At 41.7% G+C, this 66681-nt stretch overlaps 1 long non-coding RNA gene across 5 annotated transcripts; it reads right to left on the bottom strand.

Annotated features, from left to right (window-relative positions):
* Positions 1-6891: 6891 nt before the first annotated feature.
* LOC115619412 lies at positions 6892-41908 on the bottom strand. 5 transcript variants are annotated; one of them, XR_003995007.1, is made up of 7 exons: positions 41773-41908; positions 33682-33881; positions 27935-27982; positions 15472-15652; positions 13937-14015; positions 12248-12371; positions 6892-9808 (listed from the first exon to the last, which is right to left on the bottom strand). It is a non-coding gene; the product is annotated as an uncharacterized LOC115619412 (long non-coding RNA). The 5 variants fall into 5 exon arrangements; XR_003995006.1 differs by having other exon boundaries at positions 6892-9804; XR_003995004.1 differs by having other exon boundaries at positions 6892-9694.
* Between the last annotated feature and the right edge of the window lie 24773 nt (positions 41909-66681).

The raw sequence follows: 66681 nt of genomic DNA, 5'->3' as shown, positions 1-66681 counted from the left end.
CTTTGCCCTCTGGCCAGTCCATGATGACTTCTAGAATTCCTGGACGACTGGGATTTCCTATTCGAGCTCGTTGTGTAATTAGTGCGGCCCACTTACTCCATGTAGCATCAGTTGCATGATGTGAGAGGAGACCCTGCCTTTGAACATCCAGCCCAGCACAGGCAACCGGGGTGCCAGGAGGAGCTGCGCTTCAGTTCCGATCACTTCTTGAGGCCAGCTCGAACCCCTTCATAGGCTGCCAGTATCTCTTTTTCAGTGGGAGTGTAGCTGCCTCAGATCCTTTATATTCCCCGACTCCAAAAGCCAAGGGGTCGACCTCGAGTCTCCCCTGGGAGCTTTCTGCCAGAGGCTCCAGGTAGGACCCATTCTCCCCAGGCTGCGGGTTAGAGGCACTTTTTTCAGCATCTGGCCCGGGCCCGGACTGGGTCCAAGGGGCTACCTGCACTGAACTATTTCTCGTTTAATTTGTTCAAATGGCTTGTTGTTGCTCAGGGCCCCATTTGAAAATCATTCTTCTTCCGGGTCACGTGGTAGAGAGGGCTTACAATCAGACTGTAATTTTGGGATGTGCATTTCTCCAGAACCCCACAACACCTAAGAAAGCTTGTGTTTCTTTCTTGTTAGTTGGTGGAGACATTGCTGTTATCTTGTTGATCCACGTCTGTGGGGATCTGGCGGCGTCCATCTTGCCATTTTATTCCAAAAATTGGAATCTCCTGTGCAGGTCCCTTGACCTTATTTCCGTTTTATGGCAAAACCGGCCTTCAGCAGATTTGGATTATTTTCCTCCCTTTCTCAAAAACTTCTTCCGCTGTATCACCCCACACGATGATGTCATCAATGTATTGCAGGTGTTCTGGAGCTTGCCCCTGTTCCAGTGCAGTCTGGATCAATCCATGGCAGATGGTAGGGCTGTGTTTCCACCCCTGGGGCAGTCGTTCCAAGTGTACTGGGCGCCCCTCCAAGTGAAAGCAAAACTGTGGCCTGCATTCTGCTGCCAAAGGGATTGAGAAAAATGCATTGGCAATGTCAATTGTGGCATACCACTTGGCTGCCTTTGACTCCAGTTCATACTGAAGTTCTAACATGTCCGGTACGGCAGCACTCAATGGTGGTGTGACTTCGTTCAGGCCACGATAGTCTACTGTTAATCTCCACTCTCCATTAGACTTTTGCACTGGCCATATGGGGCTATTAAAGGGTGAGCGGGTCCTGCTGATCACTCCTTGGCTCTCCAGTCTGCGGATCAGCTTATGGATGGGAATCAAGGAGTCTCGGTTGGTGCGATATTGCCGCCGGTGCACTGTTGTGGTCGCAATTGGCACTTGTTGTTCTTCGACCTTCAGCAACCCCACAACAGAAGGATCCTCTGAGAGACCGGGTAAGGTGGACAGCTGCTTAATTTCCTCTGTCTCCAAGGCAGCGATACCAAAAGCCCATCTATACCCTTTTGGGTCTTTGAAATACCCCTCTCCTGAGATAGTCTATGCCAAGGATGCATGGAGCCCCTGGACCAGTTACAATGGGGTGCTTTTGCCACTTCCTCCCAGTCAGGCTGATTTCAGCTTCCAGCATAGTTAACGCTTGGGATCCTCCTGTCACTCCAGAAATAGAAATGGGTTTCACCCCTTGATACCTTGATGGCATCAGAGTACACTGTGCACCGGTATCTACTAGAGCCTTATACTTCTGTGGGACTGATGTGCCAGGCCATCTGATCCACACAGTCCAGTAAACCCGATTATCCCTCTCCTCCACCTGGCTGGAGGCAGGGCCCCTCTAATAGTGATCACAAAATTCTCCACTTCTGTCTTGTAGAAAGGGATTAGTATTCCTTATCACAGGAGCTGGAGTAAAATCAGCTCTTTCGCTCCATCTGGGAAACTGCTCGCCAGAGACTGGAGCAGCAGCTTTCCTGGGAGGATCATCCTTGACCATTGTTCTCCTCTTCAGTTCACGCACCCGTTGCTCCAGAGCTGAAGTAGGTTTTCCATCCCACTTTCTCATGTCTTCTCCATGATCCCGCAGGTAAAACCATAGGGTGGCCCGTGGCGTGTACCTCCTATATTTTCTTTCTCGAGCAGTAGGGCGCCTTCTGTTGATTAGCTGAGACATGGGTTGGTACGCGTGGAGAGCTGGATAGATCGGATAAATCGTCTCTCAATTGTTTGAACTCCTGGGACAGTTTTTCCACAGCTGAAATGATGGAAGGGGTGAGATTGTCTTCGAACTCTCGGAGTTGACGAATCAGGAAATCCACTGTTGGTGATACTCCGTCATTCCAGGTCATTGATGCCAATGTGTGGGCATATGATGATGGCGCACTCCGTGTAAGTTTCCGCCACATGGGTCGTGTACATTCGACTTCATCTGGGTCTACGGATGTGTTCCTGGAATCCGGCCTACGATAGATCATCTCTATAATGGCTGATTCCCTCAGGGACTGGATGCCTTTCTCTATCATGGTCCAGTTGGCTGAGCGATTCGTAATATCGTCTTTGTAGGGAAACCTTTCCTTCACAGCTGCCAGGAGCCGCCTCCAAAGACTGAGGGCTCGCTTCTCTCTTGCAATCGCTTTGTCAATTCCTCCTTCCTTAGCAAGTGATCCCAGCTGCTTGGCTTCCCTACCTTCTAGTTCATGACCGTCGGCCCCATTGTCCCAGCACCGGAGCAACCAGGTGACAATGTGCTCCCCTGGAAGACGGGTGAAAATCTTTTCGCATATTCCGTAGTTCGGTTGAGGTCCGGGGTCGAGAAGTGACCTCTTCTTCTTCTTCCTCTTCCTCTGACCCACGTAGTAGTAACTCTTGTTCAGGTGCTGTTGCATATAGTAATGGCACTGGGTCTTCATCTTTCTTCGCTTCACGGGTTGCTCTTTGTGCCTTTCGTTTGCTTTTGCTTACAGGGGCAACAGACATTGTCACAAACTGGACATTTGGTTTAGCTGCAGTGTTTGTCACTGTGGTTGGAGTGGCTGCAGTGTCTGCCACTAGGATTGGAGTGGTTGCAATGTCTATTGCTGGGGTTGGTGCAGCTGTTGTGCTTGGGAGTTGAGTAACACCAACAGCTGCATTATCTGTTGCTGTCGGGGTTTGAGTAGCTACTGTGCTTGTCACTGGGGTTGGTGTAGCTGCAGTGCTTGGAGTAGCCATATTGTCTGTTGCTGTCGGGGTTTGAATAGCTACTGTGCATGTCACTGGGGTTGGTGTAGCTGTGGTGCTTGGAGTAGCCACATTGTCTGTTGCTGTCGGGGTTTGAGTAGCTACTGTGCTTGTCACTGGGGTTGGTGTGGCTGTGGTGCTTGGAGTAGCCACATTGTCTGTTGCTGTCGGGGTTTGAGTAGCTGTTGTGCTTGTCACTGGGGTTGGTGTAACTGCTGTATTTGAAGTTGGAGTAGTTGCGTTGTCTGTTGTGGTCAGGGTTTGAGTAGCTGTTGTGCTTGTCACTGGGGTTGATGTAGCTGCTGTACTTGGAGTAGCTGTGTTGACTGTTGTGGTCAGGGTCTGAGTAGCTGCTGTGCTTGTAGTTGGCATAGCTGCGTTGTCTGTTGCTTTGCCATCAGATCCAGAGACATTTTTTTCCCTTTGAAGGTGCTGGATAGTGTTGAGCAGGGCTCTGTAGGCATAGGCCAAGCCCCAGCACGTTGCCAAAATTTGTCCCTCTCTGGTATAACCAGGACGACAGCACACCTCGTTTAAGTGTTTTACTAGTTTTTTCCGGATGTTGCACTTGTTCAGTGGTGAAGTTCCAAAGCACTGGAGGGGCCCACTGGCCTAGGTACTTGCCCATACTATCCCACACACCCTGCCACTCATAACTGTCCAGCCTCAGGGAAAATCTCCTGGTGGTCCTCCTATATCGTCGTCTAACCCTAGACCAGATTCGAACCTGATACTGCTGAATTTTTGACATTAAACGAAATAGGATGTTCCTACGACGGGATGGCCGTGGGTAAAACACACTCCGTATGTTTGCCAACATGCTGATCCCCAGCACAATCAGCAGGCAGGTTTCAAGGGTACTCAAAGGCCATCTAAAACCTTCAGAACTCTCAATTGCTGTTGCAAATAGGCTGGTGGGGGAACGGGGGGTGAAAGAGAATGCTTCCTTCGTAAGTTTACCCCCCGAGGAGAAAAAAAAAGATATGCAATTGCTAAAATATTTCATTATATACCTCCCAATGTATAGTGGTGATGGCCACGCTGGAAGCACAAACCAGACCAGTTTCATGATCAATGAGTCTATTGTATTACAAGTCATTACCATGAAGTACAGTGAAACAAGAACCTTAGCCCAGGCCCCCCAGCCCATAAACGCTAAAACAGCAAATAGTGGCTGTAAGTAAGGTACAACATGCTGAAACTCTGAGATCAAGCGCAACACGTCTGAGAGCCAAATAATCACCATTGTGACGAGTAGTAACAATGAATGCTTATCACAAATATGATTAAACACACTCTGGTCAGATCTGTCGTTATCTCAACCTTTCGTGCCCCACGTTGGGTGCCAAAAAGAACTGTCGTGGTTTGAGCCCAGCCGGTAACTCAGAACCACACAGCCGCTCGCTCACTCCCCCCCCCCCCCTTCTTCCTCCCCCCGCTCCCGGAGGGATGGGGAGGAGAATGGGAAGAATGCAACTCCCACGGGTTGAGATAAGAGCAGTCCCGCAACTAAGGTATAACACAAAACCACTACTGCTATCACCAATGATAATAACGATTAGTGAAATAACAAGGGGAGAGGATACAATTGCTCACCACCCGCCGACCGATACCCAGCCCGACCCAAGCAGTGATCTGGGCCTTCCGGGTAACTCCCCCCGGTTTATATACTGGGCATGACGTGCTGTGGTATGGAATACCCCTTTGGCCAGTTTGGGTCAGGTGTCCTGTCTCTGCTTCCTCCCGGCTTCCCCTCCTCCCTGGCAAAGCATGAGACTGAGAAAGTCCTTGGTTGGAATAAACATTACTTAGCAACAACTAAAAACATCGGTGTTATCAGCGTTGTTCCCAGGCTGAAAGTTAAAAAACACAGCACTGCACCAGCTACTAAGCAGGAGAAAAATGACTACTATAGCTGAACCCAGGACAACAACCAGCAAATTTTTACGTTAAAATTATGCATGAAGCAATGATAGCAATTACTAACCCACTTGTCTGTCAGAAAAGATCTCCAGTATTATGCATACTTTTTTCTGTACTAAAAACATGCTCAGTATCTCCTCTGCTCCTGGATACCCTTTCCAGTTTACAAGGGCAGAGCTAGGGTCTCCTTCAGATACTGAAGTTGTCCCTAATTTTGCCAGGAGAGCAGGCTACAGACCTCCTTGCAAAGCTGTCTGCTCTGCCACCCCCTGCACAGCTCCCAGCCTTGCTGCCCTGTCAATCTGTTCCTCGTCAGGGGCGGGAGGCTCAGCATCTCACTGACAGCAGAAGCCACAAAGACAGGTCCTGGTGACAGCGACAGCTAGGCAGAAATGAGCGCTTCTCAGAGGATAGAAAAAAAAAGCGATTTTATTTAAGAAAATAACCGTTCATAATTGAGCCTCTGTCACTTTACATTTTAATGGTAATAGTAGTACTGGAACTTTAAATTACAGCTTTCAGTGGATTCACGCTGAATCTCTCAATTACTCTTCATAACACCCTTCCCCAAGCGTGTGCGCCATGACATTGATATCGCTGTTCAAATCAGAATTTACACCAGGCTAGAAGGTACACCAAGCATGGATCCTGCCTGGCTCCCTCACAGGCAACTGCACAGACATACAGGGAGATGTCACCATCAAATCCTGGTAGCCTCATGAACAAAAAAATTGTATATTTCTGGCAATGAAACAGTGTCCAGCCCACCCCATGGGAAGCATCCATGGGGATGTTTTTGCAGGCAAAGCTTTTAGTGCAAGGGGAGGCAGCCCTGGGAAAGGCAAGGCAACTCTGCTAGTGATTATTGCAATTATCATTGCAGTGGCTGTTGCAGTTGCCATTACACAGAGCTGCCGTGCAGCTGTGGACAACAAGGCAGTAGTAGGTGTCTTACAGCTGGGATGTAGAAGGAAAGAGGAAAAGTATTTTCCTTCAAAGACAGCAAAAATATACAGAAAGTGGCCCATGAGGATGGGAAAAAAAGGAAGAAAGGAGAAAGTTTCTGGCATGTCGCATTCTGGTGTAAACTAAGTCTGTATTACAGATTTTTGCTGTTTTTACTTCAAGCCGTGTTTCATTATTTGACTTGCCATTGCAATATTAGTGCATAGCTGGTACCCAGCCCCATCACCATCAGCTCCAGCCCTTAACCTTAAGACAAGCAAGAAGCTGTCAAGGGAAATGCTCAGTTCCATATAACCTGAAAACACATTTTTAAACTCTGGAATAGAAGAGGGTCTCAAAACATTGCTGTAACACAGGTTGTACAAATTAGCAGCTTTGAAAATGCATGGGATTGCTGGTGAGGAAGAAGACAAATTTCGTCCTGGTTGTACACTACATTGGTGGGAGTTAGAAGTGGCTGAGCCTGTAATTTACGGTAAGTGGGTGGGAACAAGAGACCACTTTGTCCTTCCAATAACCCTGTCCAGATAACCGAAAATCTGCACATGGTAGCTTAAAACCACCTTAGACAGGGCCCGTACCTGTTCCCACTTCTAGACTGGGTGAAAAGCATGAGGATGGAGGTCACATAAACTCACTGTTTGTTGCAGTTCAGAGCCATTTGCATAATCCAAGCTTTCATTTTAAACAAATTAAGTGCCTGGCGCTTTACGGTTGTGAAGAAACCTCCCCGAGGTGTGAGTGAAGTATGGAGCCACTGAAAGCAAAGTCCACTGCAGGTTGAGTGGGAAATGGCAGTGCAGAGGAATGAAGGCTTCATAATGTAAACAGAAGTGCAAGAGACAGGAAATTTTTCACATTTTATTAAATCAGACTTTTATAGTAGTTGTTGAAAGCAAAAAACACTGAATTATATTTAGATAATAGTTCCATAAATAATGTGTGTTTTCACAGCAGTCACAAAGTCTGGAATTTGTGTGCTAATTACAGACCCCAAATCATCTCTGCACAGATTTGCAATTAAAACTGAAATATTTTCATATACAATGTGAGCCCTGTATTCATAGCAGCAGCTAAGAGACATGCTGGTTACAGTTTGCTCAGTAAATCTGAATGTTTTATGTTTGAACTCAATTGTTTCACAATTGTTGTCTTTACATTAGATCTTTTAAAAGCTGAAAGAGTTTAAAGCCAAGTGCCACATTGTGGGTTTCTTTTTCTTTTTGTTTTTTTAAGTATTCTCTATATAGTAATGTATATACTGCAACAATCTAAGGGAACAAACGATTATTGAAAGACATAGAGAAAACAAAATTCCTGTGTATGGTTATATTCTTAATAAATATTGTAAAAACACATACTTTTAAAACCCTGCAGTGACAGCAAAGTGCAGGAAGAATGCAAAATTAGGAAGAACGTTGAATAATTCAGTAGCTTGTTATGTGATTAGATCTGATTGGCCCACACTAAGATGCTGCCTATGAAAATGATTTCCCAAGGTAGCATTGGTCTAGAGGTGGGGGGTTTATGATGTCCATAAAATGGGAGAACAAGGCTTACTGGAACTAATAATGCCATGGCTGCACAGAATGATTGATGAGCTTTAAAAAGCCCCGGATTGGTTTCATCTTTCTTCAGATTTTATCACTCACTCTTTCTTAGTCACATGCAATCACTAAGGCCAAGAGAGGTAACAAGTGTTTGATGTATGATACTTGAGCCACTTTTGTCAGAACTGCATTTATTTTAAACTGCTCTTGTATTTGATACTCCCAACATGTAGATGTTCTTTATTTTTTCTGCAGCTGATGAGAACAGACACTCCTGGGGTTGGGTCAAGAGGTAAGCCAAGCTCGTGTTAGAGCAACAGTGCCAAAATCACAATAAAAATTAAACAGATCTTCCTTCTCGCACTGGGATCATTTCCATTACTGATTAAATGGATAAAGAGTCTTGCAGGCCTGACATCTTCTTGGAAGAATCTCATATCCTTTATTATTTGCACACCTTTCAGAATACTACTTACGCTTCTTGGAATACATTATCCATTTCAATTCCCTCTATCCTTCACTCTCTGCAGAGAGCCACAAAAGCTCCTTTTATGCCAGAAGAAATTTCAGATGAATCAGGAAAAAAGTACTTAATTGAACCATTTGGGGAAAAAAAGGGTCATTTCTACTTGTTTTTGAAAGCTTATGCATCTCAAATATGACAAATCAAGCCAGATATCTTAATCATTTGTTGGAAACATCCTTGTCAGAAACTTATTCATAAAGATTGCAGATGTGTGAGCTGAAAAGTGTTTGGCAGGGTCCCAGAAGAAAAAAAAAGAGTATTAACTGGTTGATTAAATAGAAATGTATTGGAGTCCCACTCATTTGGAGAACTTTCCATTATCCCATTTGTTCTAGTTGGAAGAATAATAGATAAATCAGCAGGATGTCAGGTTTCTGATGTCCGTCACTGCTACACATAGATATGTTTATTTGTATAGGTATGATTACAAGACCGTATGCATACCTGCACCACACCTGTATGCTTGTGCATGGCTATGCATATGGACACGCAGGTCCTCTCACCTGTGATGACTTTGTCTCCTGTAGAGTTAAATGGTTTTCTGTTTCAGCAATTTAAACACCATTTAAACACTGTTTAACAAAATCAAGAGCAGTTCTTGGCAATTAATTTCTGCAGTCAATAGTATTCTCAAACCGGGCAACTCCCCTTGGAGTGGGGAACCATAACAGCAAAGTCTGTGCAAGTGAAAGAGCAAGACAATTCATTAGGCAACTCTGCAGCAGCTAAAAGTGGCGGGGGATGTCAGCCCATGCTCCTGTGCTTCAATACTAATGAGAGTCATTGCATATTCATAATCCTAAATACAGTCAGCTTCTGATAAAACTTTTGTCATCGAAGCTTCACAGCAAGAGCAAAGCATTGCACTCCTCATGTCCTGACACTTCCACCAAGCCAACACAAGAGCAGGTTTGATTATTTTGCAACTCAGCCTGACAGGGAACTAAGAGATACTGCCCCAAGGGTCCCGAAACTAAACTTAGTTTGCTTACAAATCTCCAAGTAATCAAAGAAACGAAAGAGAGGGAGGAAAATGGGAGGAAAAAGGTTTTGTCTTGTTAGTGAGTTTTGGGCTTGGGCTTTTTTGTTATTTTTTAAAGATAAAGGAGGCTCTAAAGATGTAGCTTTTGTTATTGAGTGTTGAGAGTAATTATCTGTTAGGCATTTAGTACAGTTCATATCAATTTTTATCACGGAGGAAGAAGAACGGCAGGTGCTAGCAAACTTGTTCCCATGTTGTAGGAACACTGCTGCATGTCTTAATAGATACAAATCTCTAAAACAGTATGAAGTTTCACGTCAATATGAATAGCAAAGATTAGTGAACTCAACCTGTCAGACATTAAAATCAGCTCTGCAAGTGTTGTGCTACCCAGAATTCACTTCTTGCAGGTTCCTTTTCATTTCTGTTGTCAGCTCCTTCTTCTTCTCACTGTTGTTGCTATTTTTATTATTAGTTTTGAGAAAGTACCCATCTCCTTCACTGGCAGTAAAAATCCTGAATATGCACAGCTCTGCTGGCCTTTGACCCTGAAATACCTGTCTGCTGGAGCAGCTGTTAGCATCCCCTGGAGTCAAAGAAGAGAAACGTGTGTTTCAGCACCCACTTTGAAAAAGCCTTGAGCATTTTCTCACTCATAAGGATGTCTTCAGCTGGAATGCCAGCACATTTCCACATCTTTCTGACAGGCAAGCAGATTATAAAATATACATAAAATTAAATAAAACAGGACATTAACACAAAGGTTTCAAAATATGATTACAGTGCAGGGTTGGATTTTTTTTTTTCTCCCCAGCAATTATAAAATCATGCATTTGGGGAAAAAAAGAACTTCACAGCTCAAGAGAAATCATGAAGGATTAAGGATGGGGAGGTTTCTCTAAATTATTAAATATCTCAGTCATATGCATACAGGCTTTGAAAATAGAGAAATCTTGTAGTTATGATTGATTGAGGTAACTGACTATCCACAGATATTTTAAGTGTTGAGACATTAAATTGTCAGCCATATCAGTTTGATTGCAGTAAAACATGAAAACATTGACTTTTGTCTAGTTAGAGAAATTTATTTTTCCCAGAATGACAATCCTTTATGTAGAAACCAGGCAGCTTGCCAGCTCTCCATGTCATACATTGAAGTTTGCAAATGCAACCCACATTTTCAGATGTTTTTCAAGGTTCAATGAATGGTGTATAGGTCTTTGGCAAATAGTCTTGTAATAAACAGATTTCCATATACTGCTTCAATCTTCCTTAACCCTGGTGTAGGCTAGCATTTATTCATTACGAATAAATGAATGGCATAGACAGTGGTTTGCATTCAAGGTGTATACATATTCAGAGCTCTTCACTTATGTAAAACATTTCTCTAAAAGAAACAGTAACCCTCCTTGGACTGAAGCTATAGGAACAAGTTTGATTAATATGTTTTACAAGCCTGAAGTAAATGCTCATCATAACTGTCAGCAAGCTGACAGCTTTCAAAAAAGAGCTTTTGTTCCTGGGATGAGTAATTTGTGTGATCTTCTTTAAGATACCACACTCAAAACCTTAGAGGGAGAAGGTGTTACATTCAAGTGAATTCTACTCTAAATGTGATTGCTGTTAAGTCTGCTTTGTATTCTGGATCCTTGATATACACATAGTTTTTGACAGGATAGAGACTTTTTCTTTATTTGTTGTTCTTTCTTGTCAGAACACCTGTGCTTTCTCATTAGGCAGAGGTATACTCAATGAGTTTTGTACCTACAGGCGCAGGAGATCCACCGTTACCTAGTGCCCTGCGTCACTTTCATGCCTGATTGTGATTTAACGGGTAAAGCCTGGGCATAGAGAATTACAGGATACCTTAATAATTGCATTGAGTTGACTGGAAGTGTAAGGAACTGAAAAGCTGACTGAAAGTTGGAGGACGACAGAGGAGTGATTGAGTTGTACCTTGAGATACAAAGCGACCAACTATTCCCTCCTTACTGGGGTGTTAATCGTTTTCTCCTAACTGGAATACCAACACCTCTGCCACAAAGAATTAGGCAGTGGCACGTTGTGTCTCCAGTATTAATAAGCAAGTAGCTCAAGAACATGTCAGCTGCTGAAAAATAAAACTGAGGTCACCCATTAGTGTGGGAAAATATTTCCTTCCTGACCTCTTCAGGCAAGAAGGTTACTGTATAGCATGAAGCATTAGGTTCTATTACTTTTAGATAGCCAAACTTTGCCCTCAGTTTTACAATTTCGAAGCCGGGAAGGAGCATTCCGCTTAAATAGTCATATATTTATTTGTTTCTATGTGTAGCTACAGTGAATAATAACAATCAACTAATCCATCCCTTCTAAAAAATCCAGTCAAAATATTTGACTGAATGGCACTGGATTCCAGTTTGAACTCAAGCTAGGTAGAGGAATTAATCTTGATTTCTGTCCATCCATGCGCCCTTTCATTTTTGGTCTGTAGGTCTGCATACAGCAGAGGAGATGTCCTTTGTCATTCTTCACTCAACTGGCATTCTCTTTTACAGACTTTGAGTGAATTCAAGGCAAGTCAGTTTCAGACTGAGGTCTAACTGCTTGCTCTGCAATCTGACACATTAAGCAAAACCTATGTCCAAGGTGTGTCACCCAAAGACAAAAGTGTCCTTCCCAAAGTGGGGTGAATGAACTTGAATGTGGTACTATACCCAACAAGATGTGGTTAGTATGACAATATGTCACTGATGTCTGAATTATTTACTGGGTTAGACCACCAAAAAACCTTATTTAATTGCAATTGAGTTATTGCTGTTCTTTTAAATATGGGATTGCCTGAACACACGCTAGGTCACTCCTCCTCACAAGAAGGTCTTGCATGGGTGTCCACTGGTACTATTAATATCCTTGTAGGCTCAGTAGTCTTCTCCACACAACACATCAGGAGAGTCAAGATCAGTTTCAGGAGCAGACACAGCTCCAGCTTGGGCATGGACAGACAGACAACAGAAAGGTTGCTGTGGAGTGTGGGACCCTGCAAGGAGCTGGCAGAGACAGTCAGAGCTCAACAGCCATCTTGGTTGCCCCAATAGTTTTCCACTGGCCAAATTAGTTTTACAGCCCCTCAAAGCAACTTACAATAGTTAGCTCTTACCTTCTATTTCCCAGTCAGCTGTGTGGACATGTCCAGAGTAACACAGTAGAGGTGATTATCAATCCGAACTATCTGCTAGGAATATTTTAATTCAGCTTCGTGCTGGGGGAAGGCAATTCATGCACTACAAATAATAAAATAACACCTGCGTTAATCCAAGGTAGGAGTCCACTCCTTCCTACGTAGCAATTTATTTTCTTAAACATTCTCCTAGATTATCCATATCTAAGACTTTGGAAAGTCAGGGTTTGGGGGCTTTTTTATTCCTTGCTCACTTTTACCTGTTTTGCTCTAATTCAGCTCCTTTTTGCAGAAAAGGGGTTGGTTGAGCCAATTCAGGCTATTTTCCTCTGAGTCCTGCATTGTCATATTCTTTGGAAAAAATCAACATTTTTTCCAGCACCAAAATGAATCTGGATTTTCACACCATTTTTTAAAAGAAACCCAAACCCATGAAGTTAACAGTATTAGCGCCTTTCAGTCAGTAAGAAAAGGGATGGGTTGTTATATGTTATTATTACTATCTTAAAAGGACAATGTGTATTCCCATCTATACATACTGTACTTAATAATTTTCTAGCTTGAGAATTCTGGAGGGAGATCATTCAGTCCTACTAATTTGCTATTACTGAATCCCTCAAATTGCTCCATCATTTTCATGCCATACGTCAGTCTGTTAAGGCCACATTTTTATTTCTTGTGAAGAATGACCTTGAAATAGAATTCAGAAACAAAAATATGTTAAAAGAATAGAGAAACTGATTCACTAGAAAAAGGTTAAGTTCTGAGCATTGGATGTGTTCACAATGAGCAGATCTAATATAAATCTAGAAATATTTGATGGCTTTTAACAGTATCATGAAGAAAAAGTAAAAAAAATTACTGTTTTGTCATTAAAATATTTATCCTGATGTATGAGCTCAGTATTTCAGACACGGCAACTTGTGTTAATTTTAAATCTTTAATCACAACCACTGTAAGATAGCCAACTCAGATAATGGGGTGAAAATATGAAAAAGAAAATAGAGTGATATATCTGTAAATTTTATTTGAAATCATAATCCACTTTATTATGCTGCAGCATCCTAGATTAATTTGAGAATCCGTAAATCCAGCTGGATAAAACTCCAGTGAAATGTATGGACAGAAACAGCCCTCCATTGACATGGAAATTAAGGAAGTGGAGAAAGGAAGAAACGAAGGAACAAGGAAATTCAACATCCAGCCTGGCTGTCCCCTCTCTTTAGCACGCGATACTGACTACACATGTACCACTCACACTAGTAATTAATTTAATAATAAGATATCTCTTCTAGAGATCTCTGTCTATATTTATTTCTCATAGCTTCTTTGATCTTTTATTCTGAACTGCTCCTGGCCTGTCAGTGTGTTCTCTAATCTATTTATGTTACCTGGTAGAGTTTCAACTCCAAAATGTCTTTGAGTTCTTGAGGTCCTGCCTTAACTTTACACTCTCCTAAACTCAAATTAAAACAAGTGAATCTGAAGTAGGATTGTTTCCAAATGTTTTGGGGCAAAAATGAAGGCATAGGGGTTATAACCAGCTTTTGTGCTGCGTCACCAGAAAGTTTGGTCTCTTTTAGTTAAAGTGAATGGATGGCTTTGGTCATTGCTTCAGAAGGATATATTTGAGTTTGCAACATCCTTTTATCCATCTGGTTTTCCTACCTCGTGCCTCAGAAGGAGGAAGCTGCCTGTTGTCTGCCCACTTTGTTCTTGCACTTTCGAAGGCCACCATCCTGGTCACCTAAAGAAGAAGCAGAAAGTTTATTTGGCCCTCACATTGTATTTCGTGTGTCATTCTATCCAGCCATTGTCTGGCCCTGTGTTATCTCATGACAATAGGACAAACTGATGGTTTCTTGTAGAAGAAGCTGTATGTTCAACAAAGATGAAAAAAAGCACTATGGACATTTCCAGCAGTGGGAGTGGTTCTCTGATTCCCATTGTTTAACAATTCTTTTTCTTTTCTTTGTAAATGCAAACCAGCATCATTATATTTGAAAGGTGCAAATATTTTTTTTTTAATTTTGAACATAAATCAGAATTAAATAGTCTATGAATTTAATCATTTTTCTTTCCCCAAATCTTCAGCAAGAAATTGTGCTAACATTGAAACAAGTATTAAATTCCAGTACTTTCTTACATACAATAATTTCAATTATTTTTCTACCCTAAATATCATCAACATTTTCATGATATTGTTTAAAAAAATAAAGCATCCAATTCATCAGATAGGATATATCTTCCAGGTTTTATAGCACAAAGAGGAATTTGGAGAAAGCCAAGCTGGTATTGGAGTTTTAATTCCTGCAGGTATAAAGCAGAGGAAGAACAATTGCTCTCTGCCATAAACTTTTCTGAATTAGCACTTTGACATTCTGGTGCATTCTTTTATGGTTTTTGCTATTATTATCATACTAATCTGGCATATTAAATAAATGCACATTAAAAAAAAAAAAACTAAAAATGGTTCATTTTCTCTTTTTTTTTTTTTGCCTCTTCTTTTTTCTTTTTTTTTTTTTTTTGCCTCCTTTTCCAGGCTTCATAACCTGCTCCAGAAAATCACACAAGGAAAATCTTTCCCCAGCACCAGACCTTAGCCTCTCCTTTCCTTTGTCTCTAATGTAACCTTTTCTGAAACAGCCCCACTACCAATTGATTCGTATTTTCTTTGCTACCACTTTGTACCTGTAACCAGTACAGTGGCATAACAAAGGGAGTACACAGACATGCAATCCAGTTATTGATTGGCACAGGAAATTAGCCATTTGCTAATAGATGGGTTGTTCATATGGCACTTCAAATTTGGTTTGTATTTTTTAAAGTAAACATTGTTCATGTAATTTATTACATGTGTCCACATGTGTGAAATATATGAAGGTTATTTATGGTCTGTGTCAAAAGGTTATGAACAAATTGAATTTATGGAGAGGGATCACTATTCCCTTGTGGTCATGTCAGTAGTTGTTTTTTCACGTTTATAAAAAAATTAGATACAAGTCAGCCTGTTTGGTGCTCACCAAAACCAATGGCTCTTAAGCTGCTGGCAGTGGCTCTTTAAACTAGGCAGGGTTATCTGTCAGTAAAACAGACTAGGAGATGTTGTAACATCAATTATTAATGGGAAGTAATTTCCCCCTGTGGACCACAAGTTGCCACACCATGCATGAGCAGTATTTCCGCTTAGAGGAGACAATCACCTGGAAATCTGTCTCCTTATCTTCTCATTCTGCAAGGAGTTCTCTGTCACTGGATGCAGTGTCCTATGATAAACACTCTGATGCTCGTATTTTGTAAGAAAGAGAGAAGTATTTGGTTCAATGGGCATTTTTCTCCTTCTGGGACAATCGCTGGGACATATCCTTGAGCCAGGTGGAAGAGCTGCTGGGTAATACACAAAGTCACTTGTTGGCACAATATGACATCGATGCCTGTGATGAATAGAATCATCAGTCTAGGTCAGAGAAGTAATAATATTTTTCCCAAATCATTTTCTCTCCAATCCTTTGGTATGCCAGGAAAATGACAGAACCTCAGCAGACTACCAACCACCATTTTAATAACTGTGATACTCACCAATGAGAGGAAATACAAATGTTACCAATAATTGTACTAAATGTCTGTAAAGATAATCTTTATCAAAACCTTTCCTTTTTAATTTCTGGCCCATTCCAATAACTTTTTCTTTGTATTTACATAAAATCAGATTCTGCTACCCCTTGTAACAGGTGAAATGTCTTAATATGGTTTTCACATTAAAAGTACCTGCATGTTTTCTCTGTATTTTTCTCACTAAACATTAACAAGTCTTCTCTAGGACATGCTAGAAGCTTCTTGGGTTTTTACTGCAGATTTCAGTTATTTAATATATTAAAACATAGAGGAAATATATCTATTTGAAAAAATATTTTTTAATAATGATATATTTAAGATTTTAACATTATTTTAACATTTGTGTCTAAAAATTTGGATGTTTTACAATACATTGATATATTTATTTTTACAAAAATTTTGAAGTTAGAATGATTCTTTTTGTTTTATAACCAAGACACATGCTTTTAAATGGCTTGTAACTTCATCTATTGCATGGCAATTACAGATGATGTAACAGCTTAGAGTATTTGCATAAGCTGGTCAGACACGGTAAACAATCAGCAAAAAACTTTAATAACATCAGATTAAATCTTGAAGTTGTTAATTCATTTTTAGTCAGTACTTATGTGTATAAACATTTGGGGGAGTGGCTGCAAAGAGTAGGCCATGGCTTTAAGATTTCACCCAGTGCTAATAGATTTAGTCTGAGGTTTCTTCTTTGCTGTTAGACATTAAACCATCCCATCATCAATTAATTTGAATATTTGCTTCAATACAATTCTTTTATGACTGAAGTTTGAAGATATTTCCTCGAACTAGGGATATTCTAGTGGTTTAATCTCATAATAAGTATTAAACATAACTTGACAATATAGATTATGGGACTGAATGGTTTTAATAAATTCCATTTGCTGAAAATTTATAATTACTTCTTTTTTAATCAATCAGAACTTGAGTTCATGAAGGGGGAAAATTATCTTTCTACATATAGCCAAACCCTAATTTCTCCAATTCAGAGAAAATTCCTATTCAATGTAGTCTTGCCTGAGTAATGAATGAATAGGGATTTGACTGTGGTAAAGATAGCACCCAGAAAAATTAGGTGTTTTCCTGCTGTTGCTATCAAGACAGTTACTATTCAACATTGTACTTCAGACTAAGTTGGCTTTGCCAGAGAATGTTAATGTTTATCAGTACCCAACTTGTCCTGTTTGTAAAGAATGGGGCAAAAACAATTCTTGGCTACTAGAAGTCACCTTCTTTTTTATTTTTCAATTATTTTCCAAATATTATGACATCATGCTGTTTGTATCTCTGCTAGCAGATGCATTAATGGTTAAATTAGGAAAAATAGGATTTTTTTTACTCTGAAATTTATGAGATAAATTATTATTCAAGAGGTGCTCAAGAGCAGACACCTGCCATTGAAGAGTCTCTGAGATGAGAGGTGTGGGTTGATAACAGACCAAGAGTTGCTAACCAGAAGGCCTCAAGGATAAATGTCCTAACAGAAGTCCTAAATTTATTTGAGGACCAACATCTATCACCATCCAGTACAGTTATCCCAGAGCTTTACATGGAGGAATTTTGTCACAGAAAATCAATAGTGATTTACATTATGAATAAGAGTTTGGTTATGCTTAAAAAGTTGTTTCCTCATCTTTTTTGATAGGGGATTTTTTGGCCTATGAGGAGACAAAGTCCATACTCGGTTATTTAACTCCGATTACTTGAACAAGTAAGTCTTCAGACTGCAGGTGGATTGCAAAGGGGTTTTGACAGTGCATTCAACATACCGAGAAAACTCATTTTTCCTGTTCATATTTTTCATTCTAAGTCAGTCTCAAGCCAAAGTTTGTGGTGACTGTCACAAAAATGCAGGGAATAAGCTGTGAGAGATCCTTCAGTAATCAAACAATATGAAGCATTTTATTAAAATGCATTGTATACTGAGTCCAGTTCCCTATTGCTCCTCCCATTACACAGCCTCTGCAATATGGGTTTGAAATTACCAAAGCTGAGCTTGATAATTTCGATGTCAACACGGTTATAATGAGTAACGGTTATGTCAACATGGGCAGCTTATCCCACGCTCCGAGGCTAAACTGCTTGCAGCCCCACCCAGGTGTCTATTGCACGCTTAAAAATGTGAAACTGATGTTTGAGCTCTGAGCCTGCTGGAAGAGTTTGGCCCATCCTCAAGATCTGAGCCCTTGTACTCTGCATGGTATCCCTTCGCTGCCTAAAATTGCCAGGACTCATGTCCAACTAAAGCAAGTAAATTGCCATTGCTGGGAGATGGTGTATTGCCATTCCTTCTGGACAAAGAGGTGAATTGTTTGCAAACAAACAGCCCTCCCATGGTACCAAAGATCCTGGCACAGGCAGAGCATTAAACTGCTCACATACTACATCTCTCCTGCCTCTTCTTCCCCAGCAAACTAAACTGCTTTTGAATAGCACAGTTTTCACAAAAATTAAGTTCATGTTCTATAGCACTACTTCAGACTATTATTTTTTTCCTAAAAGCTTGTAATTTTAAAATACCTTATATATATATGTAGAAGAGATCATATGCATATATAATCTCTTTGACTTACAAAGTAAGAAATTGTATATATACATACATGTGTGTGTGTCTGTGTATGACTTCTCCTAATTAAAAAGACTATAAGAAAGTCTTATCAGCATTTTATTACAGAGATAGAAGTGGGAGAGAAAGTGACTTATTAACACCTGAGGTATCACATGCCATCTGGAGAGGCTCAATCCACACTAGAGATGTAAGGTTTGGACACAAATTTCTGGTGTGTGATCCTAGGCCTCAAGCTCAATCAGTCAGAGGCATGTTATGTACTTCTAGCCAGCATTTTACACCTATTTGGCATCAGTTTAAAGACCTACACAAGGTGCCGAACAGTAGGGAATTAGTTCCACCAAGCTTCATAAAAACCCAGGGAGGGGAAAAAGTCATAATTCATTTGTGGATCCCTGAGATAAGTAAGATTTTTAGAATTTAGAACAAACGAGCTCTAGTACAGCCAAGGGGCAAGTATACAGCACAAACAAAATGGAGACATATGGAGACATTTAGAAACAAGCTAAAATTTGTCTTACACAAACCCCCACACACACACTCCCCTGTTCTTCCTGCAGCTCGTGAGAAAAGGGTGGTTCTGGGTTTCCTCTCCAGATGGAGAGCTCAGCAGCATATTCCCATTCCAGCACTTCTTCCAAAACTGCCACGTTATCATGCTTTCTCTAACACCTGCCACAAAATATTTCACACTCATTCTGTCTCACTCGAGGTACAGGGGGGAAAGGACATTGGCACCATCAAAGGTTGTGCCCAGCAGTGCACCTGACACTTCCATAGCGAGCCATACCAACCCACCTTGTGTTACTTGCAGAAGGGTGTTTGTTCCATGGACGCCATTCAAGAAACAGCAGCAGCAGTACAGGTGCTGACACCTCAAATTCAGTGTATATAGGCAGACTCATGAGATTCCTCTGGCCAGCCTTTCTTTTAGGATTTTCTCTTTCATGGTACTTGATGATGTTTTGAAGATTGAGTGCTGATGTTGTTGCACACAAGTAGCCTGCGGCAATGGGTCAGGAGGAGGCTTTTCCAAACCTCACACAAGGAAATGCATTAAAAATGTAAACCATGGCTAGCTGTCACATATTCGTGTGTTCAGGCGGCTTATTGGAATGTAGCCTATTGTGACACTGCAAAATCTATTACATACATCTGTGCTTGTTTAATGTCATACAGCTTTCACTAAACATGCGTTGACTGAGGTTCTCCTGTCCTTCCAGATTCAGCTTGGTTCATGTGAACCATATATCTAGTCTAGATCCTTCCTTGTCCTATTCCTTGTAGCTCGGAAGAAACTGGAAGCTGTTTTACTCCACCTCAGCTTACAGGGTCTCCAAAGCTCCTGGCAGCAGTTATTCACACATGTTAGCAATGGGGAGTGTGTCCACCACAACCAAGGATCAATCCAAAGCTGAGGCCATGTTCTCAACTCAGGGGTTAAAAGACAATGAGGTAGACATGGAATATATTTTAGGACGCATGAGACAGGTGCTTTCATAAAATATACTGATTTGGGGAAATTAAACTCTGTTAGTATTCCAGTTTTCCTGGAAAATGGCTGTTTCCACATTAACTATTTCTAGATATTCAACAAACATCTATCCCACTGATAAGAAATGTGAGTATCATTACAATTTCTATCAGCTGTCACATGGAGCAATACAAAAATGTAAGTTGTACATGTTTTTTACATTGGATATTAGATTTTTTAGTACTTCTACCACCATTCAGAAATTATATTCATACTGTACAAAAAAATCAAACAATAATAATAGTGAGGGGGTGGGGAGACAAATCTGTTGGGTTGGTTTTTTTCTAACTTGCTGTTAACTTAATGATATGTGACACTGCTATCAACGCAGTGCAATAAAAATGAAATGGTACCCAATGTGCACAGACACTATGGAAATTTCAAATGACAACAGCAACAACAAAAATTATACTTTCCCTTTCCTTTCCTATGCCCTTTGCATTAATGTAAGAATATGTGACTTTGCTATCCATGCACTGCAATAAAAATGAAATTGGTGACCAATGCACCCAGACAGAGCCTTGAAATAAAACAAAATTAAAATTACACTCCTTTGCATCATGTAAAGGATACATGACACAAGACACAAATTTCAGTTCGTTGCCACATCACAAATAATATGCCAGCTGAGAACCTATATTTCTTTCTCATCATGAGGGAGGAAAAAATTTTCTTTGGAACATTTTTTTTAAATTTCTCTACATTTTATAAACACTAAAAAACATGTTTTAAAACAGTTTCTTATATTAGACTCCTTGTGTTTATGTATTTCCTAAATGAATGCTTTTTCGGTTACATGTTTGTGTCTAACATTACTCATATAAATAAAAATATGCAGTCATTTTATGGGAAAATAGGCAAACAGACATCTGCATGCAACATTTCCCTCATTAGATGTTATCATGTTAGCATATTTTTATAATTTTGCTGCAAAATACAATGTGCTGATTTGAAACCTTCTTAACTATAACTTACTGTGTATGTTAACAACCCAAATGCTTTAGTTATGTTTGGAGAATTGTTTAATAAAAAAGTAGTTAATACTGCTGTAACGCTAGGTGATGTGACCTTGGAGAAATATGCCCACAGCACTGTGGGAACAGGAGCAGCATCTCCATATTTGTAATCAGTGAACTGCTGATGGTCCACATGTCCCTTCTTCGAGATGACAGGGCAGCTGGCTAACTGTCCTTGTTTAGAGTTACTAAACCACATTACAAATAATCAGGCATGTATCAGGGGCCTTAGCATTATCTTTCCACTAAGTATTTTTCATAATTAACATGAATATGCATAGGTTTTACTGAAAATGACCAGTGGAATGTGGAGTTCTCCAAAGGACCATGGTTTTTGAGAAAATCTGGGCTATACTTCAAAACCACAACAGTTAATGAAAGGCATTGGTCTGGAGGACTAAAGTGAGGAACTCTCCCAGTTTAATGGGATGGGGCTCTGTCTTTGGTTTCTGCAAACTGTTGTAATGATTTAGCATGAACAGAACTACCATGGCTGAAAACCTTCTTGAATCAAGAAGAAAGGATGGAGAGCTCAGCCACTGGCAACACTGGTCCAACAAGAGGACAGCAGCACATGAGCCTACGAGGGGTTTCTGCTGGTTTTAATTACATTCAATTGCATCCAGCCAACAAAACAAAAATCAAGGAATCAGATGGGTTAATAATCTGGCCACAAAAATGCACAAATGCATGATCACTGTCACATCACACTACAGAAATACCAGACGAGCCAAGTTGCAGAGACCAGAAACTACCAAGGAAGTGATTTACACACTGGTGAGTCTGAACAAACTGTCTGTTCTGTTCTGAATGTATTTAAAGGCTTTCTTCATCATGATTGTAAAAACGGAATGAATCCTCCAAACCATTAGTGCTTTCAGCTGGGCTTGAACAAACTGCTACACCCTCCATGCCCAGGCTTTAAAAGATGAATACATAATTGAGAAATTCTCTCTTCTAAAATATTTCTCAAATCCAACAACAAAAGAGTTTAATCAGAAAGTTACTCCCTTTTCAGGGATAGTTCTGCCATAGCTGTTTGGATAAAATGCCTGGAAATCAGAGCTACAGTCATTTAAATAATCTGTTAAAAAGCTATTACGTTTCCCTAATGCTAGTAATTTTTAAATGGCTCTTGGTTTGATTCATGAACAATACATGAACAGTACTTGATTCACATGGGCAATTTTTATTAAGCACTTATTCCAAAAAGAATGTCAGACTGGGTGAAATCCATTGTATATTGCTGCTTTTTCTTTTTTTTTTTTTACATAGCATGCAATAAGGTTCAACTTCTCATAGACCAAAGTCGGCAGAGAAGTTGAGCCTGCCCCTGGAGATCAAGGAGCCAATAGAGGCTGAAAGATATTATATAGATAGTTGTAAAGATCTTGCTGCTGTTCAAGCGCTTTTGAAGTTCCATAATGACTTTTTGCCATCAGAATCTGCCAGGTTTAATTGAAGTCAAATCTTGCTACTTAATAATGAGATTCGTAAGTGTGTAAATATTAGTGCTGCAGCTAAGAAATGAATCGCCTTAGTATTAATTTGAAAAAAAAATGCTTTGCATTGTTTTAAGGGCAGGGCACACAGTGGACTGCGCTGAGAGATGTGTTTGCAGCGAGGATAATGCAACTTCAGGAATCAGGAGCTTCTGCTTTTAATTCCATTCTAACTAACTCCATTTGGGGCTTGGGTAAGTTACTTTCCCTCCAAACAACTGCTTCTCTGTTGTCCCAGACATAAGGTATGGATTGGATGGATTATTACTCATCTGACTGTAATACTGCAATGACTAAAATTTCACCACAATCTGAAAATTTCCTATAGTTTAAACTGCTCAAATATTCCTACAGTTTGAAGTTCATCATAATGCATAATATGTGAGCATAAAGGCAGTTACCTGAGGTTTTATAATCCTGGTGGGGAATGTAACCATACTTCCTATGCACAGTCATTGTGGGGATGATTTTAAATAAAGAGTTATTGCTGACTTTTGAAACAAAAAATATATTGCCAGTTGAGCAATATGATCAGAATCCAAGACATTGTTTCTGCTGTATTATAAAAGAAGTTGGATTATGCAATTCAGTGCCAAAGTGAATTAGATCTGCTTAAAGTGTTCTAAATTATGGTAAGCATTTAAACTGATAAGCAGGGATTTCATATGGGCTACAACAGGATTAATGAATAAATATCAGGGTCTTACGTTACCTATTTACAATTACATTTAAAAGTAGAACTATGGCTCTTAGTTACAGTCGGGGTACACTTCATACTGGACAGTAGGCATTGAAGTGGTTTATCTACAGACCCTCTTGCTTGAGCTGAAGAATTTCTGGGACACCATTTTTCAATTTTGCTGAGCATTTAGTTACAGCTCATCCACTTTTCAAAGTTCTGTGGAAACCTTCACACACGTTTTAGTACGTGACACTCTTACAACTCTCCTACCCATCACATACCAACAAGTTGCACTGAGGGTGAAAAATGGTTTGGTTAACATCCTAGGCAAAGTGTTCTTCTAGGACACATTAAATTTTAATGCATTCCAGTTGCACTTCACTTTGGGAAATTATGCTTCTTTTACTGTTGAGTTACTCAGGCCCATAATCAAGTTTCTAATATGTTCAACAAAGCATCAGGATACATGAAATATCTTACCAGATAATCCTCTTTAGAATCCACATGTACTTATTGAGTATTCCTTTCACTAATCTCCATAATCCTCTGTTGATATAGGTCAGTAAAACAGTGGCTAAATCACATATGATAAACCTAAGTCTAGATTTTGCAATCATTCCTTTTACATTTGTTACTTCATTTTCCTCAGCTGTTCTTACATCCCAAAGGGATGTGACCAGCATTACAGATGTTGCACATGGCAGCTCCCAGAAACCGCGCGGAAGGTCTTTATACCAGTATGTCTACCAAGAGTTGAGATCCCTCAGCAATCTCTAGACATATTCAGAAAATGCCTCTGAAAGTCAGGACCAGGACTATATGCTGTTTGATAACTGAGGTGACATTAGCTTACTAGTGTTCACAGCCACTGGATTGGCAATCAGTGTTAAATCTTCACATGCAATGAAAGTTAACAACGCTGGTTTTATATTGTCCCAAAAAATAAATCATTGAGTCTGTTTTGTCCTTTTGATTACAGTTCATTTAAGGGAAGAATGTTATTGCATGCTTTGAAAATGTTTTATGTGTCTTTGGCTGATAGAATACACAAAACGTTTGAATAGGTCCATTTATTTGAGCAGACGTATTAAATAATACTTTAAATGTGAACATACGTGTCATAAATTTTGTAGTCTCTTTAAAGTAGGATAAATCTGTGTATTTAAAATAGTCTTTCTTCAAAGCCATCTTTTTTTTTTTTTTTTTCAAACAATCATAAAGGAAAAAGTGATTTGTGCTGCATGAACAATGCCAGCATCATCATTTTAATGTTATCCATATGGGCTTCTAATAATAGATAAGAGACTACATTTGTATTGTATGTCTTAGAGACATTTAAAATCTTGATAAGGAAAGGCTGATTTCATTGGCCCCACAGTTAAAGGAAAGCAGACCTTAATTAAAAGAATTCTGTTCTGAATTAACTAGTTTGACATGTGCTAATTGACAGTTCCTGTGAAATGGTTCTAATTAAAGTCAATATGTCTTTTTCAATTAAAAGGAAATTAAGAATATACTAATATACATTAACAACTTAATCTGCCTTCAATATCCCATACATCAGCTGCTTTTTTTCTAATGTTATTGGAGAACCATCTGACATGCATCTTCTACTGTTTGGTTATGGTATCTCATTATTACTCAACAAGAACACAAGCACTGGTGGATATCCCCCTAGAGCAAGACGAGAACTTGCCTATACTCCATTCATGCAATTCCTTATCTCTTGCTGGAGAAAAGGTAAACTCACCTTTCCACACATTAAAAAAATAGAAAAAGACATAAGACTATTCTCAGATTAAGAGATCTCCTTACTGATTGCATGATGGGGTGAGTATTGACAATTAGTCAATTCAAACCTTTAACAGAAGTCTTGGAGGTAATGGTACACTGCTGGGCTGTACTTGCATTATTTGGCCCAAGGAAAGGCAGGATTTTTTGACTTTTGAGAGACATCATTCATGATCTGTTTCAGAAGTGAATGCAGTGCAGAGCTCTCTGGTGGGAATGCTTTTAATTGCATATACAAGAAGAAAATAGAAAACGTCTTCTTGGTGGAGTGGTGCTGAAAACCACCCCATTGTTGTTGGTGGAAATATGACATGGCTGTTTATAGCCACAAAATTAAGTATTCAAATGTGCAGTTGACTTTTTGCTACCAATTCCAAGGCTCTACTGCTACTGACTTTACTAACTTAAAAAGCTCCATTAAAACATCAGGCCCCGTGCCAATAAGACCACTATCTTAAATGTATAGCAAATTGCAGAAGATTAACATCTGGTCATGTGAACTTTGCTATTGATTTTTCACAGTATTTATTTTCTTGTTTGGGAAATAATAATGAAAAACTCTAGCCGGTACATTTTGGGGACAGTAGAGTCACTGAAGGAACAAGTAATTGACTTAAAAGGTAATTAGGTAGCTGCTTTAAAAAAAACTCCTATATAGGGTGTTAGGAAGACAATCTCATTTCTATTATAAATTTTTTATTTTAGGGAATGCAACTTCATCTATGAATATTCATTCTACTGAATTCATCATAAAGAGAATACATTATCTAACCAGATTTTACCAAAGTTTGGCTTTGTTCCAGTGGACTATAACTTTTTTTTTCCAAGTGACTCTTCTAAATCATGACAAAAACATCTATTCTTTTCCAAGAAGCTGAAAAATCAGCAAATAATCATTTACTTTTACCTGTGACATTATGAGACAAATTAAGTGACAGAGAATAGACTTTCATAGCTCCAGAAACTGAACCAGAGGGTTATTGAGAGTGCAACTAAGCATCAAAATCCATAACAAAATGTTATGGAAGGCTTGGAATTTGTGGTAAGTTATTATTTTTTACTTTTGTTTGAAGTCGTTGACTTTCCTGCAATTTGTTGAAATTCAAATCCATTTTAAGAAGCAGCTAATATCCAAAATATTTCATACTATTGAAACAAAAATGACCACATTGCATATTATTGTCTTGTTCTGTTTAACAGAAAGAATACAGACAGATTTTCAGGACTGTGTCACCAGTTTTCATATAGGCAGCTGCTTAATTTTTGCAAAAGCAAATGTTGATGAAAGGTGTAAAACTTTGTCTCAAAGCATCTACATCACATCTCACAATGCCTCATCTCAAAGACAGAAACAACTTTCTTGATCAGCCCTCTTAAAACCACATAGACCACTTACACAAACTTTGGACCTAGCAAGATACTTAGGCTGAGCATCTTGATTTGCAGGTTAGAAAAAGATTTTTGGCTAGTCTTTATGCGACCAGGAGCTTCATAAAGTTTCTCACCCAGTTTCCCTCGCTTGTGCTGTGGGAGAGTCCCTGCAACTCTAAAGGAAGATTTTAAAGTGGAAAAAGAATTCAAAAAACCTTATATAAATTAAAGGAGCAGCTGAGAGACAGAACTTGAAAAATGGCTGTTTGGTTCTCCAAATGGAGTTAAATACCCAACTCCCCTCAAAGTCCTAGGCTATCTCAATATAAAAACTCTATTTGACCATACCAGGTCTTAAGCTAATCAGGTCTTAGAGACAACTATATCTTAAGGAAAATACTCATGCATTTACGACAGAAACTCAAATCGTATCTTTTTTCTATTGTTTTCTTTTTTTATTAACACAGAAATCTCCCACAGCAAACTGGACTGGACTTTTTGATGCCATATCTTTGTGTCCATTGTAATCTTTTAATATGTCATCATCTAAGTGGGGAACAGTATTTTCAGAGATCATTTATATGTGTCTAAGACTATATATCACTCACAGGCTCCACTCGTTTCTCAGCATCAGACTTCTAACCATTGCCACAGCACAGTGTTGGTACACATGCACCATTGAGGTAAGATGTTAAACACGTCTCTAAATTAGTAAATAAACAAATCTCTGGGAGACAGCAGAAATTCTGACTACTTGTATTCATTAAAATTCCATGGTACTTTGCACAAGAGGAATGCTAATCCCAGAGCCTAAAATGAGACCCAATCCCACAGGCGCTTAATGTGTTTAAACTAGAGTAAGTCTACTCGCAAAGTTAAGTTTGCGGACCTAGGTGACTGCAGCTCAGCAGTATTCTGCCTGTCCAAAATGGTTCTTGTTTTTCCACTGGCTGCATTGTTCTTTCTTCTTTCACCTCCTTTCCTTGTGGTTTTGCTGTAAAATGCTAGGAACTTATTTCATATATTCCATATTTCAGCTGCATTTCATGCACAAGTGAAAGGATGAGCATAATAGTATGTGAAGCACTTGGGAAATTATTTCTCTTTTACTTCTCTTGCTAAGCCTGTTTCAGTATAACAACTCCTGGGTCTAAAAGTGGGGAGGAAGGGGGAAAGAAGATGGAGTATAATTTAAAAAACAGTTGACTCGAATCTGAAAGTACTATGAATGAGTTTCACTTGACTCATAAAAGTAGTCATATTGGTTTGAAAAAGCCACTTTTTGCTGGAACAGTTCAGTGTAGTGCATTTCCAGGACATGTAAGAATCTTCTTCTCATAATAAAAACACTTATACTGAGGTGGGTGCTTGTAGCTCTGCAGTACTCCTTCCTCACATAAGTAATCCCAAAAGCCATGGGGGAAGATAGGAAGAGAATTTGTCCAGGTAAAGATCCTTCTTTTTGTAAATACATCACTATTAAATAAACAGTACCAATACTCTTGGGGGGGACAGGGTGGGGGATGTGGATATCACTGTAGTCAGTGTAGAATCAGAGTAGTAAACTTGTGAATTACCTTCCTGTGGATTAAGGTCTAGACAGTTCTTGGTGGAGTCAGACAGCCCTGAAAGTCAAAAACACAGTAAGACATATACGACTCCAAAAAAATAAAAATATCCAGTTCCTACAAACCTTCCAGAATGCAGCGATTTTTCCCTTTGTATGAATAATTAGTGAAGCAGTCTTTCTGTTTATATCCCACCTAGCTAGATAGAGCTGTTTGTGTGGGGAAAGAACTGCTGTGTTCTTGACGCAAGCCAAGCACATCCTATAAATTCTAGAGTCCAAGAAAAAATTTATCTTGGCATCAGGTCTGCACAAGAAATCAGCATCTGGGATATGGGATGCTGTGGTCCATGTAAAAACCTTTGGTTATCAAGTTTTTCTTCTCAAGCAACTGTCCTTCTTACCACTTTTCCTTCTTGCCCCCTCCTCTTCTGCAGCACTTACTGCATGTAGTCACATTTTCCTAGATATGAACACTGTGCAAGTTATGCATCCTCTTAATACATGCATTGTGGAATGCATTTGGGTTTGCTGTTAGAACAGATAAACATATTTTCAACATGGATTTGCTTATGAGCTGAAAAATAAAGTCATGTGGGGTGTTTTCAATATCTTGATGGCTTCACTACTGAGAACATTTGGCCACAGGTAACCTTCGTTTGCATACCATGCCCCACATCTTTTCTATTATTGCTAACTAAATATTCACATTTCAGTGTTCCTGATCCTGACCCCTATTTGTGTCACACATTCTTTTGTACTTGGTGGCATTATTTTTTCCACTATTATTATTAATATTATTATGCAAATAATTATTTTGTTAAAGTCATCCCCTTCATTGACTGTGAAAATGAGTTAAAACTGGTAATGTGCCTGTTTCGTACAGACAGGTAGCTTAATACAGAAAATAACCATGGCTAAGGAGGTGCACCAGTTTCCACTTTAAGCTCCTGTGTGTATTTAAGTATTCAAATTTTTCTAACCTTTACTTTCAAGCCTCAAGGTTTTGGGCTAAGCTCTTCACCTTTGCTACAAGATGTCTTTTCTGTAAGTGAAAGCAAGTAGTTAACTAGAAAGATAAACTTTTTTTTTTTAACTATAACAAAAGTTTCATCCAACACAACTAACTATAGGTAGTTGAAACATGGCGTGAAGCAACTTTCCAAGAATCTTTCTTTCCACAGAGAAATCTAATTCCAACTGTGCCTTGATCCAGTTTTTGATGGCTATATTCAGGTCATATTGAGTGCACAGCCAGGGAAGATGTGCTGAACATGTGCATGGGTGAGACTGTTGCCAAATGGAAATGAACAGATGTGGTAACAGGTAAGGAAGCCTGTATCTGTCTTGGTTATTCTCTTCAGTGCGCTGAGGGATCAAAGCAGCTTCTTGAAACTCCAGCAAGGAGCAATCCCACTGGGATGCCCTTCAAAGTGTTCTGTACCTTCTGGTTCATATGAAATTGACTATCCAAAATCAAGAAATGGATTGGATTCATACTACCTGAAGCTAAGGTTTATTCGACATTTTTGGGGCAGCAATGTGGCTTTTCATGAGCCAGGGAGATGCAGGAACCATTCAAATTTGCATGGATTCATTCTGAGACCTTCCACTCCTGCTTGAATCCAGACAACCAGTTGTAGACACATAGCACACAAGTGTTACTTTATGAGCCAAAAGACTCTGTAGTCCCAAAGCAAAGTTTTTCTTCTAGATCCACCACAGTTTTTGCTTATACTCAGAGAAGTTATATTTAAGAACTGAAACTGTAGGTGTGTATGGACTTCATGATAATGTGTTTAACAGTTGGCAACCAGCAAAACATGCATTGGTGTTTATGTTCTAGAAAATAATGACCAGGTGAAGTCACTAAAGATCATCTCAGGTACAATATGACAGGACACTTTTATTCATGCTAAACCCCAATCTTTCTACTTGTAATGCATACCTGACTCCCCTACCAATGCACACTCATGCCACGGGGTTCATGTAGGTGCATTCACCTATCTGTATGCCATATACTAAAGGAGTGAGATGTCTGCTACATCTATGAAAAGAAAACATGGTGAAGTGCTGCAGAGAGCAGTGAATGTGCAGACAGAGTCCAGTAAAAGTATATGAAAAGGGCCCTGTAGAGACTACTCATACTTCTGATCACAGGTAATGTTAAAACGGATGGCAGTGAAAGCAGACCGGCACTGTAAAGCTCTCTAAAATGTGTAGATACCTTTGTTGCACTGTCATAGCACTTGCACCCCTGTGTAATGGTCTGTTAAATTTTTAGGTGGCTAATTTAACTTCTACACCCATGATACCCAGAAGGGAGACCATGCTGGTGACTGAGAGGATAAAAACAGGCTGTAGATTTCAGGCACGACTCAGTCTGTTTTGGAAGTCAGTGGGAGAGTTTCCATGGACTTCAAAGGCTGTTGGCTCAGCACCACACTGCGAGAGCAGATCCCTGTGCAATACAAGAGCAACCAGATCCAGCCTCTAAGTACCAGTATCTCCAATTCTAAAGCTAGAAATCTCAACTCTAGTACCAAAGGCTGGTTTTTGAGGTCACATTCACCTTTGTGTGAACTGAGCAGCATTCATAGAAACTCATTATTTCTGAAAACAGGCACGTAACTGCTATGGTAGCACACATACAAGCAAGTTTGTAAATTTCAGCTTAAGGCAGCAAAGACAAACAAGCCTGAAAGAATTCAAGGGGAGGAATAAGTGTCCTAAAAGGATCACCTTTTCTATAGGCATTGCCATTCTGCTGCTGTAGTCCACCTCAGATATATGAAACACTCCTCATTCTCCAACCTTTGTGTGATGTTGGTCTGTCTCCTTAAAGCCATGGGAATACTGTAAGAATACTTTTCTGGTGGAAAAACACCACACATCTAGGAAGCTAAAAGTTAATATAATCACAAAGACATCAGATTAAGCATTGCAGTTGAGCTTTATCATGTTCTTGTTTGGGTAGTTGAGTTAACTATTATGGTCTTGATCCATGAAATGCCTTCCCAAGCCAAAAAAGCAGCCCACTGACATCAGTTAAGTATGTGTTTGTCTATGCACAGATCAGATTGCAAGACTGGAGCCCTGAAGTGCTCTTAAAACAAGGCCAGATGATGGTCTTACATGAGGACCTCTTACTCAGCCCAGTTGAAATCAATGGGGCTCTTGGATGGAAAAAAAAACAACATTCACAAATGAGAATTAGGAATTTCCACTCTGACCTTTCACATTCCACATGGTTTGTATATACACTTATTGAAAATGAAATGTAATTTCATATTTTATAGTTTGAATCATATAGAATCAGCATAATTTATGCAGGATCCCACATGCCTGTTAAGTAATCCGAATACTTTTCATGAGGAGAAAGCGTATATAAAGACAGATCTGAGATATCTATATGTGTATTCATGCAACAAGCAGACCAAATTTACTGAGAATAGCTTACTGGAAAGAAACTCTCTGGCTGTAACATTTTACACCAGTTTTCAGAACACAAGAGGACAATTTTTGTGCTTATCAATAATTCGGACGGTTTTTGAAATTCATTGCATTCCGTTTCCTGTTTTTCAGTAAACACAAAATTGCAGTTTGCTGGGATGACAGGGAAGCATTACCCTGCAGTTTCTGAAAGGCCAGGCTCAGTGATGTAAAATGACACAGGAGCATGTAGACGAGTCATGTTTGCGAGCATGCAGTGAACAGAGTGTGTGTTGAGAATGCCAAAGCAGGAGCTGGCTTGGGTGCAAGCAGAGACATTCTGTTGTGTTTGCTTAGGTCGATGCATGAAAGGTGAGCCCTCCCAGCCGTTTCATCACCATGGCTGTGATTAAAACATTGCCCACCTGGGACAAAGGACAAGGTGTGCCTGCTCTGCGGGCAGCTGCCAATCTGTCAGCTAGCAGATTTGTAGGTTCGGAAAGGATGCATCCATGTGGGCGAAAGATCATACTCTGGCAAATTAAACTGGAATGAAAACTAAGTCTTTTCTCTGTATTTATATTATAGCTTCCTTTTTATCTCTGCATATACTGCACAAGTGACAGCCCGCCGATCTGGGGTAGCCCAGGTGTCAAAATCTTGTTTCACACAACTGTAGAGAGTACACACTTGAATGTTTTGTTCTTTTTTCTTGAGAAAGGATCTATTTATTGCTCTTGTATTTGAAGTGTACGTGTATATATTCAAGCAAGAGCCAATGTACATTGTTTGAAGAAACGTAAATCCAACTCTACACAGTGTGTGGAAAACATCCGCAGATTTTAATTAAACTCATGCATTGTAACCAGGGCTAGAGCCAAAATCTTTTAAAGAGTAGTGAAAAAGTGGCAGACAGAAGTGTGCAGTGGCAGAGCTATAGCCTAACAAATGAAAATGTCCTAAGAGCCTATATACAATGTAGATGCAAGAGCAATTTCATTACTACAGTCCAAATTGTACACAACAACGAATGTAGTCAGGGTTTTGAAGAATAGCATTTTCAACCCTTTGTCAATGTGTTGTCTACAAATATCTCTATTTATTTTATGTACCTGCTATTTGGCATGGAATGATCCACATAAATTATCATGGCAAGAAAGATACAAAAAAAAAATTTAAAAAAAAGGAAACAAGCTCAAGAAATAATACTGAACTCCAATTAATTTTTTAATATTGCACTAAACAAAATGGCAAAGTAAGGAGGTAGAAGAGCACAATGTTTGAACTTCAGTGCTAGAATATGGATGCATGTAAACTGTACATTATTATTATAGAAAGTCTTGTAATCCTTCTCAGTGTTTCTCTTTACAGCCATAAGATGAGGGGGTGATCACCAGTGGGAAATGAACAGTCACTGCAGTATCAGATTGGGCTGGAATCTGTCATACTTGGAAACCAGTGTGAACAGCGTGGTCTTACACCCCGAATAAGAAAGGAACACTACAGTTCTGATCGGATAAAAAGATGCCCAGATAAGAATAAAGCAAGACCACTGAGTTCTTGACATGTATTTAAATCTATTCTGACACTTCACATAGCTTAAGCTTATATATCTTCTTAACATTTTCCTGTTGTCTTTTTGTTTGTTTGTTTAGAAAAGTTATATTTTAAAAAATATATGATATTTGTCAATTGCTCAGGACTCATTCTAAATTTTCAGTGACTTATTACTGGTAATTTACAGTAAATCCACTCTTACAAAACCGATCCACTCTCACTTGGTTCTTTGTAGTGTACAGCCCTTGTTGTAAGTTGTCCCAATGGAGGAGGCACAGACCTTTCCAGAAGCATCACACACAAACAAGCCCTTGAACAATTTATTTTAGGTCCATATATTAAGTACTTTTTTACAGATTTGGCCTAAGATAATATTTGATACTATAGGAAGAGGTCGTAACAGTTTAATCTAGAAAATAATTTTACTTAATTGAGGTACGGTTCTTTCCAAAAAGGTTAATAGCATATTCCCTTTTTCCCTCCTCCAAAGTGACAAATTCTAAAGTCAAATTAGTCAAAGCAGAAGTTAGGGTCACCTTGACACATACTTTTCATCAACCTTGTTGATGTCAAAATGCACAGAGAAACTGCAAACCACCACGGGATCCATAGGGCAGGTGAGACATAAGCATACAAGTTCGTTGTGTGGTGTTGGTTGTTGAAGTGATCAGTTGATCTCTGTGATCTTGTCACACAATAGACTTTCTAGTCAAGGTAACCTTTCCTGTAAGGAAACCATTGCTTTAGCAACAGTGGTTGAGCACTTACCTTTTTTATACCTCTTGCAGCCATAAGATTTGAGGCATTTTTGACCTTAGCTGCTGGAGACAAAGGACGTGATGTTCAATGGAGAAATTCATATATTTCACTTCGAAAGCTTCCCCCCACTTACACCAAAGCAAAGTTTGCACTTGGCACCAACATTTCCCATGGAATTGTCATTATTGAAGCTTCCAGTGTTGTATAACCTTGAAGTATAGAAACAGTTAAAGTCAGGATTTCTCCCCAGAATGCATGTGCATAAGGCAAAACACAGTTTGAACATTACTTACATGCATTTATTAACATTTGAGCACAAGCCAGGAACCTAAATGAAGTTAGAAAGAATCCCAGCTAGTCTAGCATCTCTCCTGAGCCTAATTATCGTATAGCGAGCCCAGCCTAGCATCTATCCTTAGCATTCTTGGTACATCTAGTCCAGTCCTTTGGCAGAATTTCTAAGGATTTTCAGGAATACAGGATCAAGCTGTTGTCTGCAGCCTAGGGCCTTGTGCTGTCTCTCTCAGCTACTGTCATACATGAAATGACATCACAACCTTTTGAAACTTTTGCATGTCTTTTGGGAGATGCGTAGGTACTACCACAAAATGTTATAAAACTTATCTTTATTTGGCAGCGACTTTGTTTTATACTGCTCATAGAAATATCAAGCTGTAAAAAATGTGTGGGACTCAACTCACCCACCTTTAACTGCCTAAATTTAGTTCCTCTTATCTAGAATTATTTATTTTCTTACACAGATATAAAAGGGCAGGAAACAAAGAGCAATACAGTAGAGCTAGTGTCTTGATTTCAGATTGGGTACCCAACCAACTCCTTTTTGCCTGAAAAAGGTTTCTCCAGCTGGGCAGGGCTATCGCAATGTATTACAGATGTCTTGTCTTCTCTCATTGCCATTCTGAACTGTTAGTATTTTTCAAAGGTTTCAGGTGCAGAAAGCTTAGAAATAGAGAGCAGTTTGGGGAATATAAGACAAGGGATGCTCTAACTTATACGCTGTGTTTTGCTTCAAGAAGGGGATGGAGTGAACAAGGGTCATTATGGAGCATAGATCTTCTTTGGACATCCACCCTTGTGGGAGAAAGAACGATTAAGTCTGGCATATAGGTTCAACTTCTCTGCAGAGAGTTTGCTAACATCCATGGTTTTGTTCACATCTAACTGACCAGTATAAGAGAGTAAAATAAGGACAACCTTTGCTTTAACCCCTCAGCATCTTCAGGATCAGTTTGAAAACCAAAGTGATCAAGTTTCATCTAGTCTGACATTTGAGAGCTGTTTATCCCAAACCGTTCATGTCTGTTTGTGCAGACAAATGAAGCTGTTGCCACCCGATAGGGACCACATCTAAATTATATTCCCCACTCTCAGCATCTTCGCTGAAGAAATAATTTCACTCTTTCTGGTCAGAAAAAAAAAAAAAAAGAAAGAAAAAATCCATCATTCATTAAAAACATCTGCTACAAATTTCTTGGATACAGATATCATCCACAATATTTCCCTTTACTTTCAAATGTTTTAGAAGCAGAACCAGATTTTCAAAAAAGTCTAGGGGGATAAAAAATATATAAAGTAACCTCATTTTACAGTGTCTGGGGAAATCCTTAGCCCTGAGTTGATGCCTGTCTCTGCTCTGCTGCAACTCAGATCTGTACATGTCTCCCTGAAGCTGACATCCAACCCCATGTCTCCAAAAATGTGCAGTGCTGTCTTCCATGTGGATGCTGTTTTATAACTGGCGCGGGGATTAGGACTGATCCTCTGATGTTTTGGGTGAATGACTGAACAGGTTTATGCAAAGCCTGGCAAACCATCCCACCCTGCCTCCTTCCCTCTCATTTCCTGTCCTGCATTGTAAAAATATTCAACCAGTGTGGGACAAAGATGGAAAAGCCACCCAGAAAGGTGATTGCAAGCTTGACTCCCAGGGCTGCTGGTGGACCTGCTCGCACCTCTTACTGCTGCAGCAAAATTATCTAATTGCCCCAGTGGGTGAGGATTTGCTCTATCTACAGCACAATTTTCTGAAATCCTAGTATTGGAAACATTTAACCAGTTGCATGCACTTACACATAGGTTAATAAAGGAGTATAGATGAAGAACCAGGCTGTAACCAATGGCAGAGTTTGAGTAATCTTTCTCACAGGAATATTGGCCATCTCTGCCAGTGGGATGCAAGCAGGGAGATTCGCCCTCAGTGCTCATCTAGAAGTAAATCTCACTGCTTTGGGATGAAAGGAGGGAAGCAGAAAGGAAAGGTCACAGGAATATTGGCCATCTCTGCCAGTGGGATGCAAGCAGGGAGATTCGCCCTCAGTGCTCATCTAGAAGTAAATCTCACTGCTTTGGGATGAAAGGAGGGAAGCAGAAAGGAAAGGTCCTTTCTCCACAGTCCCACAGCTTTGTTTGGGGGACAACTCAGGGAAACTGTCAAAAGTGTCCTGCCAAAATACCCAAGTCCTACATCCACAGCAACCGGGCATGTCTAACTGTACATGTGAGAAGTTTTCCCTCCATCCCTTCATGGAAAATGGAAAGGGGAGGGTGGAAATGGGAGGAAAATGAAGGGGAGGTTGGGATTTAAGTAGTTGAAGATGTAGAAAACTGTAAAACATTAGGAGGATATCAGGGAGACCTGAAGCTTTCTGTCTTCCTCACCATGGTAAGTTATATCTGTACGTTTTTCCTTTTGCCTCAGATTATTCAGTGTAGCACTTTCATAGACAAAATTAACAAAATGCCATGCGAGCCAATAGACAACTTCACGGCAAGCAGCAAAGCCCATCTTTTATCGTACACTAGCATGGGACTTCTGGAGATTTTGATACCTTCTTGTTGGGATGGCTTTTGGCTTTGTTGGTGTCAAGTCAGGGACCCTGGAGCATTATTAATGATCCCCAGTCACACAGACGCTTCTAAAGCAAAGGCAGTTGTTGGTTCCACTACTGCTTATTTTATGAGAACCTTGTTAATGTTGTTATTCATCCTGTACTTCAGGCCAAAGGATAAATGTGCACTTGTTTACAAGAAAAGTCAATCTCTGTCTGCAATAGCTTATATTTCACATGCAGAGAGGCACATAGGCACACACAAAACAGCACAAATCTATGTTCAGTAACAACACCACCACCAGAAAAAAAAAAAAAAAAAAGTTAGTTTTGGAAGTAATCCAAGATTTTCAAGCTTAGTTTTTTCATTCACTTCATTCTACCCAACTCATCCACAGCACAGTCCTACTTAACTCCAAGTTAACTCCACCATAGCTGAAACCAGCCCACACAGCATGGTGTCCAAGCACAGAAGTAGCCAGAACTGCAGCCGCCCTGACAGAAGTAAGGCTGACACTGACTCAATGCAGCAAAACTCACTGTATTCATCAGAGCGAAGACCCAAGTAGTTTTTAAGACTTTATTCATGGAAATGGGATTATTCTTCCAGTCAGCACTTCTTGCCTCATCTCTTTAGTTAGCAGTAGGCAAGCTTCACTCCTTAGGTGAGATGCTCAGACTTCCAAAATGTTTATTTGCTTTCTTGGATTTTTATTCCCCCAACTTCAACCTTGCTCAGTGAAAATAATGGATGAAGATCTAAAATGGAATAAGTAATTGCTTGATAGCTCCTTGTTAACTTTTTAAACTGCTGTGCAGCTGCTGATGTATGTTTGTGCTGGCATTGTGGAGTGAAGCCCTGGGAATAAGGAATCTGATTTCAGAGAAACAAGAGCCAGCTTCAAAGAAGTGAACAACTCTCTCCAGCTGATAAAACTTTTACTGAAGGAAAACAACAATGAAGTAAGAAGCACATCAGCAATATCTCCTGTTACTCCTCTGCAATCCTTTTCAAAACTTTCTTCTCATTTATCTGATTATGCACTTCCGTTTCTAAATTCTCCCTTGTGGTGGTTTTACCTTTCCTGTTAGTTTAGGTGTTTGATTGTAGATTTCAGTATGAGACCACATCACTTCAAAGCACATTGTATTAGTTACTACAGAGAGTGTGGGGGGAAACCTCCTGTAATTGCAACATATCCTTGGAGGTGTCTCCAGAATGGGAAACCAATTTGAGGTCTATTAGACAACTTCTATTTTTTTACATATATAGATTAAAAAGGCATTATCCTCTAATAATGAGCTAGTCCACAGCTTTTATTCGCTGATGCTATGGTATTTAATATTACAGCTAATCTACTTTGATCACATTTAGCCAGGAATGAGCTGATTGAAATAGACACTCTGGCCACCAAAGTACGTGCTCTGCATTTCAAGAAAAGGCTGAAAAATGCAGGGTTTAAGAGGCTAGGTTGAAAACTTGTGTGACTTAAAATTTACTTTTTCAAAAAAGAGGAAAAGAAGCAGTCTTTGCAGTGTCCAGCCCTCCTCCTGTTTCATCTGATACCAATTTGGCTGCTTACTATAAGAAGAGTAAGCCGAGACTCTCACAGCTATAGATCTAGGCACTCCCATGGTGAAAATTCCTGGACTGATCAAAATCAATATACCTACACTGGTTATGCCCTTCCCATTTACACCAGACTAGGAAATGTTTACGGGCAGACCTCCCAATGCACATTATTGACATGTGCTAACATCTCTGCCTTTCGCTTGCTGAAGATTTTTCTTTTCTCTCTTAAGTTTCCAAGCACAATTTCCTGACACTAATAGGTTGGGATATTTCTGTGGGAAGGCTCTAGGAAGTTGTTTTTTGAGCAGGGAGAGAGCAGCACTGGTTTGTTTAGTTATTCTGAGCGTATGATGGATGAAATGTCAGAAATAATTCCACAGGCTGCTGATGTCTAATCCCAGAGGATAAATGCCTGCATTTGAAATCCCACTGCAGGTTTAATTTGCCCAAATGAATCCCCAATGCAACACCTTTTGTTACTTTTGTAAGCAATAATAAAATAATGCTGACAAATTGCAAACCAAGAACAAAGGGACTCTGGAATTACTAAATATCATTCACAACTAGATTTAGCTGGTAAGTTGGTACTGGTAGAAAGAGCTTTAAGAAATACTTTGTCTAGTCCTGGTCACTTAAGACGTTGATTATCTTTGAAGTGCTAAAACTTTAGTAGTACCTGAGGAAACAAGGACACTCGGGAGTTTAACTCATCATGGTGGATGCAAAGGTGGTGGGATTGTTTCTCTGAATTTGAGCAGTTCTGGCAGCAAGGTGAGATCTTTCTGCACTTTCACAGCAGTAAAACAACGTATTCAGCACAAACCAGAAAACCAGGTGGTTTCCTCCCTCCTAGGGTCAAATTAAGGGGCTAGAAGGACAGCCTTCCTTAGGAATGGGAAGATGTAGGTAGCCAGAGGGACCAAATATGAGATCAGAAGAGAAAAGACTATGTAAATTCAAATGCAGTTCTGATTATATGTTTACTACAGACAGTAAATAACAATTGACTTGATATAATCTAAGAGTTTCCCCTTAACTTCTATGGCCTTCCAGAGGCTAAAATCAATTATACAAGCTTGACAGTCATTTAAGATCTGAATGTCCTCAGTTATTTCTTAAAAATTGAGTCCAGGGAAAGGAAGAAACAGAACCCAGCCTCTAATTTTCCAAACATCAGTGTGCACCTATAACTTACTGGGTGGGAAAACGTTTGACATCAGCCAGCACAAAATGCACACATGGAGAATTTGGTAGCCATCCATTTCTCTGTGTTCTTGGTGTACATTTATTCTGTAAAGACCATTTCTGTCAGCTCACTCCTATTGCAAGTAAAAGTACACTGACAGTGAGAAATCAGACCCTGACTGTTGTGGATTGCCTCTTATGGAAACAGCTCCAACATTTCGTTCCTAGCTGGGTGGTCAGATTGTGCTTCTCCCTCATTTTATTTACCAGGGCTGAATTTTACTTACAGTGTAAAAATGCCAATTTAAGAAGTACACAAATATCATATAAGTTTGTAAAATTGCTATTCCATGTAAGCAAAAGAACAGCTTCTTCCCTGGAACAGCAGTAATGCAGAAGAACGTGTTATATTTTAGCTGTCTCTTTATTATTATTATTATTATTATGTCTATACAGATGCTGACTAAAGATTCCAGATAAAAACAGAGGTGCTTCACAAGGTCCTTGACTAGACAGAAGAACACAGGATTCACTTGGTATTAAGAGGCAAGGTATTCTATAAAAAGGTTTGAGATAATATCCTACCCACTGTAGCTTATGGATATTTTCATTATGTATGCAGACGTCTAATCCTTCTTAAATCCTACTAATCTCTTGGCCTAAGTTATACCTAGTAGCAATGGGTTCAACAGGTTAATTACAGCGTTTGTTTAGAAAAAAAAAAAATGAGGGGAAAAAAAAAAAGCTTCCTTTGATTACATTTTTTCCCCCTTTCTGCTTCATTAAACTTTGTTTCCTGAGTGGATAAACAGAAGAACCTGTTTTACCTTTTTGGTACAATTCATTATCTCAGATAGTGCTATTACATTCCTTTTTACTCATTTTTGACAACTGACTAGTCCCAGTCTCTCCAGTTTCAATCCATACAAAACTACATGCATTTCATACTGTTTTGCAAGGCACAGGCTGCGTTGTGCGGGTCAGCAGAAAGCAGCAAAACCATGCCACTGTGCCATTCCAGTCCCAGAACTGTGCATGCTTACATGGAACAGTCTTTAAATAAAAGACAGAAATGATCCTGGGAGCAGAGAGTGGAACGAAAAGGATGCCCTGAGCCCTGGAGCCATTCTTCCTTTCATCTTTGCTCGCTGGCCCAGTGAAGGATTCTCTTGAACTCTCCCCTTAACCAGAGCCATTTCGCTAAAGGGTGGGAAACATGAGTTTGAGCCGCCCAAGGCAGAAGGGGAAATGGGGCCCATGTGTCCCTCTTCCTCTGCATCTGCTCTGGCAATGAGGCTATTCCATGATGAGAACAGGGCAGGCACCATTGCTTTCTATCTCCTCTTCTCAGAGTATTTTAACAGAAAACAGTGATTCCCTCCTCAGCATGTTGAGAAACAATAGAAAAAAATAATAAAAGACCTAGACTCGTGAGGTTGCTTGGCTACTAAGTGAATAGAAGCTTCTGTAAGCTGGTTTGAACCTATTTTGAGGTGCCAGGTAGGAAGCACAGGCTGTTCATTCAGCATTTCGGGTTGCATGCTGGGAGCCACCTGCAGCAATATCAGCTTTGGAGACGCTTCAGTCCAGGATCGTCTTGGTATCTTGAGAAGTCTTTGACCCAGACCTTGCCTCTTTTACACACCTGATGGGCTGAACTGACTCCTGGACATCCTTGACCAGTCTAAATTGCCAAACTTTTAAAAGGATGAAATTAGGTAAAATCCCACAATTCTTCAGGTTTCAGGGCAGTAGAGACAACCAAAGCCTCAAAATCATATTTGAGATCTTAGCAAGGAAATAGACCTGACTTTCCATTTTTATATAATTGTTTTGATGCAGTTTGAGTGCCACCAACATTCTTTCAATATGAGCATTTTCTGCTCACACCGGAGCCTCTTCAATTAGCTTTGCCTGACCATATTGCACTTTAGCAAGAAATAAGACATATTTGTTTCATTTATTTGGCTTGTAGAGTCCAGTTGTAACTATTCAGAACACTTCAATGCTTACTGCTAAATATTATGGCATATATTTTGTTGGAGCTTCTCAGCAACACAGGTCCTATTACCTCATTCTTTGCTTCTAATGACATCAGCCATGATAGCAATTTCGCTGAGAACGTACAACAAAAGTGACAAGCAGTTCTCAAACCATATCAAAACACTGTCATACCAAGCAAGGTAAGACGTCTCTGGCAGTGGCTATCAACCAGTGTTTTGGATGACCCAAAGTTGTTTCCAAAATGTCTCCCTCATGACCATAACCCTGTGAATACCAAGAGAATTGTTTTAGCTGAGTATTCAGCTTTGTTGAGTTTTACTGAATTCCATATCCCTTTTCTGATTGTATTTATGCATTTAGTTAGATTTAGTGTGTGTTTAGAGGAGTTAATTGGTCTGTGACCTCACCTAACTGGGAAGACCAAGACCAAAACACAGTTTGATGTTCAACTGGAGGAACTGCGTTATGACACTTGGGGAGTAGGTTTACCTTTATGCCTGCTATTGATGCTGCAGGCTGGGCAGGTGGGCAACGCTGGAGGCTGCAGACTACTCTTCTTTGTCGGTCCTAAGGCATGTTGGTCTTGAGATTTGTGTAAAAATCTGTGAATCGTGGTCTCTGTTGCTCTGCTTAAAAAGCAAAATAGAGGTTTCTTGTTAAGTGAAGTTGTTGATCGTAAGTTCAGTGTTCATACTCTAAATATCTCAGTGGCGCCTTTTTTTTTCCAGTGACTTTTTTCCACAAGGTGGAAGTCCTTCCATCACAGTGACTGTCGATAAGGCACGTTACAAGAAGAAATGTGAAGAAACAAGTGTTAGACAGTTTGTTCTCGGCTTTCAGTGGTGTGTAAACTCCCACAGCTCCTATGTCTTCAAAGTCCCTTGCAAATGCTAAATAACTATCACCCTTATCCCCACCTCATGAAGACACGTCACTTAAGGCTTTATCTACAAGTAGGAATGGTTTAAAATGTCTGATGGCATGGTCTGGAAGCCCGGCTACGCTAAGGGTGTCACAGCACAAGCCCTGGAGAAGGTGATTCTCAAGCATCTCTCTCATGGGGATTGAAGTGCTATGGACCATCTCAAGAGGACAACCAGCATATATGCCAGAGCCAGGAGTGCAGCTTGTGGAGCACATGCATCCCATCCTTGCAGTCAGATAATAATGTGTTCAGGAAAAGCATGTTAAAGGTGTCACTAACATTTTTATTTAACAAGCTACATCGCTTTCTAATGGCGCCATGTCTGTTTCTGTCTTACAGCATTACTACTGCAGCTACTACTTGCTCTGTTTACAAGTACATTATCTTTATTTTTCTTATAATTACCCATAAATCTCAACTATCCTGCAGAACATAATCTGCTGCAGAGTACTTCCTAATGGGACATGTGTGCCATGGAGGAAAATGCTGCTGTAGCAGCAGAGAGCTGTACTTTCCTGTGTAGAACACCATGATTGCAAATTAATCCTTTGAGTACCCCTAACATAACACAGAGATCCAGCAAAGCAAATAAATCTCAGGTAGCTGACAAGCACTGCATTAGAGACCTCAACCTAACCCAATAGCAACTGTTAGCTTTCTGCTGATGACCATAAAGGACCAAGCAAGGCAAGGAACCAGTGGGCAACAGGAAGGAGGAATAGCCACCAGCCTTGGGTTCACCTGGAGCAGGTGGGCTACAGTCATCCTTTTAACATGCTATATATCTCCAAGGAATTGTTAATGAGGCATTTTGCATTCTCTAAGGACCCATAAAGTCAAAATATGCCATTCACTAAAGGCACAGGCTAGCTTGACCCAAAATCTGGAGTCAAATTCTTTTGTATTCCAACCATATTTCTTTGCACTAAAAAAATGAACTAGAAAGGGATGCAAATTTTTTATGATGCTAAGCATTTCCTTCACTTTCCTTCACAATATGCACCATGTCCTACTACTCAATACAAGTGCGACATATGCTGTTAGGTGGGCCTATTAATTACAATATCTCACTAGACCTTTAAAATGAAAGCTACTGCCTCTGGTGGTTTAGGTGGAACAGAGATACACAACCTCCTAAAATATCTGCAGTAGCCCCACATTAGCAGCCAGCATTTTTTAATCCTTTTAGTTATATTAATACCCCACTTTTTTTCTGGAATGGAGTTTGCCAATATAATTTGCAAGTATTACTTTGCATAATAAATTCATCATTTTGAGCTCCTGACTTTGAAAAGCAAATTACTCTGAATATATTATCCATGGGAAATGAATTTGTTTGTGTGTTTCACCCAGATATATTCAAAATATTCCTCCTCCTGGGGCGGAAGGGAAGGCTGGGATAGACTTTAATAAGACAGAAGAAGAATTGAGAAAATTTTTATAATAAAATTCTGACTAAGCCAAGCTTTCGCAGTAACAAATCCCCTGGCAGGAGGCCTGTGGGTGGACGGAGTCCAAGACCTCAGCCTGAACGGCAGCCAGAGGCTCTGCAGAACAAGCCCAGTGTGGCTTTATCACCCTTCCCCTCCGACTCCTTGTCCCACTCAGTCCACTCGGGATCTTGTGCCAGAGCACTCCCCCCGACTTACAACAGTTTATTCCTCAGGAGCTGCTCAAGGGATACATCCAGGTTGCCTAACCCCATCTTGTTAACTTTCCTGCAAGCAAGCCAGAAAGCAGGAACATTAGACTGGCTGGCAGTGGCACTGGTTTCCTAAACTGTCAGCCCACACTTAATTCACCACCTACCATAAACCCTATCTGGAGTTCTAGCATGGAAAGGCGTACTTAAACTATTGCTGCTGAGAGCTGTGCGCTCATCGGCTTTATGCAATGTAATGAGGTATGTGGATTTTTCCTGTTTACCTCAGCCTTACAAGTTAATTTTGGTGGCTGTGCTTCCCTTTATTCTTTCTGAGGTTTAAAACTGCACCAGCAGCTTCATGCACATTCTTTCCCCTATTAGTTTAGTTCCCAGGCTGACATTTTTGTCTCTGCTATAATTTTCATTTGAGCTAACAACTTACTTGTTGGGCTGCTCATTTGAGCCAATAGTCATGAGGGTTGGCCGAGAAGGCTAGCTAGGAGGCAACTGTTTGAAGGTGTTTTGTCACTGCTGTTGCTTCGGAAAAAGAATATAATAATAATAAGAAAGAGTGGGTCAGTGTGGGTCCTCTCACGGGCAGATATCATTTCTTTCGTGTTAACATGAAACAACACAATGACTTTTATGTCATATGTTTATGGTGTATTGACATACTCTGCTGGCCATGTCCTGCACCCATCTGCAGGTCGCGTTGTTTCATTTACTCAATTGCTGTTGTGCAAAGTGAAAATTCAGAAAGAATTTGACCTTTTTAGCTCTTTAAGCATTTCATAAGGAGACTCAGAAATCCTTGCTACTTCTGTTCTAATTCCAGTGCTCATTAAATGTTCATATTCGGGTTTGTAATCTGATAAAATTATTCATGTGCGTTTTCTTCCCATTGATACTTCGGCATGGCAAACAGACAGATCAGAGTACAGCAGTAAGAACCTGAATTGCACACAATGTTCATCTGCCCCTGCACAGACCAAAGACGGCATGTGAATACAGTATTCAGAAAGTGCGTGAGGAAATATTTGTATTAGGCTGGTTTTTTGCAAGGCACAATAGACTGCAGTTGCTTTTCCTTTTTTTTTCTTTTTTTCCTTAAAAAAATAAGACTGCCACTTCCACACGTGATTTTAGAAAGCCACTGCCCCCGTATCTTTTACTTCTGTAGTCAATGCTGAGATCTCAGCCAAGGGCACAGCCGAGGCATTTGCATGTCAAGATGAAAATAACCCATTTTGATCCTCTATAGAAAATGTGGTAATAGTGGAAGAAGCTCAGAAAACATTACCAATCTCTCTGTGCCACGGGAGTCTTGAGGGAATAGCATTCCAGAGAGGGGTGTGATACTGCAGTGCATCACTGCCTGAAATGCTGGGAAGAGCAGAAAGAGGAATTCAGGCACAACAGAAGTTATCCTGACAGAAAAAGAAAAAAAAAAAAAGGGCAGAGAAAGAACTGCTGAAACAAAGGGTGGCTTCATCCCATCTCGTGGTAGCACTTAAGTGAGATGCCTATGTTTGGGGTGTTCGAGATGTCTAAACTAGGGATGTTTTGACCGTAGATACTCAGCGGGGAGACAAAGGATCCAGAGATATCTTTTAAGGGTAGGTGGGTTGAAATAAAACCAAGATGGATTGGGCAGATAATAAAAAGATCAGTTTATATGTAGTTCCGCAGCTGAGTATGCACTATTGTGTTTGGCCGTCCTACCTGTGCTTTTAAAATGCATTACGTAGCTGTGGCTGACCTGGCTCAGGATCATGCTGCTCAAAACAAGCAGTGTGTGTCTGTATGCCATAATATTCTTTTTTGCTTTGGAGACAGATGCATTTGTCTGTTCAGAAAGCCCTCAGGCAGTGGGAAGGACCACAGCCCCTGACAAAGTCCTGCAGAGCGTCTGCTTTCTAGGACGGACAGGCATGGCCATAGGCACCATGCATGTGTGATGGGCAGCGCTTCTCCAGGGAGCTGCCTTGGGCAGTGCGTTGTGGAGAACACCACATGCCTTGTCTTCATCCACATCCTCAGCTGTGGATACCCTTTTTCCTCTTTGGAGTTCAACAAGTAACTTTGCTTTTAATGAACCACAGGAAATGATTCGTTGCAGCCTTTGGCTGAGCCAGGATGAAAAGACAATCAGATTTTGAACCTGCACCACTCTCCTGAGCCAGTTTTCCCCAGAGCTGTCTTCAAGACTCAACATCTCCAGACTCCAGTCTTCAAGGACACAGCTGTCAAACAATGTTGACTTAAAACTTCTTATAAGTAACGGACACAGGCCAAGTCCAAACATATACACAGACCAAGTAACAGGAACCCAAAAAGCAAAGCAATAAAGAGACAAACAGTGATCACACAAGTCCGACCCTCATTTTGTAATATCTTGTGTCTCCTCAGACCATCAGCCTTTCCAGCTGAGGCCCCACTGTGCTTGTAGATCTGCAAACGTCAACAATCCGATTTTAAACTTGGCCTTTAGAGTATCTACAAGTGCTGGAGGAAACGCTCCCACACAGCTCACTCCCACACAAACATTCAGCGTGTGATGCAGTGTGCTCCTTCCTCTTTTTCAGGTCCTGAGGAAATAAAAAGCCCTGCTGGACCAAAAGGAAAGAAAAAGGAAGAAGAGGCTTGGAATTAGAAAAAGCAAGTAAAATGAAATAAAAATTGTGGAAGATAATGCCCAAAAAAATTCACAGGGTTAGGAAGAAATCTGTTACAGACTAATTTTTAAATAGAAGAGTATTTGTGTGCATTAACAGGGTAACAACGCTGATGGGCACATACTGGGATTTATGTTTTTCGTTATTCTTTGGTTGTAATGCCCCTCATTCCAAATGTGTTCTTTATTTATTGCTAGAACCTTCAGAGCAAGCATATTCAATTAGTACAGTTGAAATATGGGAGCCAGGCAAATTACTCTCTGTCTCTCTTTTTGCCTCTGTTAATCCTCAAGGATTTCTCCTGCCAAACTATCATTTCTCCTCTTACTCTTCTCCAGAGCAGAACTGTTCCTATGCTCTTCTTCCTCAGCTCACCTGGGAATTATCCAGGCTCCTGAGTGTTAAGATTGAGATCTATTCTGCAGCAAAATCCTATTTAAATTTCCTGGATATTTGATAGGAGGCAAAGACTCAAAATCTGCAAAAATAATATGTGCTAAAATTTGCGGAAGGAATAAAATTAATGCATATGCCATGGCACTACCCTGTACTACTTCCCATCTGGGAGGAAAGAAATAGGCATTTCAGCTTAATAATATGCATGGATCTCCCATTAGATTCCAGAATCTCTTAATGTAGATACACATCATTTTCTGGATATCAACAAACCACTTGAGGTATTATTTATACTCAAGGCTAGAATGATTGCCATGAGCATAATTGTGTAAAGGCTGGAATAGGAAAACAAAATTAACATTGCTGAATGGTATTCAGGCCTCAGTGATTTGGCAAACTTAGCAAAGATCACATGTCAGTTAAATGACAGATATGAGCCGTTGCAAAAAATATAGTGGTATTTCTTGAAAATATCTGATAGAGTAAAGGTTAATGTTATTAACATTCTGCTTGGTATGTAGTTGGTGTGAATGCAATATGTTCTTTATGATTTCTGTTTTCAAATATCAATGATACTTGATTTTTTTATTAATAGTGTGTAATGATGTATTGATTTTTTTTCTCTTTGTAAAAATAATTAAAGCTGTTAAGCTTGGAAGAAAAAAATCTAAACAGATTAGATCCCAATCTACATAACTGAGCCTACAAAATTAATGCTTCCATCAGTCATTATAGTATTTTATTCTTCTTGATTAAATTCAAACTCATTTCATACTTTTCTTTCTGGGGTTTAAGAGCTGCTTCTTCACAGTAGGCCTCTCCCTGTCTTCATTGGGAGGTATGATGGTTTTAGATCCTCCTTTGTGCCCTCAATCAGTACAAATCTTGTGAAACTAGTAAACAAGAGAAAGAGGAAGCATGTACCGTCCTCCCAGTGTCCATAGTTCATGGGCAGGGATTTATCCAGCTCTTCCAAAGATTTCTTTAATTCCTAAGTGATGCTAGTGTAAGCGTAAGAAACTCATGTGCCAGTGGTACGCATATAATAACCAAGCATTAATGTTGCTTGCTTGGGTTAGTCTGTTTTACTAGGCTGCCTTTGTCCATCCTTTAAACAGAGGCATCCAGCCTCCATCATCCCTTCCCAGTAGCTGAAGTTCTTCATTTGCTTTCCTGTCTTTCTTCTTCCCAGTCTCAATTTCACTGGCACTGGTTTCCTCCCATGTCCCCAGTAGGGAACAGCAAAGGGTGCTGTAATTTCCATATAATGATGACTCTAGAAATTCCACCAGTATGCAAGTGTCTCCAATTACACATGCAGAGTTTAAGGAACACAATTAAAAATATCTTGCCTGGATTCCAGACATGCTAGAGCTATGCTTCTGTTACAAGAGCTGGTGAGCTGGAAACATCAAATGTAATCCCCTCTGCATGGTTTGGGCTTGTTCAGCCTGGAGAAGAGAAGGCTCCGGGAAGACCTTAGAGCAGCTGCCAGTTCCTAAAGGAGCTATAAGAAAGCTGGAGAGGGGCTTTGGACGAGCGTCTGTAGGGACAGGAAAAGGGGAAATGGCTTTAACCTGACAGAGGGGAGACTGAGATGAGCTTTTAGGCAGAAGTTCCTTCCTGTGAGGGTGGTGAGGCCCTGGCACAGGTTGCCTGCAGAAGCTGTGGCTGCCCCATCCCTGGCAGCGTTCAAGGCTAGGCTGGACAGGGCTTGGAGCAACCTGGTGTAGTGGAAGGTGTCCCTGCCCATGGCAGGGGGCTGGAACTGGAGGAGCTTTAAGGTCTCTTCCAACCCAAACCATTTTGTCATTCTATGGTGAGGAAGAGGGAGATAGCAGCTAAGAAAACAAGTGGTCACAAGGAAAGCTGTAGTAATCAACTGCCAACCAACATTTCAGAGAAATAAGGAACATAACCTAGCAAAATTCATGCTATAGTGGCAACTAGTGAGTTATAAACAAGTGTAAGTACAGGGGAATGATGCTGGAAAGGTCCACACTCCACACCCTAAACCAAATGCATCAAAATCATTACTGTCTCAGTGCTGCTCAATGCATTGCTTCAGACAATGATCCCAACCTCTGAAACACAGGCATGCTGGAAGCTGCTCTGATGCACTTCAGAACGTCAGGGGACACAATGCTGTCAAACACAGTAACTCTCGAGCAGTCTTTTTCATGTCCTTTCATGTTGCAGACATTTGCCTGACAATGAGCAACGTGCGGTCTGTTAATCATAACTAGTGTTTTTTACCTTTTGTGTTTAACCACATTACATTGGGTGCCACTGTAACACCATTTCTGTGAAAGCCAGGCACATGGCCTAAAGGTAAGTGAATTTTCTGTTCAAACCATGTATTCAGTTTTTGACCCACCACCTCCTCCATTCTGATCAATCTCGTAATCCACCTGATGTAAAAACTGTGCGGGCTTTGATTTTACCCCTTGCTCACCCTTTAAATCTCATTTCTTATCCCCTAACTCAATTAACACAGCTTAGTTGAAATTGTTGCAAACATCTTTTTTGGGATTATCCTCTTAATCATAATTTTTAAATGGATGGAATATTCAATAATCTGCACTCATGATGTAATCAGAAATAAAATTAAAAAAATCCTATGAAAGCTATTTAATTATATTCTAAACTACTCAGCATTTAATTAAGGTAATTACAAGATTAGAAACAAGAAAGAAAGATGAATAAGGAATAAATCTGAAGTCTACAACCATTGTTTCTAAATGAATGACCACATTAATGTCTTCCAAAAACCAAAGTGGTAATACATCTTTTCTCCCACAAGATCCTGCTTCAGAAACATGTTTATGTGCCTGGGAGGGGATTAAAGTCTTTGAAATTGTTCTATAAATAAAGTGAACTCACTGAGTATCAGCCTGTCCCTTCAACAGAGCCAAAATAAGCACCCAAACATCAGGACTGCCTCCCTAACCAGAAGAAAAATCCTCTCCTCCCTGCAAAACTGGGAACTGCATGGAGGTCGTTGCAGAGAACTGTATGCGGGAAGATGCACTGCCTTGGCACATGTACCAGAGGACGTGGGGTGCCCTGTCCCTCAGATCCAATGATATATCAGGTACTCATAGCCTGTGTCACCCCACACAGGAGCTGGCTCTGCTGGCTGGGACCCAAAGCCACGCAAGGAGTGGCCAAGTCATCAGTCTTGGCCACACCTGACTTGCAGATGCGAAGCATAAATGCTGGTTATGGTGGTTTTCAGCTCAGACACTCACACAGAATTCGAGCAGCCTCAGCCTGCTCTTTTTTTTCTTTTTTGTATATTTTGTTTCCTGGTAGCCATTTGAAGGTGAAATGCACCTCACACTAAACCTATTCTAGGGGGATTTGGGATCTGATTGTGCATTCGTTCTACAAATAAGTCCCACCCCAGCCTGCCAGTCATTCTCTTTGCATAATTTCCACAAAAGCCTGACGGAGTTTTTCATGCAAGAGGACTTGAGGGTCAAGCACACTTTAGAAAAGATTCATTTTACTTTTTTTTTTTTTTCTTTTTTTTCAAAGTAAACTTAAACAGCTTTGAAACTGTTCGGCATTCCCAAGCTGAGGTCAGAGCCAGGCACAAAAGGGCAAATTGTGGCCCAGGGTTTAGGTGAAGGAGGCTCATTTTCAGCATGGAAAGGGACCTCTCACTGCTCTCAGTCACAGCACCAAATTCTCACCGAGGTCAGCATGCACAGACTGAGGGTGTGAGTCTCTTAATATCATTTCAGCAAAGCCAAATACTCAGAAGCTATGTCATCACAGCAGATTGCACTTTGAGAATAGCAGGAAGGAATTATATTGCACACTGTTAAAATGTTAGCAACCACATTTCATTTTTGAAAAGGCAATTTATTTGTCCTGAAATAAAGAGTTGATTTTATCTCTTATTACTGTTACAAGAACTTGATATATCACAAAGTGGAAGAGTTACATGTACCAACTCTCGACCAGGAAAAATGAACTTGATTCATAATTCACTGTGAGAATGTCTAGTTAGTCAATCAAGTGATTTGTAATCATAAAGGCTGCCAGGAATTGAATGAATAATGGACCATACTAAAATCCTCAGATTTTCTAGTATTCTTATTTCATTATGTGACTTTTATTGCTGTATCTGATAGTTGTCTCTCTTTCAGTAGAACAAATTAAACTATTCATATTTACTGGAAGCAATACATTTGACTGTTTAATGTGCATGGCGAATACACAAATGAGGTGACCACCCGATGTAACAGCTGAATGTGAGCTTTTTCTCCACAGAAGCTAAACCTTTAGGACGTGAAGCTTGGATAGAAACAGTTTTTCCCCCTCCTCCCCTTACTCCTTCCCCATTTTTCCTCTTGAAAGGATTTTGGGGGTAATCAATCCTAGCATACATCATATTGCTACAGTACATTTTCTTGAGTTGTTTTATAACTATGGAAATGACATAATTCATATAGCGTGGCATCTGTTAAAGAGCAGCTGCTTTACCCCCTTTCTGTAGCTGAGAAGCATCTTTACACTGTATGATTATCAAATAAGATGTGACCTCCAACTCTATATTTTTACCAGTAATCTGGCAGAATCAGATAGATAGTTCTAGACAGAGCTAGAGACAAGAAACAACCACACTATATATGAAATTGTGCAGAAGTTGTAGCTTAATATGTGTTAATTATATTCAAAATGCAGACTTCTAATGTTTAGTTCTTTTTTCAGGCTTCTGATTCAAAACAAAACTTCTGAACCACATAGCTAGCATTACACAGAAAGACCTTTAACTGCAGATTTCTCTTATGTTGGAATTTTAACTCTTTGTTTGCTACAGTATTTATTCTTATCTCATACATTCCTAAATATATATAATTTTTTTTAATATCCTGATGTCTGAATAGGACAATGATCTGAGTTTTAAATTATTGATGCATCCACACTGTGAGCTACTTTATTCTTGGCATTTCCCCCTACCTACAGAGCAGGTCCATCAACAGATTTCTGCCTCTTGTTTTCATTTATATTTATGCTGCTGCCTCTTTTTTTTTTTTTTTTACATGATGTGGGGTATATATGACAAAGAAAGAAACTTTAAATGGTAAAATTAAATTTATTCTCTATTTTGGTGATATTTTAAACAGAAGGAATTTAAGGATTTTACTGACCATTTCTTTGCCATCCAAATGTGAGGTTGAGACTTCCCCAGTAAAACCAAAGGTTATTTCTTCATTAAAAAAAAAAGTAAAGAGGACATGGACATAGCTTCACCTAGCAGTGAAGAACCACCAGTCCAGGACCAGAATGTACAATGGGAAAATAGTCATTTCAGGAGGCTTTGGATCAATCTCACAAATAAACCTGAATTTAAAAAAACAAGATGTAGTTAATTAAACTAGAATATAGCCAGGACACTGCTCCTACTGTTAAGGCATGCTCATGCCATTTTGTAATGATAAGGGATTTCTGCCTGCTTTTTACACCTTCTTTAAAGCTGTTGTCATTTCAAAGGGACAATATCAAATCAAATATAAACTACAATCGAAATGTAACCAGTTGCAAAATTCATGTCTTGGGACATTTTTTTTTTTTTTATTTCCAGTAAAAACAGAGCATTTTGAACTTAAATCTATGGAAATGCTCATAGCCCAGACAGAGTGCCATCATGTCAGTGGATAAGGCAGGAAATTTGAAAACTAAAATGGCAAGAATGATAAGATAATTTTGTCTCTGTTAATTAAGCTGAGAAAAATTACAAAAAGCATAATAAAATGTGGAAATACTTTTGTCTTTACTATTCAAACACTACAGAAAATCCAGAAAACATTACACAGAAGATAAATACAGTTTTGATAGAGAAGTATCACAGTTACTTTCAATGCCAGTGATGCCTGTTAATGTCGTTTCAAAAAAGGGCTTAGAATGCACAAAAAATGAAATACAGAAGGTCAAATGAAACGTTATTCCCGTATACAGTGTTGAGTGGATATGTGAACTTTTTCCAATCAAAGTCATTGTCAGATTTTCCAGCTGAAGGGTGACCACAGCACCACAGCAGTTGGTCAACAATGTTCATGTTGAGCTCTGTAGAAAAGGATGTCCAAGAAGGACGATTCTCCAGTCACAACCTTATGCACATATGTTATGGTTATCACATGAAAAATCAGTGGATTTTAGGATGACGTCGCCATGCTTCCCTTCCACAGCCGTGATCTCCCCCAGCACACATGTATGGTTTACAAGTGATGGTCTTCCTGGTATACTATAATACAGTAAAGCTAAAGAGCTGCTTAGAGGCACAACTGTAAACTGTTTCTTTAACATTGTTTAACATAGTGTAAATTGAAATAAATTACTAGTGCAGCTAGTTTTAACAGCTATGTAAACCACTGGAACTATGTCGAATCCCACCATTTTTAATACACTGCTTGTGATAGTAGTAATGAGGCACTGATGTGGTGAGCCACGTACTTCTATTTACTCTCAGAAAAAATGAAGTATCAATACAGCAATGGCTATAAAATCTGAGTTAAAAAATCTCTGCTTGTTCACTTGGTGTTTTCATTCATGCCCTTTGTGCACAAGCAGAAATTTGTTACTCATTGAACACTGAGTTCTAACTAAACAAATAGATTTAATTATGCTCTACTTTCCATGTTTTTGCAAACTATAGACCTTTGATCTTCGATACAGCAACGCTTACAGCAGGGAGGTGAATTTTACTGCTGCTGGTATGAAAACCCAGTCATAGTGGAGGTTAATGGGTGGGCAAGAGACCATACTTTCTTTACAAATATTGTTCAGAAGTGCCTGAGTGTTAACCACTTGAATGCCATTCCATGCAGTAAGCAACCTCAAACTTCTAGGTGAAGTAAAAACAAACAAATTAGATGGAAAAATCAAATTACTTGCTGGGAGAACACATTTTCAGAGAAGTGATTGTGCCCGGTTTTTGGGCACCTTGGTGTACCAGTATTTTTCTAACCCTTCATTTGGCCATTTGAGCTAAATGACTTAGAGGTGAGCTGAGAATGACAGGACTGATGCCCTCCACCTCCTCACCTCCAGCTTTCACATATGCAACAGCTCCTTGCCTCCCCTTACACACAGCTACAAATAACCCTCCACAATAATAGTAAAAAAAAGCTGCTCCCCACTGCTGAGCACACAAAAAATAAACTGTGTCAGAGGTCTGACTGAATGTTTACCTTTTCAGTCAGGATCTTCCCTTTAATACTCTCCAGAAGTTGGGCCCAGGGCCTAGTAGTTGTCTTATACAAAATATATAAAGAGATGGATCCAGCCTTAGCAGGACACAAATCCCTGTTGTGCCCATCAGAGGAAACTGCTTTGTTTCTCTTCTCCATGGGTTTGTTTTTCCTTATACCTGTCAATTGGGGCTGACCAAAGCCAATATTTGTATCTTCCAGAACTGCAGGGTTTCAGCACTGAAGTAGCGCAGAGCAAAGTCCAAGACCCTCACAATTTGTCAGCAAGCACTGTTAAATGCAGTCAAAACACCTTGGCCAGAAGATTTTATTTTGAAACAGCTGCTCTTGCTTTTGCCTTGCTTCTCTTATTAATATGAACTTGAAGTGATGAATAATATTTCAGGACTGCTCTAGCAAAGCGTTTTGATACTCCCTTATTTAAAGTGCTGATGAAATTGATATATTCTTGTAAAAGATTCTTCTGCCAAATCAGCATTTCCTTTGGAAACTGCCCCGTAGGATAATTTTTGGCCAGTTCACAGCTTGGTCAGTTACCAGCACAGACTCTGCACCACTGCAAATGCTGCAGCTCCTTCTGATGTACTATTCAATGCTGGGTAGCAGACTTCACAAGTCATGAGCTGCTGGGCCAGAAAATTACTGCCAAAACCATGCTTTGGGTAAAAACTTAAACCTTGTAAAGGACAGGGCTCACCATTGCACTGAGCAGAGGTTGTGCCTGCGATGGTACCTCGGCAAGGACCTTTAGCCTGCCAGGGCTGTAGGGGCAGGACAAGGGCAATGGCTTTAACCTGACAAAAGGGAGAAAGAGATGAGACCTTAGGCAGAAGTTCTTCCCTGTGAGGGTGGTGAGGCCCTGGTACAGGTTGCTCTGAGAAGCTGTGGCTGCCCCTTCCCTAGCAGTGTTCAAGGCCAGGTTGGACGGGGCTTGGAGCAACCTGGTCTAGTGGAAGGTGTCCTTGCCCATGGCAGGGGGCTAGAACTGGATGAACTTTCAGGTCCCTTTCAACCCAAATCTTACTGTGCTTCTGTGATTCCATGATTTTGGCTTGCTTGTTGCAAGTTGCAGCTTGGGTGCACCCTCTGCCCAAGGGGGATTGGGGTTCTCTTTGCCCTCTCCTCATCCCCCCAAAAAGAAGCTCCTGACAGCTCAGTTATAGCACACTGCCCCTACTCTCAGCAGCTGCTCTGGATCCAGCCTGTGCTACTCCAGCAGAATGAATGTGCAACTTCTTGCAGACCACCAAGCCCAACAGGCACATAAAACGTTGCCTCAAGATCTTTCTCTCCAGCCACACGTGGCCCACAGGGACAATTCAACAAAGTGTATTATTTTGTGCAGCACATGATTCTACTCTGCTCTGTATGCTAACAAGGACTAGGTAGGACCATCTGTACGGGACACATCTATCTGCAAGCTTATCTCAAAGAGCTCATCTTTTCAGTGCACGGCCCCGGCCACAGCAGACTTGGGTAAAAAGGCACTGGCTTCATCTCATCACATGTTTTCTCTTCAACTGCCTTCAGAAGGCACCTAATGTTGGTTGAAGTCTCTGAATGGGCCACCATGGGTTACACTGCTGGTCACTGCCCCCATCGGGGTAGCCCAGCAGATACGTAGGCTTCAACCAACTTTGTTTTGGGGTATGCACCTCTCTCCTTTCTTCCTTCAGGATGCTTGGGAGCCCACAGCACAGTCACTTCACCACCACCGAGGGCTGGAAAGTTCAATATTTGACATCCGAATATTTGCATGGATCCAAGAACCCATGAATGTTTAATATACAGGCTTAAACAATAAGCATTTATTTTCATTTATACAACTAAAATAAGTCTGTTTTCAGAAATGCACTGAACCCGCTGTTAGTTCTGTGGACTTAGACTAACATGAAAATAGAGTGTGACCAGAGCCCAAGCCCAGTGTTTGTACCTAATCCAGCAAACCATAGGAAACAATCAACCTGTGTTTTCATAGCATAAAGTTTTCATTTTTTAATGGGAAGAAAGTTTGACAAACAAGTTTCCATGCCTATTTCTTTTTCTTAGAAAAAGGGGTAAGAAAGGAAAATCTCAGAGAGGACTCCCTTCCAAATTAGATAAATGGGAGTAGATATGCTAATGTACACCCAGTAAGAATCCCTTGGGGACTTAAAACCCCATGTGGGCAGAGCCCAAGCAATGCTCTACCATGTGTGAACCCAGCATTGGCATAGGTCTGTGTTTTGCCCAAGGATGAGCCGATCCCAAGATCACAGCTGGAAATTGCGTGTGGTCTGTATGAGGCAGAACCTCGGGGTGAAAGCATGCAGATTTCAGCTCATCTGTACTGTGGATTCCAGAAACAGGAACCAAGGTTTTTTAGAAGTGTGTCTTCGCAGAGTACAAATGGCTTTTCCCAGCTCTAGTCCGGTTTGCTCCCTGGTGGGGAATGCTTCTTCACACAATCTTCTCCTGATCGATAAGAGTGACAGCCCTAATGTATAGTTAGTGTATGTGTCAGGGTCATACAGCTGTCCCTTCAGTAGACATTAATCCTACATCCAGAACTATGCGAGAGGTTAATGTTTGCTAATCTAACAGACTCTCTTTCTCTCCAGTCCTGCAGGGATGAAAGGATGTGAGCTTCACTTAAGCTTTTTAAGTTTGGTCTGTGATGGATTCTGCCTGTTTTATTGCAAACGGGAGGGATGGGGATCGAAATCTGTCTCTGCTCCTAACTCAGACTTTCCAAGCCAAGAATATTGTTATCATTATTTACCAAGAGTAAAACTTTCCTTAGTGCCTAGGAAAGGAGCAAGAGGATTCCCATGTTAGCTTGAAAAAGATTGGCAAGGAGGAAGAAAAGGGGATGGGAGTGTTTGCTCCCAGGCAAGGCAAGCCCTGCGTCCAGAGCCAAGCCTGCCTGGGGCTTGGCTATCTGAGCAGAAAAGATGCGAAATGTTGCATTTTGTGCCTTTCCTTTCAAAGTTTTTGCTTGACAGTGAAAAAGCATCAGGAGTAGGAATGCCAGGCAGAGTGAGCCTGTGTTATGCCAGAAAATGGGAGGGGAGCGGAGGGGGAAAGGTCCCTGTTACACTAGCGAAGATTTTGAAGGGAAGCTTGCAGCATTCCCCAGGATACCAGCTTTTTCCAGGCTGTTGTGCCTGGAGGCAGCCACCCTTGTCTTACTGCAGGCTAACCCATGCTGTGGGATTTCCCCAGACAATGTAAGGATTTTTAGGGATTCCCAGGAGCGAACACATGACTCTCTTTATGACTGATATCCAAGTTCCTTCAAAAAACTACGTTAGATGGAGAAGGGAAAAGTTAGGCTATACACTCCGCAGAGGGACCTCATGCAAGTAAATACAAGAACATTGCTCAGGCAGGGCAAGGTGTATTTTCTAGCATGATATCAAAGGAATCATGCTATGACCCAAGTACTGGTATTTGGATTTGACCTGAAATTACAGTAAATTAAAATAGGAAGTAGCAGGCTAACATCCTTCCAGAAAGCAGAAATAATAATAGGGCTGTAACTTTACAATTTCCTAGGTATGCAACACAGTGGATCTTTGCTATCCAGTATGATAAATCTATCATCCCTTTGAAAGTAGCTATTGAGTTACTTTCATCACAAGGCAGATACAGAGGTGAATAAATGCTTCTCTACCCTCGGTGCTATCTAAAACTGCTGTTTCAGCATGACAGAGCTTTACACAAGCCTGATCTGGAAAGACAATAGCACATGACAACATTACTTTTTACCATAGGGCTAGTTATATCTGAAGTTTAACTTGAGAACACTAAATTAATACAATTTTTAGTGCTGCATTGTGGAAACAAACAGATTGGCACTGTTGGCCATGTGTGCTGTCAGTAAAGTGGGTCTGAAAAGAGCAGTGCTGTGGGAAGAACAGCAGCAGCAGGCTATATAGAGCATGGGGTCTCCTCCCCTCACCCTCCCATAGCCTGCTCTGAGAGGGGTGCCCAACTCCCTTTTCCCACCACATCCCAGTGCTTCAAGGCCTAATTTTTCGAATCAGGTTATCCCAAAAGCATGCAGACGAATTGATCCGGGAGAGTCTGGTCCCACTCACATCAAATCAGTGATTCCAGGACCTGACATAAAACTGCATTTTTTCTCAATACCCCAGACATGCAGATGGATCAATAATAGGTTAGCTATAGTCAGCCCAGTAATTTTAAGAGAGAATGAACTGTTTACTTGGTCCTCCTGTGATTCCTAACCCTGCTGCTGAGCATGAACAAAACATTTCTCTGTGAACCGTCAAATGCCCACCACTCACATGCAACTGCTTGATGGAATTGCTCTGGAGATTAAGCAGCCCCCCTTTTCCGAATCCAGGACTCTGCAACCTTTGTTATAAAAAGGAAGTGGAGAGAAGATGGACTTACTTTAAGAACTGGTGGGTTTAGAGCACAACAAGGTAAAAACTTCTTTATGGCTTTCCTGGGACTTCAGGATTCTGTGTTTCTATTTATATGAGAATGGGCTGATTTGTCTTAGGCTATTACTGTCTATTACTGCTGGAAGTCCCGGGGAAAGGTGGGAAGCAGAGAATTCTGGCAATCTGCCTAAAGAGAAATCAATGAAACAAATTAATCCTTCGCAGGCTGCAATGACACAGTAATCCATCATTCAGAGCTGCTTTTATACACCAAATCAGAGAGCAGAGGAAAGAGCCCTGGGGGACTTCATAGACAACAACTTACAGCAACACTGGGAAAATACTAAGGAATCAGTTTATTTAAAGAGGATAGATTTCAGTTGATTGCCTATTTCGTTTTATAGAGATTTTTCTTAGGTGGTGCTGCAGAGCTCAGGGCGGATGGCTCTATCTGCTGAACACCCCGGATCCCCTTCGTGGGCTTCCAGGAAGGGAGAAAGGAAATAGTCCTTGTACCCGTGAGTGGCTGAGATACTGACTTTTGGAGGTGAGGAGGGAGGGGAAGGTCCCCGAAGCCCCCTTCGGGTTTTCAGGGTCTTGCCCTGCCACTCCCGCACGGACCAGCCGCACTGATCCGGAGCCACCCGAGCCACTGGAGGCGGGGGGAGGCAGGTGCAGTGCGGGGAGAGTGGCTGGGCAGGATCAAGCCCTCTACCCCTCCATCCATCCATCCATCCACCCCCTTCCTTTCCTGGAAGGAAGCCCACTTAGCAGCGCGAGGAGGACGCAGACTCCTGCTTGAAAGTCGCTTGTTGGTACCCAAAAGGGCTGAAGGGCGAACAGAGGGACGGGGCTTGCCGGGACCGAAGCCCTCTGCCAGCCACGGACAGCCCCCTCCCCCAAACAAAAAACACCCGTGGTGACGGTTTCTCCCTCCCCCCTGTGGATATGACCCACGTCTCGGGAGCAGGACAGAGGCGGGAGCATTCCCCCTTCCCCGGGGGGATCCCCCCCCACACTGCGGGACACCCCCGCGGCGCGCACTGAGCCCCGCCGAAGGCAGCGGGGGGTGGGAGGGAGGCAGGAGATAGGCAGCGGTTTGTCAAAACGCTGGATGTCAGCGCGAAACGCGTGAAACGGCAAAACTGCCGAAAACACGGACAGCGGGGTGCTACCAGGAGGGGGGTTTAATTTTATTTCTTTACACGCACACCGCCTCCTAAGGGCAAAGGAGTAATTTTGGTAGCCAGCTTGCATGTTGGTTTCGCCATCCCGGACACATGGCATGTTTTATTCTGGCTTTCCCCCTACTTTGAAGAGATGGATCTCGTAAGGACCTGGTGGTGCTGCTGGGGTCAGGAGAAGTATGCTAATTGGGGAGCCTAATTGCTTCAAGCAGTCATGCCTCTAAACATGGAGAGCGCCGTTGATGGAGTCAGTCTGTTCCTAATAAAATGAAGAAGCACTGAATTAAATTCCCAAGAAAGGGACTACAAAAGTTTCCACAGTGTAACTAAATGACTTCACCTATACTATTACCCCTCAGAGGACATCTTGAAAGAAGGCAGGCTCAATATAGCCTCCATATTCATAAATTGGCTGCGCTTAGGCCAGTAAATCTGGACTGATTTAAAAAGGATTTTTCATCCTCCCAATCAAATGAAGTCATTGTTAATTACATTTTTTCATGTCTCTATTCCCTCCATTACCTGCTCACATATTTAGTGAACTTCTTACAGCATCTGGATTAGCAATTTTTTTTCTCTTCTCCCCCCTTTCCACCGCCGTTTTTGCGGTTTCAGGCTGCAAGGTGGTTTCCCTCTTGTGACTCTCCTTTTCGGGACGAATACCATTCATTCTTGCCTCTGGTGGGATAAGTGCCGTCTCTGGGTATTTTTAGAGGTCATCCATGATGTCCGTGCCGGGGCTCAGTGAAGAGAGAGCCCTGCGAATTTCGTCTCACGGGGAAAAGCTTGTCGGGGATCCCCACTGGGTTGACAAGAACTCCAGGCCAGCCCAGGTGGGTTTCGGGGTGCTGGTGGCCTGCAAAGTGTCACAGGGGCCCACTTGCCTGGGTTGGGACACCACTGAGAGCTTGGGAACAAGTGTGCGGCGGGGAGAGTATATATACGTACACACATATATATACATACACACACACATATATATACACACTTTTACGTATATTAAAAAGTATATAGGCTTTTCTATATAATATATAATACATATACATGTATTTATACTTATGTATAGCATATAGTAAAGTAAAGCCCCAAACACCCCCCCTGTTAGCTCGGGATGTTTGCAAACAAAAGAAAATCCGCCGCTCCAGCTGCTCGGGCTCCCTCCCGCAGTGAGAGGCATGTTTGGGCGCGTTTCGCTTATTTTAAGTTGGGGGGGTTTGTCAGAGGTGTGCTTTCTGGCTGCTCGGAGGACCTGCGGGGATGAGGCATCCCCGTAGTGCTGCCCCGCAAGCACACAGCCCCTGGGGCTCGGATCTTTACGGCCCTCAGCAAAGCCCACGAGTGATGAGAACGGCACGACCGGCATTCCACAGCTTGTGGTGGGACAGGAGGTCACCCCAGCTCTAGGTGCGGGGCTTGCGCGGATGCTTAAGTGATTCTGAAGCTGATTGCGGGAGGGGCGCGGAGTGAGATGTCCCTTCCCGAGGCTGGCAGGAGAAAACAGGGGCGTCCCGCCTAATTAGGGATAGCCTATTAGAAAATAATAATAACAATAGTAGTAGTAGCAGTAATAATAATAGTAATCACCTAAATAGGGGTAGCAGGCGAGTTTTTGCCAAATGATTTGCACCTGAACCGGTGACCTCTTTGAATTTTCCCCGCAACCCTTCATGGTATTTAAGCCCGTCTTCACCCTATTCGGATTCAGTCGTGTGCTTCATGTGCCTCCTTCCCACTCCGATTTTCATGTGCTTCCCTCCCTTCCGGAACTGGCTTCAAATAAATGAATCACGAATGTAAAACTATCCCTACAAGACATATGACTAAGAACTGCCAAGGAGACTTTGGTCCACTATCCATGTCTATTATGCCAGTCACTCATCATGATCCCTTTTGGTGAGTGTCATACGCCACCATGATACTGATCCATGACACAGTTTAATGCTATTCGGGGATGCTCCAGCAGTCTGCCTCCACCCTGCACCTTCCTAACTCGCTACAAATGCGTTCCCTGTATCCCTTCCGAAGGACCACTGCGCAGCCCACATTAAAAGACACCGTAGCTGGAGCTTTCTGGCCCAAAGCGCGCTGCTCGGGGTTTGTCTTTATTCCCCTGTTTCGCGGCTGGTTTTGCTTGTCCTCCCCGCCCCGTTTTGATCCCGGGTCCCACAGCCCGTCTCGCACCAGTCCCGGGCTGAAGGGCATCCCCCGCTCATTTGCGGGGGGTGGTCTCTGCCTCTTGCCTTGCGCCACACCCCGAGTTAGGCGTTCAGAGCCTTTAAAACATTAAACCGAGGGAGATGCTTGTCCACGCACGAACTATTTCACGCGTGGGATAAAGACAGCATCTCCGCGCTGGGTACACGCAAGGAGAGGCCAGTGGAGAACGGCGGAGGGTGAGACGGAGAAGGGTGGTAATGACGCCATCCCGCCTTTATCTCCATCCCCGTGGGTCGTTAGTGCGGAGGGATCCGCGGGCTGTGAGTGGCACAGTCCCACCCCGGAGTCGAAGCATCCTTCGGGCTGCGGGAGGGAGGAGGACAATAGCGGAGGCCGCCACACCTGCGATCTATCACGACGGTGAAATATGTACAGTAATGTGGAGTAATTGCTCTTTCCACTTCCAGAGGGAGCTCAAAGCTGGAAAATCAGGGTTAAAGTGTTCCAAACTGTAAACAATTTCCACAGGGCACATCCAAAGCGCAGACAGATAGACAGGGAGAGAGACAGAGGGGGAGAAAGTTCCCCGTTTGTCTCAGAAGATTCATTTAACGTCGTGCGAGGGGTAAAGACTCTGACAACGCATATTCATCTGCTTAGCTACAGCACTGGGCTAAGAAACTTCTACCTGCGCGCGGCAGGGAGAAACCCGATGGTGGGCTGGCGATGAGAGCGGGCATCGGGGTAGGATCAGCTCCGGAGTAATCAATTCACTGCAGACCACAGGGTTGTTTAGCAAGTACATAAACCCTGGCTCGAGATCGTGACCTGCTTGTGCGCTTTCGAACAGGGACCTCATGCGTATCGTGCACGTAAGCGCTGGTCTCCCGCCTGCGCGCAGAGTTTCGGGGTTTGGGGCTGGTGTGGGTTATCTGAGCATCAGGCTGTAGTGTGAGGTTTGGACAGACACATCCACCTCCGCGCACGCAACGTTCACGCACCGTTCTCTGCGAGTTTTCTCCCGGATGACTCTGCTCGCACCCCTCTCACGGGTTTCATTAGACACAGACAATCCCACTCGGCGGTTCACAGTTCAGCAACAGCTGACAGGAGAAATTTAATGCTGACTCGGAAGTGGCATACGCTAATTAGGAGGTGCGTGGAACCCGGACCCCTGGAAGAGCGCCTGGGATTTGGGTCTAGCGGGAGACGTTACTTCCCAGCTGTGCTGAGCTCAGCCAGTGTTCAAAAGTTCAAAACCCATCCTCATTGTCACATCGTCATCCTCACATCTTCATCCTTATCATTATCCTAGCCTTTACCCTCATCCTCACACTCAGTCTCATCCTTACCCTCAGCCTCATCCTCAGCCTCAGCCCCAGCCTCCTCCTCAGCCTCACCCTTATCCTTACCCCCAGGCCGGGTCCAGCCCACCCCCGCTGCCACTCACCTGCCCAGCCTAAGCTTCAGCTCACACACTCCTCATAGGTACAGCTTCCCCGCTCCCCATCTCCCTCCCCACAGCCACGGGAGCCGCTCCCTGACCCTCCACTCCCCACCCTCCGTGTATGTGTGTGTGTCCTGGTCACCCCCGGCCGTCAGGACTCCGAGCGGTGTCACAGCCTGCGCATAAATCACGGGGAACAAGTCGCAGGTTCGTTTCCTTCGGGGAAAAATAAACAAGTAAAAATACATAAATGACCCCAGCTTTATTGCTCTTTTAGCAGAGAGGTGCCGTGTCGCCGCTTGTAAAACGCGGGGGAGGGCGGGGGGATACACACGACACAGGGTATTAAAGAGTCACAACCCCTCCCCGACTAGTCATTACGCCTTTATCCCCATCAATTAACCGCACCTCGCGGGACTCCTGCTAACACCTAAACTAGGATGAAAACTAAGGGATCCCCGCCATTCCCGGCTTGTGCCAGGGATGGAGAGGTTCCCCTCGGGCGGCCCCGGAAGTGTCCGGGGTCATGCCCGCGGAGCGGGGCCGCCGGGCCGCTACGCACCCGCGTTGGGAGGCAGCAGCGGCGGAGCGACCGGAGCCGGGAGGCCGGGACAGCTTCGGACCGCGGCTCCCTGGGGGGGCCTCTTGGACTGCCAAAACTTTTCCCTTCTCCTATACTCTTTTTTTTTTCCCCTATCTCCGCACGCCGTTCTGGAGCCATGATCCCTTGCACAGCCCAGCAAACAATTCTGTTTGTGTCCTTTACAATAGCAATTTTGCTCGGTACAACGCGGGGGATACAGTAATGAATATGTATAGAGAGCTGCGAGGGGACATCACGAATGCGGACAGTAAAATGCCACCTTCCCTACCTAACCCTTTTCCTAGCTAGTTGAAACAAAAGGCATCTCGGATGCTTTTTTGTGGCGCTGAATTAATTCCAAATATTTGGTACACAAACTTAGTGAGCCTAAAGGAGATTAATTTTTCCAGAGTAATCCAATTAAAATATTTCTAAACTAATGCGGTTTTTTGGGAAAAAAAAAATGGTGCAAGGCTGAAAAGGAAAATCCTTTATATTTCAGTGATTTATTTCACCAGTTTTGTCTACAGAAAGAGGCGTTCGTCTCATGGAGATGACCAGTCTCCCACACACACTCCGAGGTGGCAAATGTACCCTAGCAGACATGTGGCTGAATCTGTTTATTTTATTTTATTTTTATTTTATTTTTTTGGAATGATTATCATCCAGGCGCTGATCTCGCCCTAAACGTGCCAAGGAAGGGAGTTTGTCACTCATAAGTACCCTAGACTTTTTAAAGTGCTAATAGATTTATGGTCTCTTTTCCGACGCCCATCCAGAGTAATTAGCACATATGTTCTAAATAGATGATAGTTTTGTGAGCAATAAAGCAATTACCCATCGCTGGAGCTGACAGTTCCTCCAACTAAACTCCAACCAGCAGCTAATTGGAAAAGTCATTTAGGCTCCACTGTCTGCAATTAGTCTGGCTAAACTATTACACCCAAACTACCTGGTTTGAGGTTTATTTATTCATTTCTATTTGCATTTACAAACGTTTACCAAGACACACTAAAGTTTTCCAGGCGACGGGCGTCTGTGGGGCTGGGTTTGGGTTGGGAGGTGGGTGTCTCCTTTTTGGTTTTGCACCCAGGAGAAGCCACCTTCCCATTTTAGGGGTGCTGGAGGGCTCAGCGGTTCACAACCGTGTGTCCATTTGCTGAGACGGGGTGATAAAACCCTTTTTTATTATATTTTATTTTTTCCCTGGCCAGTACAGCCAAGCGGGAGGGCGAGTGCGGTGGGGAAAGAGGAGAAGGGCGATCCTGGTTTAAAATAATAATAAAATAAAATACAAACTAATTCCCTGTCCACCCGAACTCTGCATTTAGAGAGCTGCTTGGATGATCACTCCGTACTCCAACTCTCAGTTGCCTCTGTGCCTGAGGAGCTCCTGTGTGTGTGTCCCCTCCAGCCCTGCCTGGGGACATGGTGCCCCCCTGCCCCTTCCCACGTCTCCGGAGGACGGGGAAAGATCCGTAGGTCGGGGGACCCCCTTTTCTGTCCGCCTCTGCACACCTACCTCCCCCCTCTTCCTCCCCCCCCCCCCCCCCGAAACTCCCCCCTGCTCCAGGGTGGAAAAATTAAACCGGGGGCGGGGGGGAAACTGAGGACTTGTGCACAGTCAGTGGAAAAAATGTGTTAAACATCGGTTTGACGCCCCACCGGAGCTTCAAAATATACACCGGCTGGATTTCTTCTACTTAATTTAATCTTTATTGGACTGGGTTTCTTCTCGCCATCTATCCACGAGAAGTCCCAGCAAAACGTACCACAGGAGAGAAGAGGGGGAAGGACACGCACGGGGACGGAGGGGGAGGACTGCTTAGTCCTTCATTTGAACCGCAGACTTTAGCAGGTATTTAGCAGGGAGGCGCGCCAAGAAGTTTGAAGTAGGTCTCTTAAGTCAAGACTTCTGCCCAGGGCTTCAGCTGGTCCTGGAGTGGAAAAGATTTGTGTGTTGGGATGGGAACTGGTAGCCTTAGCAACAAAGTAGTCACTTGAAGGAATTTACAGCGAAAGCATCCCAGACTGGGAAAGAAACGCCAATTTCTGAGCAGCTAGGAGGAAAGAGATAGTGCCCTGGTTTGAGCCCTTGGAACAAAGCTTTTTCTATTTGCCAGCGGCCCCCAATTTTGTCCGACTCTCTTTTTAATGGGTTTTTTTTTTTTTTTTCTGTTAAGATGCATAAAATAAAATAAATAACCCTCCCTGGCAAGATGACCCCCCGAAATCGGCGGGCACCCCCGTCCTCGCCTCTACGCCAGCTGCGCTCGGACAACAGGCAAAGCGGACTCGGTTGCCCACCGGAACGCCGCAGACCTCCTCCAAAATCCACCTTTTCCGGGCGGCTGGGGCTGCCTCCCAGCCCTGGCACTCTCAATTGGCGGCAATTACCAACATCCCGGGGTCTGAGGGTGACGGGGATTATAGTATCGAGCCGCCTTTCCGCGCTGCTCCTCCGAGCATCACCCCCCCGGGAAGAGTACTTGCCGGCCGGGCTTTGGGAAGGGGGTGTCTCTGGGAGGCCAGGACTCCCCTTCCAGACCCTTTCTCCGGCCCCGCGGGGTGCGCGGGGAGTGGTACACGCCTGTGTCTCCGCGGGTGATCAGGGTGCGCGCACAACAGACGCCGGCTGCAGTGGCTGCCCATGAGTATCCCTGCGCGCTCGTACCCACGGGCACGCATCCCTCCGGCCAGGCATTTTCGTTGCTCCCAGAGCACACACCCTCTTTTTTTTCCTCCTTTCTCCCTCTTTTTTTTTTT

Source organism: Strigops habroptila, chromosome Z (genome assembly GCF_004027225.2).
Source record: "Strigops habroptila isolate Jane chromosome Z, bStrHab1.2.pri, whole genome shotgun sequence".
In the NCBI taxonomy this organism is placed as follows: Eukaryota; Metazoa; Chordata; class Aves; order Psittaciformes; family Psittacidae; genus Strigops; species Strigops habroptila.
Note: the sequence above shows the minus strand (reverse complement) of the source record. Positions and strands in the feature narration are given on the sequence as shown.